At 40.2% G+C, this 60,948-nt stretch overlaps 3 protein-coding genes across 11 annotated transcripts; 1 reads left to right on the top strand and 2 right to left on the bottom strand.

The window, feature by feature from the left end:
* Positions 1-1,437: 1,437 nt before the first annotated feature.
* On the bottom strand, positions 1,438-14,296 carry FAM229B (family with sequence similarity 229 member B). Of its 5 annotated transcripts, none has more exons than XM_060616429.2 (4): positions 14,187-14,274; positions 4,952-5,111; positions 3,139-3,277; positions 1,438-1,663 (listed from the first exon to the last, which is right to left on the bottom strand). In XM_060616429.2, the coding sequence occupies exons 3-4, from the start codon at positions 3,261-3,263 to the stop codon at positions 1,546-1,548; spliced, it is 243 nt and encodes an 80-aa protein (XP_060472412.1). In that variant the 5' UTR covers positions 3,264-3,277; positions 4,952-5,111; positions 14,187-14,274; the 3' UTR covers positions 1,438-1,545. The 5 variants fall into 5 exon arrangements, with proteins under 5 accessions (XP_060472412.1, XP_060472415.1, XP_060472413.1 ...); XM_060616432.2 differs by having other exon boundaries at positions 5,009-5,111; positions 14,187-14,271; XM_060616430.2 differs by having other exon boundaries at positions 4,952-5,108; positions 14,187-14,271.
* A 70-nt stretch (positions 14,297-14,366) lies between these two features.
* TUBE1 (tubulin epsilon 1) lies at positions 14,367-30,062 on the top strand. 3 transcript variants are annotated; one of them, XR_009605194.3, is made up of 12 exons: positions 14,367-14,496; positions 14,598-14,671; positions 15,358-15,410; positions 16,912-16,969; positions 19,482-19,597; positions 21,347-21,468; positions 23,412-23,599; positions 23,818-23,993; positions 24,823-24,963; positions 27,530-27,670; positions 28,525-28,680; positions 29,187-29,284. XR_009605194.3 is itself a non-coding variant. In XM_060616425.3 (12 exons), the coding sequence occupies exons 1-12, from the start codon at positions 14,472-14,474 to the stop codon at positions 29,343-29,345; spliced, it is 1,428 nt and encodes a 475-aa protein (XP_060472408.3). In that variant the 5' UTR covers positions 14,367-14,471; the 3' UTR covers positions 29,346-30,062. The 3 variants fall into 3 exon arrangements, 2 of the variants coding, with proteins under 2 accessions (XP_060472408.3, XP_060472409.3); XM_060616425.3 differs by having other exon boundaries at positions 28,506-28,680; positions 29,187-30,062; XM_060616426.3 differs by lacking the exon at positions 28,525-28,680 and having other exon boundaries at positions 29,187-30,062.
* On the bottom strand, positions 29,689-48,124 carry CCN6 (cellular communication network factor 6). Of its 3 annotated transcripts, none has more exons than XM_060616428.3 (5): positions 47,755-48,124; positions 40,246-40,543; positions 35,919-36,161; positions 32,378-32,571; positions 29,689-31,314 (listed from the first exon to the last, which is right to left on the bottom strand). In XM_060616428.3, the coding sequence occupies exons 1-5, from the start codon at positions 47,800-47,802 to the stop codon at positions 31,033-31,035; spliced, it is 1,065 nt and encodes a 354-aa protein (XP_060472411.3). In that variant the 5' UTR covers positions 47,803-48,124; the 3' UTR covers positions 29,689-31,032. The 3 variants fall into 3 exon arrangements, with proteins under 3 accessions (XP_060472411.3, XP_060472410.3, XP_078303358.2); XM_060616427.3 differs by lacking the exon at positions 47,755-48,124 and adding an exon at positions 41,773-41,911; XM_078447232.2 differs by lacking the exon at positions 47,755-48,124 and adding an exon at positions 41,765-41,854 and having other exon boundaries at positions 40,246-40,622.
* Positions 48,125-60,948: the final 12,824 nt, after the last annotated feature.

The raw sequence follows: 60,948 nt of genomic DNA, 5'->3' as shown, positions 1-60,948 counted from the left end.
TTAAATGTTCCAATGCTCCATGTATTAAAAGATCTTTCCAGTATAATTTAAACACAAATTATTTCCAGCCTTGTATGGACTCTGAGGAAGTCATCACTCCTTTCTCCTTTTCTACTGTTCTTTCCCACCTTGGACAATTTCCTTCCTGGATTTTGTTATTTTATTTTAAGAAGTATTAAATTTTTATTTGTCAGGTAATTAAGTTACTTAAGAATCACTTTGACTCTCTCAAATCTTATTTTTAAGCTTTGTTAAAGGTGGTATGCATTAGCTTTCAATCTAGTGTTAATTTAGACCTCCTACTAAGGTGTGACCTTTCTGGGGTCTCCCTTCAATGCTCCATGTTTAACAAGGTCTTTCCACTCTGTCTGGTTGGAATTCAAACACCTCTGGGCACTGTGTGAATTTTTCCAGTTTATATTATATGCTATGTATTAATATATATTGTTATATATTACATTATAAAACTCAGTATTTTTCCATTTATAAATCCCTGGAAATTTTTCTTTTTCACTTCATGTAGTACACATGTACATATATCCATGTAATTATAAGCTAATACATCTTTCATTTAAAAAGGCCTATATGTATATCTACAGGTGCAGCAAGGGAGACAAGAAACTAAGGGAACTGTACTTGACCCTAGAGTTAGTCTTTTGGAGAAGACAATGTCATAGGATGGATGGTGGATGGTAACCATGAAAAGGAAAATAAAGCAGGATAAGTGTCTTGGGAGTAGTGCAAGGGAAAAAAAAAATAGCAGCTGGCCTAGACCTAGACCTCAAAACTTATTTGTAGGTCTGATCAAACAAAAAGATCTACCTGAGGCTTCTCAATACTAATTGTAAACAATCTCAAGATGACTGGTTGGGACCTAAGGGACAGTGTAATGATGGGACATAATTTTTTCATGGAAAATGGGGGATAGAGACATGGCCCTCACCCTCATTTACAACAAATTTAACCAATAACCTCAGCTCCCATATACAAACAGTTTATATGATTTGCAGATGAACCATGACTAAGAACTTTCTTTGGTCTCGGTATTCTTCCCCAAATGCACAATCTACTGGGCTCCATTTCTTACCCAATATAATTATTCCTAAGCAAAACATTATCAAAAGATATCAAGCCAGGTATTAAGGTATTCAAGTAAAAGGATTCAGGTAAGAAGCAACCCAAATGTAAAACAAAGGAAACCAGCCTAAAACACATTAAGTACTTAGAACAGGCCCTTCATGACTGATAATCAAGGTGAATTAACCTTCATCTTGAAACATTGATATTAATGATCCACTGTGAACAAGATGATCTCTAAAGGACCTTCTAATTGTGAAATATTATTCTGCCTTATCCATCAAACATAACTGATGGCTTAATACTACACATTTTGCAGATGACATTGTCTTTTCTTACTTAAAGGAAATATTTCAACTGTTGTCATCGTCCAAAGGTGCCACTGCTTTTATTTGTTTATCACATCATAAGATGATACTTGTCCATTATCCTTGACCTAGTCAAACCTCTACAAAAGACTTAATGATGCTATTTCGGATGCATTTCCTTGCTGCTTTGTGCAGGTGGCTTTCGCATTGTTGCATAGACAGTGATGGGAACGTCAGTTATTGTCAGGCAATGACTTCCAGGGCACCTTCGGAGTTGCCTGAATGAAAGAGCAAAGCACACGTGGTGAGATACTAAAAAGGAAATTTTTTTAAAGCAGCAAAGTTTGAGTGCATATCAACTGCTTTAAATCATTTTGAAATCTTTGAATGTCACAATATAACACAGTGACATTGATGAGCCAGACATTTTAGACTTATGTTGCAAAGAAATTATGATTATTGCCATACACAAAATTCATAAAGAATCCTCTAAATGACCATCTTGAAAGGTATACAGTGATTGCTAAATGGCAAAAAAAAAAAAAAAAAAAAAAAAAAAAAAGCGCATGGGGAGTGCATAGTTGTAAACATAGTGGTACTACTATGGCAATTTATAAATTTATATATATATATATATATATATATATATATATATATATATATATATATACCTTAAAATCACTTCAATTGAGTGATTTAAAAACTAGAACATGTGGGGGTTGCCTGGGTGACTCAGTCGGTTGGGCGTCCAACTTCGGCTCAGGTCACCATCTCGCAGTTTGTGAGTTCGAGCCCCACGTCAAGCTCTGTGCTGACAGCTCAGAGCCTGGAGCCTGCTTCGGATTCTGTGTCTCCCTCTCTCTCTGCCCCTTTCCCGCTCATACTCTGTCTCTCCCTGTCTCAAAAATAAATAAATGTTAAGAAAAATGTTTAAAAAACTAGAATATGTGGAAAAATATAAAACCAAACATACTATTCCATGTACTATTCAAATGTTGATTGAATCCATAAATGACATCTACTCCAAAATTACATCTAGTACTTGAATTTCTATTCCATCATTCCCACCAGATAATCACCCAACCTCAAACATTTCTAAAGACAAGTGCTTAGTGCTTCCCAAAATAGCCCACTGCATCCTTAAATAACTCTGATTTTTAAAGTACCTACCTTATGAGGCTTAAATCTGTGTTCTAAAAGCTTCCAAGCCATGAGAAATCTAAGAGTGTAGTAATTAATGGTAAACAGCAGAAAAGTGGAACACATCCTATTTATTATAGTTTTCTTCAATTTTGCAAAAAATGATTTTGTTTTATAGAACATTCAGACTCGATATCACTATCTTTCTGCTAAAGGTCAAATCAAAGCCAAAGTGACACTAAATCTGAGATAATAGTCTTCTTCATATTTGCAGCCTTGTGCCTAGCATGTAAAAAGCACTAAAGATTTGCTCATTTAAATGAATGTTATCTTTCTTGTAACTATCAACAACAACAATCTAGCTAAAGATTTACCAGAAAATAATAACAATAAAATAAGAACTAGTCTATCATTGAGACTTACAGAGGCACCAAAAACAAACTGTGCTAAGAAAACCTGGAATCTGCTAATACTAATTTCATAACAGCAAAGTTTGTTAATACTAATTTAATGGTCCCAGGCTTTTTTCTTGCTAATACTGAACATCAACTAAAGCTTATATTGATGATAGCTATTACACATTTCCTCAGCCATCAGGATGAGAAGACCATACCTGGTTGGTGACATCTCTTTCCCATTACAGGCAGCACTGGAGCTCAGCCCAGATTCCAGCCCAACTGAAGAATCTCCTCCTTCTACTGGAAACTTCCTTGGCTGGGTCCCAAACCGAAAAGGCATAATTCACAGAACACCTAGATTAGAAAGTTAAAATAATGGAGTGGGGGTGAATTGTCTTCAAAAAGTTCTTTGGAGTCTTTAGTGTTATTATTTTGTCACAGTTATATAGAAACATGCTGAAAATGACGTTTTAACATATCTTTAAAAGTATATAAATGCCATATTACACAACTCCTCCTTACTATAATTTTAAGTCTAGCAACAAATATAAAAAAGCCATTAGCTGGTAGAAGTGAACTGTGCCCTATGGCTAAATTACAGAAGTCTATTTCTACTGTGTGGAAGGAAAAAAAAAGTTTGCTTGAAATGGCTGTTACAGTCAACAAGGTTGAGTCCCTACCACCACTCTCCACTGCCTCTCTGTCTACCTAAGCCCTTCTCTTCCTTTGAAGTATAGCCAAGCCTCCCATCCTCCATGACACCTTCCATCAACCCTCTTCCTGATGATCGTTCTTTCCCCTGCCTCTCTACATTTATAGCACCTTAGGTGAGAAAGTGCCTTGGAAGAGTTAGACTGACTATGCAACCCTAAGCAAGGGACTTGATCAAGTATGTTTCTCAAGGATAAATTGGGGATAATACTATCTACTTCCAGGGTAATCATGTGAATTAAATAAGGCAAAATGTAATTAAATGTAAAATGTAATTAAATTAGGCAAAATGTAAACCACATGTAAAATACAGTGCCTAACACATAGTCAGTGTTCAATAAATGTTAACTATTATTACCCAGCAGATGCTACTGAGCATTAGTAAATATTGTACACACACACACACACACACACTCAATTTAACATAATGTATATGTGAGATATATGATAAATATGATACACGTACACACAAACACACATATACACACACACTGTTCCCACTCCTTACTTGCTAGGACCAACTCATTCGTTAAGTCTGAATTTGCATTTCACTTTCTCAGGGAAGCCTTCCATAACCACTACATTATATAAGTTTTCACAGCACTCTGTAATTTTGCTTTGTAATAGGTATCACTCTAATTCAGGATGTCTCAACTATGACACTATGGACATTTGAGGCCAGATAGTTTTTTTGTTGGGGAGGGAAGGAGTTGGCCTGTGCTTTGTAGGATATTTTTGCAGCATCCAAGGCCTCCACCCACTACATGCCAACATCACCTTTCCCCAAAAGTTGTGACAATCAAAAATGTCTCCAGACATTACCAAATGTCCCCTGGTGGAGAAGGGGAAGAAGTCACCCCATGCTGAGAACCAATGTCCTAATTTTTTGTCAATGTTTTTGCTTAATCATTGTCCACCGCACCCCCATCCCTATTTCATGTCTGTCTTTGCCACCACTGACTGAATCCTTAATACCTAGAACAGCAGCTTGCACAGTAGTTAGTAACTAACATAAATTTACATATGTTCAACAAAAGACAGGAAAAATGAAATATGTCTTATTATGGTTTCTTATGCCTAGAACAGTATTCTATGCCTAATAAGTATTTGTTATGGTAATAATAAAATTAAAGTTTAATAATCTGAATATTATGTGTAATGGTTTTTATAGACTCTGTGTTTCCTTTATCAAGGAAAAAAGTGGTATGCTCAATGACAAGTTAGTAAAACCACAGTAAAATCTATGGGTTAGCATATCTATCTAACTAACGTAGGTATGAAGCTTTAGCTAACTTGATCAAGAATACATAGACTTACCAAAATAGTCTGAGTCTGATTCCTGCAGAGGTGAATAAATCAAATGCTTCTACTGACCTTCCATAGAAGACTGGAATTGCCAAAGGAATGATGATCAAATGTTCCAGTGACACCCAGAAATTATTACATCAGAAGATTCTTTCACATAGTTTCCTATCTGCTAAAGAATAGAAGGTCACAATTCATTCCTCCAGCAGCAAGCCGAAGCTTAGCTAAAGGTTGTCTCTAAAGTTTGACAGTCTTGTTCTTGTCACTGCCTTATTCTCCAACAATATGAAATATTTTAATCTATGAATGAGTTTATGTATATTCTAAACCTACAGTCTAATCTGTACAAAATCATGAGATTCTTCTCACTTTATATCCCTTTTCCTCATTATCTTTATCTTCCAGTTTTTTCCTTAACTATTAACACAAACTAATCCAACCTATGTCCTCATCCCACACAAGAGGCCTCAAACTGCACCTTTACACATTTCTCTTTGGCTCTTCCTATGTGAGATTCTTTACATCCTCTCTCTCCCTAATGCCTAGACTACCTCTTCTATTTCCTCAAGAGCCTTGAAACTCCCAGATGACAGAAATAATGGCTCAATTTTCTCCCAATTGAGAAAATAAGAATACATCCTGTACTGTCCTGTTTTGTTCTCTGGACACTGAGGCTCCGTCCTCTGTTCATATCATCTTTGCCAAAGAAATGATGATCAAATGTCCCAGTGACACTCAGAAATGACAGAATTTTTTCACGTAGGTTCCTATCTGCTAAAGACTAAAATGTCTCAATTCATAGCCTCAGCAACAAGATGCAACTCATCTTCTGGACTACCCTCCCTCTCCCAATTTCCGTATCAACAGCTTACCTCACTGAATATAATACTCAAGTATAACTCTTAAGCCAGAACATTTCTCTTCAGCTAATCTTTTTTTGTTTTTCAGCATTCATAGTTGATGGCAAACTACTAAATGACATTAAGCATTTAAATTTTCTTTACTACCCACATTTTATACTATTTCCCACTGCTCTGTTTTCATATGATTTGTGTTATAGAAGTTGGCATTTTACATAACTAAGTTGATGTTAGACAAAATCTTACCTCTACTTCTTTTTCTTACCAGGGTGCTATCTGTGAATAGCTGATCACAATTTTCGCTTAGAGAAACCATTCAACTGACTGTGTCTTAGTCAGACAAACTGAAAAATTGCTGGCAATTGTTAGCTAATGTATCATGAGGACCTAAATATTTGATCCTTAGGATGGCAAAATTGTTTAATAGTTTACATTTTCTAGTAGAGGTGGCAGTAGAAAACCGATGGGTTTTGACATGATAATTAGGTTTGTATTTTAATACCATGTTAGCTCTGAGACTGTGAGCAAATCACTAAAAGTTTGCCTTTAAAAAATGGTATTAATTTCTACATCATGGAGTTATTTTGAGGAATAAAAAAAAAAAATCCAACATGTAATAAAGTCGATGTCTGGGATACAAAATTCCATCAGCACATAACCTCTTGGTGCATAATTCTTGAAATCAGAGTGTTGAAACATTGATTTCACATTTCAGTCATTGATATATTTTTAAGCTACAAAGTATCTGCATGTGAAATAATCAAAAATCCTTTAATTTACCACTATTTTTAGCTATTTGGCACAAGTTGTACCAAGTTTCTTTTTTTAGTATGGGTGATACAATGAAACAAACCAAACAGTGGTCTTAATGATGAAACTTTCTAGCACTAGAGTAATATTCATCAGAAGACAAAATGAACTTGACTTTCCAGCAGATCTTCATAGAGAAATGGATGAATATGTGAAGTACTGGGGGTGGGGGTGGTGGGAGATGGTGAAATCTCTACATACTCCTATTCCTCATAAGCCCAAGAGTAATAATAATCTTCCAGTCCTCAGAATATTGATTCAAGAGATGCAGGAAAGGAGTAATGCTTGAACTTAGCATATCCTAAGAAAATAGATCCACTACTAGAAAGAATTCATTCATACAACAAATATTTGCTACGAATCCACCACGAGCCAGGCATGTGCTAAGTGCTGAAGATAAAATATTGAGTCCAACAAACACAGTGCCTATCCTAGTAAAGTTTACAGGTTAGGGTAGTAGAGTTTACAGGTTAGGGTAGGGTATGTCCTAGACGAGGCTATCAAACATAAATCTAAAGGATGAGAAGGCATTAACTAGCTGAAAATACAGTTGGAAATAAAGACATTGAGACAGTTGGGGTGGGGGCAAACAGGAAATAGCATGTACAAAAGTCATGGGCCAGTCGAGCGGACATCTGAAAATACGAAAGGCCAGCATAACCACAGCAGAGAAAATAAAAAAGAAATCATGTCAGAGAAATACGTAGAGGCTAAACCAACCAAGAACATGAACCCGCTTAAAGATTTTAGACTTTAACTTATGAGCAAGGGAGCTCACAAAAGAATTTTAATCTCTCGGGAAACATACTAGGTTTCACTTATTTTTCTGTTTATTTTCTGGTTTCTATTTATCTGATTTCTTCTACAATCTATAGCATTTCCTTTTTTCTGTTTACTTTGGGCTTAATTTGGTTTTCTTTTGCTAGTTTCTTAAGATGGAAGCTCGGGCCATTGATTTGAGACCTACCTTCTCAATATAAGCATTTAACTCTATAAATTTCCATCAAAGCACTACTTTGGATTCTTTCCAAAATTTTGAAATTTAGTATTTTCATTACCTTCTGTTAAAATGTGTCCTTTTGCTTTTTTCTTTGATCTGTAGGTTATTTAGAACTGTATTATTTGTTTTCAAATATTTGGAAATATTCTAGCTAGTTTTCTCTGATTTCTTACATTCCATTGTTGGCAGAGCACATTCTTCATATAACTGTAATTCTTTTAAATTTATAGAGACTTGATTATGCTCAGAATTTGTACTATCATGGTAAATGTTCCAGCAGAATATGTTGTCATTGGGTGAGGTGTTCTATCCATGTAATTAGTTGGCTGACAGAGTTATTCAAGCCTTCTGTATTCTTACTGATTTTCTGTATTCTTCATCAATTAATGAAATAGGATGTTGAAATCTCCAACTATAATTATGAATGTATCTGTTTCTCTTTTCTATTCTTCCAGTTTTTGCATCATATATTTTGAAGCTCTGATATTAGTTGCATAAATATTTAGTAGTGTTATGTCCTCCTGATAAACAGACAACTTTACTATTAAAAACTATCCTTCTTTATTTCTAGTAATAGTCTATGCTCTGAAATCCACTGTCTGAAATTTATATAGCTACTTTATATTCCTTAGTGTTAGTATAATTTATCTCTTCCTGTCTTTTTACTTTTAACCTATCTGGTCTTCTTTATAGTCAAAGTGGCTTTCTTATAAACAGTATACAGTTGAGTCTTGCTTTTTCTTATCTAGTCTAATGATCTCTGACTTTTATTTAAGGCGTTTCAATTATTGACATTTAGTGTGATAGATATCATTGAATTTTCTTGCCCTCTTGCTATTTGTGTTTTCATGCTGTTCTTTGTTCCTTTTCTCTTAGTCTGTTCTTTTGAAATAACTTAGTATATTTTGTGTATCTATTCTATCTCCATTATTGGCTTATTGCTTTACAACCCTTGGCTTTGATTTTGGTTACTTTAGAGTTCATAGTATACATTTTTAACTTTTAAGTTTGCCTTAAATAACATTATACCACTTCACATACACTAAAAGAAACTTACACTAAAAGAAACTCACACTGGGATGCCTGGATGCCTCAGCCGGTTAAGTGTTTGACTTTGGCTCAGGTCATTATCTCACACTTCATGAGTTCAAGCCCCACATTGGGCTCTCTGCTGAGCCTGCTTCAGATCCTCTGTCCCCTTCTCTCTCTGTCCCTCCCCTGCTCTCTCTCTCAAAATAAAATAAACTTTAAAAATTCTTTTTAAAAACAAACTCACATTGAAAGAATCATTTCCCCTTTCCTACCCTGTATTATTGTCATACATTCTACTTGTATATTCTATATTATATATTATAAACCCTATAACACATATATTTATAAGTTTCTCTTTAAGCAACTATTTTTAAAGAAATTTTTAAAAACAAGAGAAGTCTTTTATACGCACCCACATTTTCAGTGTTTTTATTCCCTTGAGTAGGTCCGGATTTCCATCCAACATGATTACCCTTTTATCTGAATGAATGTTTTCATTTAACAGTTCTAGTCTACTAGTGACCAATTCATTCCATTTTTGTATGTTTTTACTGCATCTCCATTTTTTTTAAGTTTATTTATTTTGGGAGAGAGAGAGAGAGAGAGAGAGAGAATGAGCAAATGGGGAAGGGTCAGAGAGAGAGGGAGAGAGAGAAATCCCAAGGAGGCTCCACACAGTCTGAGCAAAGCCCAACACAGGGCTCGAACTCATAAACTGTGAGATCATGACCTGAGCCAAAGTCAGATACTTAACTGACTAAGCCACACAGGCACCCCAATTCATCTCCATTTTTAAAAAAATTTTTTTAACATTTATTTATTATTGAAAGACAGAGAGAGACAGAACATGAGCATAGGAGGGGCAGAGAGAGAGGGAGACACAGAATCTGAAGCAGGCTCCAGGCTCCAGCCACCAGCACAGAGCCTGACGTGGGGTTCAAACCTGCAAACCGCGAGATCATGACCTGAGTGGAAGTCAGACGCTTAACGGACTGAGCCACCCAGGTGCCCCTCATCTCCATTTTTGAACAGCATTTCATTCTCCATTTTGAACAGCTGAGTATAAAATCCTAAGTCAACAGTTTTGTTTTGTGACGCTTTTTATTTTTTTAAGTAGCTAAAGATTTTTGCTCAAGTTTTCTGACTTGCATTGTTTCCAAGAGTCTGCTTTTATTCTTAACTTTGTTCCTCTTTATGTAGTGTGTCTTTTTTCCTCTGAGTGCTTTTAATATTTTTCTTAGCCACTGATATTAATTTGATTATAATGTGCTTGGTGTGGCTTTATTCCTGTATCTAAAGTTTCATTGAGCTTCTTGGGTTTGTGGGTGCATAATTTTTATCACATGTGAAACTTTTCAGACATTATCTCTTCAAGTATGTTTTTGTTTCCTCCTTCTGGAACTCCAGTTACACAGCTTATATAAAGCTGTTTGAAATTGTCCCACAGTTCACCGATCCTTTTTTATTATCTTTTGATTCTGTTTCATTTTGGATAGTTTCTACTGTTAAATCTTTAAGTTCACTTAAATCTTTAAGTTCACTACTCTTTGCATTTGCAATGTCTAATCTGCTCTTAATTCCATCCAGTATATTTTTTCATTTTAGACACTGCATTTTTTAACTCTAGAAGTCTGACTTGGGTCTTTTATATTTGTGCCTTCTTAATCTTTTCATGCTTCCTCTGCCTTTTTGAACATATGGAGTACATTTATGTTATTTTAAAGTCCTTGTCTACTAATTCCTTCATTTGTGCCATTTCTTGGTTTGTTTTTACTGATTCTTTTACATCATCTGGAGTGTGGTTTTCTACATCTTCGCAGATCTTGCAATTTTTCATTTGATGCAGACATTGTGAATTTTATGTTGTTGGATGCTGGATTTTATTTTTAGTCTTCTAAGCACTTTCAGGTTTTGATCTGGGACAATTATTTGGAAATAGCTTGGTCCTTTGAAGGCTTGATTTTGTGTTTTCCTAGGCTAAATCAGGACAGCCTTTCATCTATGGCTAATTTGTCTCTACTGCTGAGGCAGTTCCTTTACTGTACTCAACTCAATACCGCCAGATATTACAGGGTTCTTCCACTCAAGATGTTGGGAATGTAAACTAGTTCCACCCTTGTGTGTACTCCCAAAAATGTTCTGCCTGCTTCTTCCAGTGGTTCATTCCTCAGTATGGGTAGTTTCCCCACATGCACATACTGATCAGCACTCAGTTTAAGGCTCAGAGAAATTCCCTGAAGGTCTCCAGAGCTTTCTCTATACTCTCACTGCTCTCTTGCACTTTGCTCTGAAAATTCTAGCTGCCTTTGTCCCCCAGAATTTTCAATTCTGTCTCCCCAACTCAGGATGGCTGCTGGGCTGTGTGTGGGTTCTATTCATTAGAAAGAAGTCACTAGGTCCAGTCCAGACTCAAGCAGAGGGGATTACACAAAAACAGAGGGCAGAGATCATTAGGCACCATCTTAGAGGTCGCCTACCACAGAAGCTGTATTCTGTCATGTCTGAGAATGCTTGTAATGTACTTATGAATGTTGTTTATCAAATATTTCTAGCTTTCTATCTTCTGGAAATTGCAATTCCTGGCCCCCTCATGATTGCTCAGAGCCCACGTGACTAGTTTTGGTGGGTTAACAACAGCCATCAACTGCAGTGTAAGATACTCTCTCTCTGCCACTAAAGCCAAGAATGTACGAATTCGTGGTAGCTCAGCAACCTGGGTGCCAGCGCGAGGAAAACGTAAAGCATAGTCACAGATACCTCCCAAAAGACATGGATCATGTGCCAAAAAAATAAACCTTTATTGTTTTACACGGCTGAGATTTAGGGATTAGTTGTTACCATAACTTAGCAAAATGTATCATGACTTCTACAGACTTAGGTCCACACTTAAGAACTGCCATAACAAAAATCTAAAATATGTCAGTAGGATAGTGGTCTGGCAGCAGGTGACAAGGAAACTGTTACTGGAAGCTGAAAGGACAGTTATTTATGTTATTGGTGACAAATGTATTGGGGAAAAAAAAATCTTTGCAAAATTCCTGTGATAACCTAGAAGACAGATGAATTTGAATTCTAGGGGAAGAGGTGAGAACACAATATTGGTAACACGTTGGTTGCTATGCTTATGCTTGACAAGTTATATGAAAGAGAGATGGGCTCAGAAATGCAGTGTGCCAACAGGACTAAAAATGAACAGAGCCTCACAAATTCTAACTTTATTTAAGTCGCAACTGGGAAAATTAAGAGTCTAATTTTCTTGGAACACGTTGTATGCCCCCTCAGAACTCTGTAATAGATGTTCGAAGTCGTCCAGTACTAAATGTACTCTACAGCAATCCAACAAATCCTGTTTTTTCTCCACCACTACCTACTTCTTTCTCTTGACTGGGTACCCAAAGAATTCTTTCATCCGGAAAACTGAGTGGCTTAACTAGGCTCTATCCTCGTGTTGACTGTCCGAGAGAAATTTTTCCATGGATCGTGCTATATCCTCTTTTTACCGAAGTATAATTAACATATCCTATTATATTGGTTTTAGATATTTCTATACATTACTCAGTATTCATCATTATCAGTGTACTCTATTTTTCTTATAATCCTTAATCTTGGTTTCTTTTAATCTACAGATTTTCTTTCCTTTATTATGTTTTATATCAGTAAGGACATTTCTTCTTCCAGTTGCTGTGTTCTCTATTCAGGGGCACTTACTAATTTTATGTTGAGCTATCTTTGTCTCTTTCATAGATATTACCTTCTAAGAGCTCTAATACCTCCGTCCTTGCCTCAGCATTCTCGTGATTCTCTCAAACTTCTCATCTACATCATTAATTTGATTTTCAGCTCTCTAGTCTGCTCCCTCGTGCTTCTAATTCTTCTTTTCTAAAACTAGTTTTTCCACTTACAGCTAGAATTTGAAAGGTAACTCATATTTTTTTTTCCACTGTGTTTGTATCAGAGGAGGTATACTAGAACTCCGCTAGAGCTGTGTACAGCTCTCTACATCCAACCCCCAGGATGGCCTGGGTTCTGCTTGCAATATCTATTGAGCTTGCTGAATAGCTTAAATGAGGTCTCAATCCAACTAATTAGGAATGCATTCAACTCCAGGATATGCTCAAATATATGACTTCTGTGTGGACTCCTGGAAACTATAAATCCTAGAAAGTTCTTCTGCTTATACATATGGTTGGTATATAAGGTTCTACCTTGATTCTTAAGCAGAATCGCCTGTTAGTCAGATGCTTTCCAGACTGAAGTTATAAATGAGACTTATTCGGACTGTTGTTGCTGTTGTTGTTGTTGTTAGGATTTTCTTAATTTAACTTGTTCCCATGTATGACCTCTGGGGAATAATGACTTAGACCTAACCACGGTATGAGAGAGAGGGCTCTGAGAGGCCAGAATACCAGATGAGCTGGCACCATAACTCACTGGCATAGACCTACTTCCATCACTGCCAACAAACTGGACCAAACTTTGCAAATTCTGAAAGCCCCAGACTTTGGGAATTCAGCACCAAGACGTGAAGTGACGTATTGGATGTTCTAGACTACACCTCCACCGCTGACTCCATGCTCACCAATAAGCAGTTAAGAGTAAAATTCAGCAATTGCAAAACATTCTTGATTAAAGCATTTGTAGACAATATGAATTTCAGTAAAGAAGTGCTGGGGTTCTTCATTGAAATCTGGTCTAAATTGATCAATCAGAGTTCAGAGTATTGTTCAGTGTTTGACAATTTTCAGTACTTGGTAATTTTCAGGAATGCCTGATTTTTTTTAGTCTTCTTCCATCTAGTTTACATAAATCAAATGCCTAGTTTTAACTTCATCTCTTCCACCAGACTTCTATTGACTGATCTACATCCTCATTCACTGAATCCTTACAGTCAGCAACACACAGTATTTTTTTGTTAGTATTTCACGTGTGTCTTAAGATTATACGCTTCTTGGAGCTGGATCTATGCCTTGATTTCTTCTGAATATCCTAGAGGGGCTAGAAGTTAATGTTGGGGGGGGGCGCCTGGGTGGCTCAGTCGGTTAAGCGTCCAACTTCGGCTCAGGTCATGATCTCGCCGTCCGTGAGTCGGACCCCGCGTCGGGCTCTGTGCTGACAGCTCAGAGCCTGGAGCCTGTTTCAGATTCTGTGTCTCCCTCTCTCCCTGACCTTCCCGCATTCATGCTCTGTCTCTCTCTGTCTCAAAAAAAATGAATAAACGTTAATTAAAAAAAAAAAATTTTTTTTTAAATAGAAGTTAATGCTGGAAGCACACAGCTTCAACGAACAGTGACTGGATCTCTGAAGCGTTTTGTCAAAGTGTATAAACAGCCTAGTTTCGGGTGTACCCTGACACGCCTATTTGGGGTTTCTTTGTGCTCATCTACACCGTTTTCTGTTGGAACAAAGAGCTTGTTGGCTAGACGCATTAAAGCAGAGTCCCAGGGTGTTGAGACTGAACAAAAACTAGACCTCTGATAAGCCATAAACAGTTTTAAAGACATACATTTTTAAATCCCACTCCAAAGCCTAGTTACCCGCCAGTTACCCGGCCTCTGGAGCTGCCGAAGCTCAAAGATGTTGGCAAGCAGTTAGGATCTACGGTCCGGAGGCCCAGTCGCTATGGTAACGGTGGGACGCAAGTGCACTTGCAAGACCTTCTGACGGAAAAACTTAGCTTGAACCTAGAGAAGAGCGTAGCGACAGCAGCGACTTGCGGCAGCAGCTTGACTTACGGCTGCCCGGGCCCTCAGGGAGCTCAGCTCGGGAGCCGGGCGGGGAGTACGAACGCGGCCGCTGGCTCCCGGGTGCTCTAGTCCGGACGCGCAGCAGCATGACCCAGTCGGTGGTCGTACAGGGTAAGCTGCGCGGGAGGGTGGGCACCTTGTCGCCGCGCAGCCAACCGGCCTTGTTTTTCCTCCTAATGGCTACTCTCTTTCCCTCCTTTCGCTGATCGCAGTCGGCCAGTGCGGAAACCAGATCGGCTGCTGCTTTTGGGATCTGGCGCTAAGGGAGCACGCCGCGGTCAACCAGGTACCGACCCACCCTCCCGGAGACCACCCGCCTGTTACCGATGCTCGCGCAACAAACAAGCAAGAATAAGCAACAGATAAGCAAATAAGCAAGAATCAGTCCATTTGACCTTTTATCTTACTGATAGATACTGATAGAGGTTGTATAGGGTCTTCTCAGGAAAACACGAACTGGTTTTTAAGCGTTTGGTGGCGTTAGACCCAGAACAAACGCTAGCCAAATACCTTAAGTCTTAAGTCTCCCTCCCTGAATCTTAGGGTCTCATTTTTATCGGGATTCTTTTGAAGAGCAATGCGATAGTATTTGGGGAAGTACTTTGTAAAATAGGTAACGTGTGTGGTATTATATTCCTGAATTTAGTCAACTTTAAAATGATCACCAGGAATCCAGAGAAAGCTCTCTTTTGATGCACCTGTTCTGCAGTCCTATGGGGCTCCTTTCTTTAGCGCCCTCAGCTAAACTTTATCCATAGATCCTACGGCATTTACCTTTTAGGGAGGAAGAAGTCTGAGCATTTTTTGATAACTTGCATTTTTGTTGTTGTTATCATAGCCAAATACCAGCCATTACAGTATTGTGAGAATATTAAATCGAAAGGATTTCATTTGGGAAAGAAGCAAAACTTAATCAAATATATATATTTAATCAAATAACTTAATCAAATAAATATATTTTTTTCTTTTTAGAAAGGAATTTATGACGAGGCAATAAGCAGCTTCTTTAGAAATGTGGATACCAGGTAAGATGGGATTAAAGCCTGTCACATAGGATAATGATTCTTTTCATGTCATCAGATTGGGAGAGAATTCTTCAAAGGATAATAAAATAGTTGATAACTATAAAGAAGTTGTCTGGGTTGTTTGTTTGTTAGTTTGTTTTTCTCAGTATTGAAAGCATTTTTTCCCATTATTATTCCCATATCATTAATATTTCTCATACTATTCTGCAGAGCAAGACAGCAGGTTTCCTTTTAAGACCATGTTAAGGAACAAAAGAACCTTTAGTGTGCCTTCTTTTAACATGACCTTGAAATAAAGTTTTACTGAAGGACTGCTGAAAATTTCCCTCAGTGTATCTTGTTAATGCATTCAGGAATGGCCAACTTTTGAAAGAAAAATGTATTTTTTTTTTTTTTTTTTACATTTCTGTGATATTTGTAGTCATTTGCTCTATAAGTAGAATGTGCTAAAAAGAAGGAAAGCAACTGTCAAATTACTTTTGTTTATTTTAATAAAGTATCTATATAACTATCTTTTATCTGAGAGAGTAATTTTGACATTCAAGGTGTGTCCGTAATGTTTAACGTTTAATCATTAAGTGTGTGTGTTTTACTTAAACTGTGGTGGACTTGAACTGAAAAGTCTATAGTGAATATCCATCTTTATCGTAATTCAATAAAAATTCTAGTTCTAGTTTGAATTAGTTTGCTGGGTATTTGAGGTAGTTATCTCCTAGAGAAAGCTAATGAATCCCCACTTCCCTGGTGAATTCCAGAGTCTGACCCTCAGGCTTGTAAACTTAGAAAACTTGTTGACATCTTGAGAATAAGTCCATTGCTCTCCAGCACAGGTCGGTAAACCAAACTCAAAGAGAACGGGAGATTAAAAAGCAGAAAGTCAATGTAGTAATTGACAGTAGGGACGGTAACTCCAGGGCACTAGATTTTCCTTTACTTTCAAAAGTGCATTCTCTTCTGTAGGAAATCTACCTGAAAAGCTAAATAGTAGAAAGTTGCTTGGTGACCATGGAATCAGGCCAAGGGAAGTTAGGTGTAGTACCTTAATGGCTGGTGTCATTTATTTTTATTATGTGGAAATATCTGCCATCTAGATTCCCCGGAACCTAGGAAACAAAGAGTAGGACACTATAGGACACAGATATATATATATCTATATTCACTCCATGCATCTATATTCATGTTTATATGCCAAGCACCAACAGCATCTGGTCCTCTTTATCAGAAACACTTCCCAGCATACCTGCTTTTTATCTCAGAACTGGATTACACGGCCGGCCCTAACTACAAAGAAAGCCAGGGAAAAAAGTACCTCACTTTTTCAGCCTAATAGGAGGGTAGGGAAGGGAGAGGGAGAGGAATGGCATCTTCGCTGTTGCCTTTTGTGCCTGCCCCTCTAGGCCTATAAGTAGCTTTATTATATAAGTGGGAGTTAACTTTATTATCTAATAGCACTATTAGCCTTGGAAGATCTTATGACCTTTTCTCATTTTTTATCTTTCAGAGTGGTTGGTGATGGTGGCAATATTTCCAAGGGGAAAATTTGTTCTTTGAAAGCACGAGTAAGATCATATATATGCTTAGATTCTTTTATCACGTGTGTTTTTGAAAAAACTATACTTTGGTAACTATCATGAGAATAAAATTTTAATTTGACTTCTCAAATTAAGAAAAGTTTTTACTGGAGTGCCTAGGTGGCTCACTCAGTTGAGCAACTGACCTCAGCTCAGGTCATAATCTTGTTGTGGTCTGTGAGTTTGAGCCCCGCATGTGTTGGGCTCTGTGCCGACAGCTTGGAGCCTGGAGCCTTCTTTGGATCCTGTGTGTCCCTCTCTGTCTGCCCCTCCCCTGCTCGCACTCCGTCTCTCTCTCTCAAAAATGAAGAAACATGAAAAAAAAAAATTTTAAAGTACTAAGTCACATTTTAATATAAATAAGCAGACATTTATGTCTACCTTAAACGTTAGGGGAAAAGTTTTGTGCTTTAAATAAAAACACTGAATATTTAGCATTTTTTGTGTGTGAATGTTTCAGGGAAGAGCTACGTCTAGATAGATGATAACAAAAGGAATTTCCTTAACTCTAAGCCTGAAACATATATTAATGCAGGTTAATTTTTCATTTGAAGATAGTGGAAGATTTCTTTGCATCAGAATTACTATTCCCAATACAAAGCATGGATCCAGCCACGTTATAGTGAATACCACAACCATGTAAGACCTCTTGAACAAAAATGCTTCGAGTCAGTAGCCCATATTTAGTGTTAAACTCATTCCAGCAACACTTCTCTTCCGTGATTGTCTACAACAAACTGCTTTTTCCAGTTGGTGATAAGTTATTTTTATAACAAGAAAGGCAGTTTAGATGCTATGGGAGGAATTGTGACGCTTCTATCAAAACTGACTTCCAGAGGTGCTTGAATGTCACTTTGTATTTTGCATGTTGCTTTAAGGTAGTTTAGGTAATCTCCCACAAATTATCTTAAGTCTGTTTTGGAACACTGCCATTATAAGCTAATTTTTTTCTCTTTGTAATCTTACACAACTTGTAGTACACTACAGTTTGCCCAGACAGTGAAGTGTCTCTTATGTGGTGGATTAGATGTTAAAGTCAACATTTAAGGTAAAAATTGCATATCATCGTAAAATATCCTAGAAAACCCCTAAATTACCAGTAAATAGCCCTATATAGTCCAGTATACATAAAGTGTATGCATATTGCTTGCTATATACAAAAGATTGCATTTGCAGTACATAATTATTGTGTAGTCTTTCTGATATACTACTGTGATATACTATTAAACAATTAGAAATATAATATTTCTGATATACTGTGTAAGATAATTTTTTAAATTGCTTGCTTATAGTAGCATCGTTAATTACACAGTTTAATTCACAGAATTTAAATGGGCATAAATTACAACTTCACAACAGTTAGTATTCCATAAATACTGAACTTGACTGGCTCCTCTCAATGAGATAGTAGAGCATAGAGTTTGGTGGTTAAGAGTGAAGATTCTGCAGGTTTGAATCTTAGCTCTGTCACTTACTAGCTGGGCTAAAGTTATTTAACTTTCCTAGGCCTCAGTTTTTTTCATGTGTTAAGTGAGGGTAACTATAGTACCTATGCATAAGGTGAGGATCAAATGCAGAGCACTTAGAACAGTGCCATGTCATAAGCGCTTAACATTACGGGGTCACAAGCACTGAAGAAGCCCATAAACCAAGCCCTTTCTCTGTGACACTGAATCAAAGCTAATAGCTTTATAGTGTGCCCTAAGGTCATTTCATGTTTTTTTTTAGCTTTTTAATTTATTTATTTCCCTTTTCACTCATCTTCCTCAGCGTAGAAGATGTGGGAAGTACAAATATAATTCTACTGCCGTCCCTGCTTACGTTTTGCTGTATTTTCCTCCAGTCTTTTCTATTTTTCTTTCCATAGTTAATTTTATATTTTATATTTTCATTTTCCTCTGAGGAATAGAGGTTATCTCCCATGTCAGTAATGTTTGTGGTAATGAATTAGGTTTTCTTGGGCGTAGGGGCCCTATTGTCATCTTTAACATTGATCCATTGCCTTCGTTCGCACATAATAATAAGTTTACTGATTTGAATTGGACAGTTTGGGGCTGTGATTCATGAAGAGCAGCATGGTTGCTCTAGTGAGCAAATATGCATTAATGTACCCTACATTTATTGAGAATTTTTTTCTAGTTAGGCACCTTTTAAATTTCTGAGACCTTGTTCTCAAAACATTTACAGTCACGTAGGCACATGAATAAAAGAATTGTTAGAAAATCAGTTGAGGGGATTATTCAGTTCCTTTTTTTCCCCCACATGGTATTTTGGAGTAGGATAAGAGTTTAGAATCCATCTTTTAATTGTATTCCACCTCCTGAGGAGAGTGAAATTACTTTTTCATTCTTGTAACAGATTCTACATAAAGATTCAAATAAAGATTTGATTAAGCTTAAACTGTAAAAAGAACAATGCAACTTTTAGTTCATAAATTAATTTACAGAATAACTAGCTCTAAAGAAAAATATGCTAATTAAATTTTATTTCTCTTTCTCAGGCTGTCTTGATTGACATGGAGGAAGGGGTAGTAAATGAAATTCTGCAGGGACCGTTGAGAGATGTGTTTGATAGCAAGCAGCTCATCACTGATATTTCTGGCTCAGGGAATAATTGGTGAGAATGTGCTGTATGTAAAAATTGAATGTCCTCTGGAAAACAAAAGGAACAATCTTTCCTTCATTCTAATAGGTCCTAACATGAAAGCAAGATCTAACCTGCTATACCTACCTCTAGGCTTTTCAGCCCATCATCTTTTCCTTGATAAATGATGGTGTTTCTCAGTGCTGAAAAGCCACTTGTATCATAGTTCTTTCTCATTTTTTTTTTTTTAAGAAAAAAATCATGAAAAATTGATTTACCAAAGTCCTTGTTGTAAATTGATTCTTAAATAATACTAGGGGCGCCTGGGTGGCTCAGTTGTTTAAGCATCCGACTTTGGCCTAGGTCATGATCTCGCGGTTTGTGAGTTCGAGCCCCACATCAGGCTCTGTGCTGACAGCTCAGAGCCTGGAGCCTATTTCAGATTCTGTGTCTCCCTTTCTCTCTCCGCCCCTCACCTACTCATGCTTGCTCTTTCTCTCTCTCTCTCTCTCTCTCTCTCTCTCTCTCTCAAAAATAAATAAACTCTAAAAAAAAAAAAAATACTAGTAACAAAAGTTTAAGTATTTTTATAAACTCTTCTCTTACCTGTGTTATTTGACTCTATCAAGTTCTCAGTTGGTCAGATTTAATAGAATTGATAAGAGGTGCAAGCCAGAACCAGTGTCCCAGCATTTAGGCTCAGCCCAAAGCTGTTTAGCTCTTAAATATATAATGGTCTGATCTCCTTAATGGGGTAAAAAGCTTCAACAATGATCATTTAATAGTTTCCATTGAAACTGTTTTTGCTGTTTTTTAAAAATTAAGTAGCTCCTTATTATTTGCAAACCTAGTATTTGTTATTTTATCTATTTACAGGCAATCCCTCAAGATCCTAATGTGTAGTGATGTGTAATTACAGGGCATCTGGCTGGCTCTTTCAGAAGAGTGTGCAATTCTTGATCGATGGGTCCTAAGGTTGAGCCCCATGTTGGGTGTAGAGATTACTTAAATAAATAAAAATTTAAAGCACGAATTTACATTTTGCGTTGTTAGAGTCTCATCTGGGGAGAACCAGTCACTAAATGAATCCATATGCCTACTTAACAGGCTTTCCACTAATTACTGTGTAATCTTTCTGTAATTTTGAGTTATACAACCTGACTATATGTTGTGGGAAAATCATTCATTCATTTTTTTAATCATTTAATCATTTTTAATGCATCAAAGTGCTACTTACAAATCTGATTAACCAAAAAAGCTTGCAGAGTCTTATAAGTATCAGTGTTCTTTTGTGTGCCAGTTTATCTAATAACACAACATGACTTATGTTTTCTCATATATTAAACCAATATGTTCAAAAGTCTTTATTTTTATTGTCATTCTAGTTGACTGTGTTCTGCTTTTTAATATGTAAAATTTACTGCAATCAGAATTTATTTTAAATGGAGATGAGAAACAGCTATGTAAATAAATTCTTATAATTATGCCTAAAGAAAAAAAAGAGAAGATAAATTTAGAAAACCATAGTTTAATAGCCATTGATAATGCTCTATTTTGTCATGATATTTGAGGATTATAGATATATATGTTTGTTACATTTTCTACCTAGTGTCTTTGAAATATCATCATATAATTTATTGATACGAAACCAGAAGAATGTACTTAATACAGTAAAAATACTTTTTCAAGTTTTTCTATAATCTTTTCATTTGGATCAGAAATAATAAAATCTTGAAATAATAAATGCCAGGGTGATTTTGTGATTTATATCTTTTTTTTCAGGGCTGTGGGTCACAAAGTTTTTGGCAGGCTTTATCAAGAACAGATTTTAGAGAAACTCAGAAAGTCGGCAGAGCACTGTGATTGTTTACAGTGTTTTTTTATAATACATTCCATGGGAGGAGGTAAAGTTATTCACTCATTTCCCTATAATAATGTGAAAGTGTAAATTGGAACTCATTTTGCAAACTGAAGGATGTTTTCAGACCTATGCTTAATAAAGGTAGAACTTTTAACACTCTGTGTTTATGAGTATGTACATAACTGCTTTTTATTTTAGATTTTTGTCAGATTTTGTTCCTATTATCATTTTTTTTAATTTAAGCCCTTTTAAGAGATAGTAGAACTGAATCTGAATTTTTTTTCTTCTACCTTTAGTTTCTTTTATAAAATTTCTGACTATATTTCAGTATATATGAGCTTTCTGGGAATGCTGACTTTCTCCTAAGGGTTTGTTTTTGCAATCTCATATCCTAACTAGAGCTAAGCATTTCTGGCTTAAAAATGTCCGTATTCTTCAACTACCTTCAGACCTTTCTTGTGTCCAATAAGAGACATAAATAAAAGAAATCCTTTTAGTCAGCTCCTTTAAATCTTTCCTTACATGGTAATTACCTTGACCTATAATAAATGATCTGCATTGCTTTCTTTTCCCTGGAAAGCCTGTTCCTTGCAAATGAAGTACTTTGCTCCTCTGTTCTATGAACTAGAAACATATTGTATTTTGCTAATTTCAAATAGGATTAGCGAGTTTTAAAAGAAAAATTTGCCATGCTATTTTTCTTCAAGCTGATATTAAGATTTTATATTCAACAGGTTATGTAAATTGATTTTTTCTACATATCTATTATGCAGTGTGATAGCATTTTAAAATTAAAGTTATAATTGCTATGTAAACCATGCCTTTAGAGGACCATTGTAATCACTGAATTAAGAAACAAATTTCTCTTCGTACTAGTATAATTAACCAAGTTTGGATCCGTTTTAAAAAAAAGAAACAATTTGATTTATATTTCATTATGGTGCCTTTTTAAATCCATCTTTTCAAAATCTCAGATTATACTTTATTCATAATTTACTGGCAAAAGTAAATAATAGTGAAGGTTAAAAATGGTCTCCTCTCTCACATCTAATTTCTAGTCTCTCTCCTCACAGGTAATTGAGTTTGCCAATGTCTGTCCTTCCAGATATTTTCTATGCCTGTTACGTATGTGTGTATATTTTTACATAAACAAGATCATGAGATGCTTATTACTCTGTAATTTTTTCCCTTTGTCTTTCCCGAATGTCTTTTAATATCATCTCTGTCTCATAGAATTCAATTGTGTTAATATAATAATTTTTAAAGTCTGTTTCTCATTAGTAGATGTTAAGTTTATGGTGTTCAGTTATTAAACACAGTCCTCAGTTGAATATCTGATACGTACATTTCTGCTCATTTGTGCCTCTATAGCTGTAGGTAATATTCCCAAAAGGAAAGTGGGACCAAAGAATATGTAAATTTTAAATTTTGATGCATGTTAATAAATACCTTGCCACATTATTTCACCGAACAATTTATACAAGTTTATTTCCCCACACTGTCACCAACACTGAGTATTAGAAGACCTGAATCTAACATATTCAAAATTGGATTGTTTTAATTTGGATGGCTTTGATTAGAAGAAAGGTTAAGCACGTTCATATCTATTCACCAATTGATTTATTATGAAGTACATGTTTACATACTTTCCCCATTTTTCTATTATTCATGGTTTTTTGGTTATTGATTTGTGAGACCTCTTTATGAAAGAAATTTAGTCCTTCATATGCATTGGAGATTTTTTTCTTAGTTTGCCTTTTTTATTTTGTTTATGGGTTCTATATGTATATGTTTATATGGCTTTTAAAATATTTTAATGGAATTAAAACTGTCTTCTCTATAATGGCTCTGGTTTTTAACGTATGTTTCTACAAAAAAAAAAAAAAAAAAAAAAAAAACAACCATAAAATTCCAGGTTCCTCACAATTTTATTCTAAATCATTTGTGCTGAGTTTTGTTTTCTTTCTTTGCAATTTTAATCCTCAGGAACAGGATCTGGACTTGGCACGTTTCTCTTAAAGGTGCTTGAGGACGAATTCCCAGAAGTATACAGATTTGTGACTTCAGTTTATCCTTCTGGTGAGGATGATGTCATAACCTCACCTTATAATAGCATCTTGGCAATGAAGGAACTTAATGAGCATGCAGACTGTGTGTTGCCCATTGACAACCAAGTAAGAAATGACATTGTAACTTATGGATATATCATGTATACATTCAGTCCTATGTTATGCATGTGTGTGCATATGAAACATTGTCTTCACCTTTCAGCTTTCCCACCTAAGAGGAAAAATAAGTTTAAATTGTTTTTCTTTCTCTTCCTTTTTTCCTGGTAGAATGTCATCTGTGTCCGCTCTTAATAGCTTGTCTCCCAATATTTTTCCTTTAAAAGTCTTTATTTGACATCATTAGCAAAATTGACCTCATGGTGAATTCTGGAAAGTTGGGTACAACTATAAAGCCAAAGAGTCTGGTTACTTCAAGTGCTGGGGCTTTGAAAAAGCAGCACCAGAAGCCCTTTGATGCGATGAACAACATTGTGGCAAATTTGCTGCTGAACCTAACCAGGTAATCGTATTGATGGTATACCTAAGGACAGTTTACAGACTTCACTTTGCTTCTGATGATGCTTGCAGTAGCATTTTTGTAGTAGAACTTTTTAGTTGTTCTAGGTCATAAGAGCTTCTCTTTATTTTATTTTATCTAGTATTTTGAGATCTTGGAGTGACAGACCAGAATTGTAATTTCTACGTGTCCAAAGCAACATTTCCTCAGATACATTCTATAGAATATTAATGGGTATCAAATGAAAAAAATTGTCACAGAGACAGTTGAGAACTTGGTTAGATAAAAGTAAGCATGGTTGGTTTGTTTGTTTGGCTGTAGAATGTCTTCCATCTTTTAAACCAGCTAATGTTTACCTCTTCATTCATTAGCTGTCCAAAATTTCTCCTTGACTTCGATCTAGAAGATTGCTTTGCGCTTATTATATTCCAAATTATAGAGCACACTAAGCAGACTCTTAACGAATTTAGTAAAATTTATAGGATAATTAAATAATTATTGCCCTGTATGTGTTTAACTCCACCTAAAGTCCATTTTAAGTAAGATATTTTTGTGTATGTAACATGCAGCATAACAGTGTGTTGGTTACACATCATATAATCCACAAATAAGAATTGCTATAGATGTTGTATGTTATATTTTAATTATCTTTATACATGATGTTCATGATACTAAATTTCACTAATACAGAAAAAAAAGAGCATATATTTCCTAACTGAAGAACAATGTACAAAAGGATTTAAAAGTGCCTGCTGAATCAATCAAGCTACATTCAAAGTATAAAATTTTTAAGTTAATTTTTTTTTCTCTTGCTTTAATGTTAATTTTTTAGCTCTGCAAGGTTTGAAGGGTCCCTTAATATGGATCTTAATGAAATCAGCATGAATTTAGTTCCTTTTCCTCAACTGCATTATCTTGTGTCAAGCCTAACACCTCTGTATACACTGGCAGATGTTAATATTCCTACCCGAAGGTAAAGTGTAGCAATTTTATTCCAGTTACTTGATAATTTGAATTACTTTTTAAAAAAAAAATTGTTTTTCAGTTTGTAATAACTCTGGGTATTTCTTTATATCATTTATAATTGATGACAACCATTTTTTCATGATTTGAATTCTTTATTTACAGGTCATTGTTTAAAAAGTCAATATTAAGGGGCACCCGGGTGGTTCAGTTGGTTATGCCTTGGGCTCTTGACTTCAGCTCAGGTTACAGTTCGTGGGTTTGAGCCCCATATCTAGCTCTGTGCTGACAATGCAGATCCTGCTTGGGATTCTCTCTCCCTCTCTGCCCCTCCCCACTCATGTTCTCTGTCTCTCTGTCTCTCTGTCTCTCTCTCTCAAGATAAACTTTAAAAAGTCAATATTAAGCTATTTGGAATTAAATCTAAATTTTTAAGCTAACTAAATGAAGATACAGTTTTTATTGAAAAGGATTTAAGGGCTTTGAAGTCTGACATAGTAAGTCTAAATGCTAATTATGTCACTAGCTACAGGACCTTGGGCATGTGACAAACTTCCTTTCCATTTTTCTCATCTGTAAGTACGAGAATCAATGCACCTATCTCTTTTCCTTGTTGGCTATATTAAATAAGAGTATCTTTTAAAGCTATCACGGTCTAGCACCATAGAACTAGGCTTTCCAATATTATTGTTTATGGTAGCTGTTACCTATCATTTCCAGAACACCTTGTTTTGTAAGTGTGTGTCATTTATAAGCATAAAACTTAAGAGGCAACAAAAAAAATTAGTTGAAAAAAACTGTTAGCATATATGGTGATAATGAGCTTGAAAAGGTCCAACTGGCATCCACAGTTGAGAGTAAAGGTCCTGTCACACTCTGTAAGAGGATAGTATGTAAATTATAAAGTAAAAACTGGATTAAAGTTTTTATAGTTTTAAGTTTTGGCAAAATAACAATTCTACACTGTGGGAATGTCACAGTGATATTGATTAACTTTTATTTAAGCTGGTAACAAATAACCGGTTGTGCCAACTAATAGATAGGACTCTTTCTGCATAGGATACTGATGACCTTAAGTTAAGCAGCTTGCATAGTGTATAGAACATGGTGATCATTCATTAAATATTCACTGTTTTTATCAGCCCAATGTATTAAAAATTAATGTATTTAAATAAAATGTGCATCATTAATGTGGACACAATGTAAATTCATACTAAACTATTTATTATACATTAGTGATAATCCAGACATTTTTTACATTTAATTAAGTACAGCTATAAAGGAGAAAATGTTTGACTTGGTCCTTCAACCTGAATGTTTCAAAGCCAATTAAATTTCTTTTTAATCCTGCTGTTTGGCATATTTTGATAAAAATAACACTACTTCAACAGTTTTTATTCATATAATCATAATTTGTTACAAAGGATTATTTTTAATTAAAATGTGTTTGTGAAAATGTATAAGGGACTTTAAAGATTTTAGACTCTTAAAGAGCTTGTCACATGTTCTTTCTATCTCTGTGTTCTTTTTTTCTGCTGTACTGTATATATAGGCTGCCATATCAGCATATGAACACATTTATCCTTGAGTAAAGTAATAAAATGTTTTAAAATTGTACTATTAAAAGTCATAGTTTTAAAATTCTTTAATTTCTTATTAATAGTTTCTAAACAAATGAGAATGGTTTTTGTTGTACCTTTTATTAATAAATGTCATTTCTGTACCTAGTCCCATTTTTATCACATGAAAATAATGAGCACATCTGAGAAGTATGTGCGTGTTTCTTGAAATCCCGTATTTCTAATGTAAATAAAGATAAGTGTCCCAAACTTACAAAAAGCTCCTTACTAGTTCTTATATTTTGTGTCAGAAAATAAATCACGAGTAAGTGTGCTCGTTTTCTGTATGGTGGTTCTTAACCTTTTCTGGGTTTCCTTAACTCCATAAAAATGCCCAGAAGTACATAACACACCAAAATTTTGAACACAGTAGCAAAAGATTTATGAATCCCCCGTAGCACTCACCATTCCTTAAAGGAGTCTTCTGTTCTTGCTGTCACATAACCAAGACAGAATGTAAGCTCTATTAGAGTAGGAAGTTTTTGTTGTTCACTGCTGGGTCTCTTGCATGTTAAATAGTGCCTGGCACATAATAAGCATTTGGTAAATAACTGCTGAATGAGTAGGTAGCACAGTGCGATTTTTGCAGCACCCCCCAGACATTCTGCAGTTTCCGCATACAGAATCTTGGCTAGAGTTATCTAAGGAACCTAATCATATTTGTATTGAGGCAAGTGGGATTTGAGAACGAGACTGGGGGTATATTAAGGAAGGGCCTAGGATGCTGTGAATTGTTAGGTATAAACTTGTTAGCACCTTTTTCTTCCTCTCTTTAAATGAAGGATAAAAGATGCCCTCTTTTTTCGTATTTTTCATCAAGATTGCTTTGAGAAAATGACAGCTGAAATTTAGACGTATTTGTGTATGTATTTACCTGTAGATGATGATCCCTGCATTTTGTATGTATAAACATAGAAGTAATATTTAGTATAAACAGTGATTCTTTCATTGTTCTAGGTTGGATCAGATGTTTTCAGATGCCTTTAGTAAAGATCACCAGCTAATTCGGGCTGACCCCAAACATAGCCTCTACCTCGCCTGTGCCCTTATGGTTAGAGGAAATGTACAGGTTTCAGATCTTCGCAGAAATATTGAAAGGTTTGATTTTATATTTTCCTGATAATTTATGTGTACCACTTGTGACAATGTAGCATGGTAGTTCAGATGACCTGTCTTCCAATTCTAGCATTTGCCACTTAACTAAAGCGTGACCTCGAGCAAACTACTTAGCCCGTCTTGGCCTTACTTTTTTCAAATGTAAAACAAGAATAATAGTACAAAATTGTTATTTGTAAATAGTGAATGATACAGGAGATGTTTTATTTTCTTTTTTTATTTTCAATTTTTTTGAATGTTTATTTATTTTTGAGAGAGCGCGCGCGCACACGCAAGCAGGGGAGGGGCAGAGAGAGGGCTAGACACAGAATGCGAAGTAGGCTCCAGGCTCTGAGCTGTCAGCAGAGCCCAATGCGGGGCTCCAACTCACAAATTGCGAGATCATGACCTCAGCCAAAGTTGGACGCTTAACTGACTGAGCCACCCAGGTGCTCTAAGATGTCTTATTTTCTGAAAATGTTCAGAAAATTTAACTATTGTTGTTTTATTACCACCACCACCACTTCGCTGCTTCTAAGTTTATGTTTTACCATTTTTTGACCGTCTGTTTTTTAGGAAAACTACTCGATTGAATTACAAAGTAAAGAAAATTACAATATTTTCATTTCTTTTCTTCCCCAGATTTTATGTCCTCCTAACTAAATGTCCCTTAGTTCACTGTCAGACTGTACCATGATACTGTTAATAGTAAAAAGTAGATAACTTTACCTTATATATTAAGCAATTAGAATGGTAATTACCATTAGTAATGTCCATTGCCATATATGGCAGATGTTTTCATTACCTTCATTCTCACCTTTGAGTTTTTGTATCTCAGATTAAAACCTTCTCTACAGTTTATCTCCTGGAATCAAGAAGGCTGGAAAACCAGCCTGTGTTCAGTACCTCCCGTGGGGCATTCCCATTCATTATTAGCTCTAGCAAATAACACATGCGTGAAGCCTACCTTCATGGAACTCAGAGAGCGATTCATGAGGCTCTATAAGAAAAAGGTAATTATCAGTACACTTTTGTAACTATGTGTTTTTATTTGGGCTATTTAAGATGTATTCTTGTGAGTTATACTGTTACAAATCAGGGGCACTCCTGACTACTGTATTCGTTGTACTCAGACTACCTAAATGAGAAATCTCCTGAGTTTATAAGATTTGAGTTCTCATTTCTCTCGTAAAATTGAGTGAACTGTTATTTTAATAAAGTATATCTGTGTTTCGGGGCACCTGGGTGGCCCAGTCAGTTAAGTGTCCGACTTTGGCTCAGGTCATGATCTCACAGTTCATGGGTTTGAGCCCCACATTGGGCTCAGTGCTGACAGCTCAGAGCCTGGAGCCTGCTTTGGATTCTGTGTCTCCCTCTCTCTCTGCCCCTCCCTGCTCATGCTCTCTCTCTCTCTCTCTCTCTCTCAAAAATAAACATAAATAAAAAAAGAATATGTCTTAGGATAGTTACATTTGTATCAAGTTTCCTGAAAATGGTCAACATTATCCTTTGTTTGTAGGCTCATCTTCATCACTATCTACAAATTGAAGGGATGGAGGAAAGCTGTTTCATGGAAGCCGTGTCATCTTTATCCGTGCTCATAGAGGAATATAACCAACTGGACGCCACACGAAGCATGCCTGTGGAAGATTTACCTAGACTAAGCGTAGCTGTGTAAAACAGAACCCCAAAAGTACTTTTACTATTCTGAATTTCACATTTTTTGGTCACTTTATCTGTTTTCAGAACTTTTGTGATTCAGAAAGTCTAGTTTGCACTTTTCATATTAGAAAGCATTTTTGCCTTAAAAAAAAGAGTGGTTTTCCTTTCATCACAATTCGTGGGCGATACCAGTGTGTGACATTACTGAAAGTCCTAGTACCTTTGACCTCAAACATTTATCTTCAGAAAGTTCCCCTTTTCTGAAATTGAGAAAACAGAGTTCAACATTTTACTTTATTTAGAGTTTCATATTCAGGCATTCATACAATGGTAATCATGTCTTCAATAAAAATCTTACACAGATTTTCATATATTTATTTATAATTTATTTTTTCAGCCCTGGAATTTGCCCTGGAATTGTTTGGTATAACTAGAGCTGTTAAATAAATTTATAATTTATTTGGTTGAATTCTCCTGATTCTTTAAAAGTGAGTACGAGGAGTAATAGAAGAACACAATATAAATATTTCTGTGTAATACCCACTAACTTTTCAGGGATAGGTGTTATTACAGCTATTAGGGAGGTTTTGTTTCTTGTTTGGGTAACCACTTGTTTGCACTGAAAAGAATTTTTACGTTTATTTTAACATGTATTTGTATTATCTTTAAATATAATGCTTTTTATTAAACCAGTTGATTTTATAATAATAAATGTCCATATTTTTAAACAGTATTATTATTGGTTTTGCTTGTCACCATTTATATAAGCAAACAGAATGTTACTTAGCCTGATACCTTCTTCCAAACTTTGCAGAAATGGTTGTAATAGTCTAGTGAAAGTGTTCTCGTTACTATAATCTCCAGCTCTAGGTTTTAACATTAATTTATCTTTAAATAAAATAACTTATATTTTAAGTCCATACATAGATTTGTCATTTAAGGAAGTAATTTTTAGGGACAATTTATTTTCAAGCCAGAATAATCCATTGTGTGCTTTTCTTTAGTGTTACATTCTTAAGTTTCTTTCCTTTTCAAAGTAAGGATACTGCTTTTTATCTTTATCTTGGAAATTTAATTTTTTACATTATTTGGTATATAAACTTTTAGATTACAGTTGTCAACAATGGCCAACAAAGTTCTACTTTCTCCTTCCAAAAGAAACCTTAATAAACTCATATTCAGGATAGGGCAATGGAAGCTATAAATATATTTACAGTTTAATCTTATTCCTTTTTAAGAATCAACCTAGAATCTTGCTCACCATGTAATGATTATCATCTGATGGGATCCTAGGCTACATTGTCAAAGTACACAAAGTTTTAAAAGCTAGTTTTAAGAGTTTTAAACTTTTTACACATCTTCAACAAAGTATTCCAGATTAATTTATAGAATGAAATGTTTTCTTGTAAATTGTATAATTTTCCATTATGTATGGAATATGTAGATGGAACCAAGTATCTGTGTATTTCATAATTATACATTTTAAAGAGTTCACTTTTAAGGTTTTTAAGTTTTACATAAATTTTTTTAACAAGCCTTTTTAAAAGCTTCTATTGCCTTAAATACAGTCATTTGAGAATAAGTAGGCATTCTTACTGTTTTAAATCAATAAGGTAGATTTGCCACCCTTTAAAACCATTCTAGTTTTATGATGGTAACCTACATGATTACCTAAACTTAACTTTTCCCATATAAAGTTGGTTTTATAGGATCTTGAGCTCAGAAAATACATCTCCTGGATCTCTGCAGTTTCTTTGACATACACAAGATGTAATCCACAGCATCTTCCATTTAAATGACCCTTCATTTGGGCAATCAAATTGAATGGTAATCATTTTAGACTTGTTAGGGACACAGCATCTCTTATCCAAGCATACTCCACAGAAAGTGGGTTTGTAACTCTGGGTGCTTGAGCATCCAGAAAAGATGAATTTTTCAGCTTTGAGAAGTTGGAAAGTGGGTTGGCACGTTTTTCCTTTAGGGATCTGAAAAGGTACATAACATTAAGAAGTCATTAGAAAAGTGATACTATATACAGAACATTTTTATAGCACAAACACAGGTATAATTATTTCCAGGGCATTAATATTTCTTAGTGAATCAGCACTCTCTTTTCTACCTTTGAATTCCACCCCCAACCCCCCCACCCAGAGGTCTGTCCTCCCTGTTCTTGCTCCATCATAGGACCCACTCCCTGTTTTTGTTGCTCTCCACCCTTCATTTCCACAATTTCCACAATGAAAATTTGTCTTATTTAATATCAAGGGCCACGTCTTATTAGATGTTTATTTACCTCAGGCTTAGCAAATTCCCTAACAAAACTCAGTTTTGAGTGGATGAATAAATACCTTAATCCCTTTAAAACTGAGTTGTCAACTTCTTAATATGGTAGGGAATAACTTGGGGATGAGAAAGATTTTGTAGCATTTCCAAAACTTACTCTTGAGACCGTCATCTTGCCTTGTTCTAGAAGTAGGACCAGCTCTAGTTATACCAAACAATTCCGGGGTAAATATTTTATCATAGTCCTTTGGCAAGTTTACTATCTAATAAGCACAGAGCATTTTGGAAATGGTGGTTTCTCCCTCCAAGTTGGTGATCTATAACCAAGATCAGAACTCTGATGTTCATAATGTCAGTTCTTATAATTATGATACAGCAACCAAAATCTTTTACCCACTGCTTTGATTCCGCTACATAAAATTAACATATTTTTTAAAAGTTAGACTCTGAAAAGGATTTGCTTTTTAAAAGCATGCATAGTGGGGGTACCACAACAAATCAGGCTGATCAAGACCCACACTGTTAAGCTACTAGAGTACCTAGAATCAGCAGGCTAACACTACCTCCCTGCTTGGTAAGATTTCCCCCCATGAAATGCAATTAGATTAATACTTCCTTTCCTCCCAAATAGTTTGACTTTAAGAGTTACAATGAGGTGATTTTCTTTTTACAAGAATCGCATACTGTCTATCCCTCTATAAAACGTACTTTTCAGGAGTCTCTTAATATTGAATTACAATGAAACTAAATCTGATTAAATTTTACCTTTATTCTCTTCGATATGTTACTGTCACAGGGTTGAATATAACACAGTCTTTTCTCTTTTCTCATTTCACAGTTGCTATTTTCATTGGTCACCCTATCAGATATTCCCATGCCACAGGTTCTGGAGCAAGGGGTCCACTTTGTTGCTTGCACAAGACATTTTCTTTTCCAAATAAGTGGGAGATTCCTATAAGCTAAAATAAAGGGGGGAAAGTACATGTGTATACATAATTATGTACTCACACAGATAGACAACTTTTAATAATTATTTTTAAGCTAATAGTAAATAGATCAGAACTTTTCCTTTTATGCAGTGTAACTCAGAATAAAATAAACTTGCAGTCTAATTCATCATGCTCTCTCTCTCCTACTTTCAAATTACCTTTTTTTTTTTTTTTTTTTTAATGTTTATTTATTTTCGATAGAGAAAGAGAATGTGAGCTGGGAGGGTCAGAGAGAGAGGGAGATACAGAATCCGAAGCAGGCTCCAGGTTCTGAGCTGTTAGCACAGAGCCCGATGCGGGGCTTGAACTCACAAACTGTGAGATCATGACCTGAGCTGAAGTTGGACGCCCAACCAACTGAGCCACCCAGGTGTCCCCAAATTACCTTTTAGCCAAATGAAGAATAAAGATAATTTATCTTTGAAAATCTGAGTAAATGTATCCATTTGCTTCTGCTTACTAGCTCATTCTCTTAGTACTAAACTACTTGCCTCTTGCTAGATATTATTTTCAAAAATGAAATAGACATTAGTAGGATTAAGAAATTCAAGGTATTAGTCAGAATGATGTCTTAATGTTAACTTTCATGGCATGCTAAAATCTAAAATACAAAAGTTATGTTTGAGAATAAACTATTAAGGCCAGTTATTTTTCCTCTACTTGTTTTAATCTGGTCTTTTAGAAAATTCTCTACATTACATTGAACTAATCAAAATAACCATATACTAAGTCATAGTGAGTGTGTAATCTATTCTGTTCATTCAGCTTAATTGCTACATTCCCTGTGGTATCAGGCCCATGGTATTCTTTCCATTGGCCAGCCATTTCAAATCACTTATAGAAAGAAATGGCAAAGGAAAAGATAGATCTATGGGTGGGTGGGTGATTTGCTGGACAGATGGAGCCCCTCCACTGATTGATGCTTAGCAGAAGGGAGGGGAAGGGGGGCTGAATAATGAGAATATAATGAGTGCATAATAATTCCTCCATCTTATAAATCCACTGGGAGCTTCTTGTTCTGCTCATGAATGAGTCAGGCCATTGGTTCATTTTAAACACTACATTTTAGTTGTCTCAAAGCATTTCCTTAAGGTTAATATGCATCCTAAAACGGATACTTGGAATAAGGTTGTGATTTGAGTCTGCAGTTGAATATAGCAAAATTCTGGCTATGTTACTTCAAAATGGAAATTTAAAACTCTGAAAAGATGCCCCCCCTCCCCGCAACTACCTTCTTGATAGGAAATATCAGTCACTTTGAAGTGTGTGCCGTCTTCGAATAAATGATACTTTACTGCTTTCAGTGTTATTAACGGTAGGATGTTGCAATTGCACAAGGAACTGAGGGAGAGGAAGCAGAAACATGAAGATACCTGGAAGGTAGACAACAGTTTAGAGACCTCAATGCAGGAAGCAGATTAAAAGCCTGGCACGCATCTGCAATAAATAAAGGTAGGTTAGATTATCACATTACCAATAACCCCCCTTAAAAAGTTAAGCCAAGAGCTGCAGTTCAGGAAGTTAACATTAAGAAGCAAGAAGACTAGAAGAGCTTTTAAAGTAAGAGTTTAGTATTTGGTGAGCAGTGAGAAAAGCATGGGGGCATTATGTCACTGCATATGCTTCATCGTGAGCGAGCAAAAGCTAGAATCCAACCGTAGGCCATCTGGAGTAAAGTATGCCCAAATACACCTTAACGTGTATATTGGTCACTGTTTGCTTTTAAAACCCAAACTTCTCTTTGGGCCCCTAACCACAGTTTCACAGGTAAGCAGAGGAGAGACGTTAGACTGAACATACACTAACATATCTAGACCTGTGGTCTCAATTACCAGAGAGCACAGTGGCAGAATTTCTCACTTTTTGTAGCAAAGCACGAGCCACTGAGACTGACCATGTAAGACCCCCTCCAGCCAGGTTCCAATGATCCTCTGCAACTACTCTCCTTCCGCAAATGAGACCGACTGAACTTGATCCAAAAGGATGCTCTAGTGGAAACTTGCTGCCCTAGGGCATTTTCTCACCGGCGAGGTTCATGCATGAGGCCCAAGAACTTAGACGGAGCCCCTCAGATCCAGTTCAGAAAATCAGCTGTTCCCGGACATTTTGCAAAAAAGAACAGCTTGGCTTATAATTTTAGAGGTTTTAGAGCATTAGTGGCGTCGTGCCATTAGCTAAATAACCAAGTATGGCAAATGCAAATTCACTACAACCTGTTCAATTATTTTCAAATTAATTGGCATGATGGAAGTCTCTGAGAATGTTCCTTTCATAGAGTTAGTTTTTTAAATATCTAAAATTCATTGCTTGATTATAGTTGCTTTTGTTAAATATCCACATAATGTAACTGAATTTAGAAGTTTTTAGCATATATAAATATTCCTCCTGTATTTCCATGGCACCTTTCATTTACTAAGCTCCAGATTTCAATAAAAAGGCATTCTTGATTTCTGGGTAAAAACACAGAGCTGTGAATAATAACCAGGCATGAATACTGACCCTTTTGAGTCCTTCCTCATCTGTGCTTCATTTGTGGGTGTTTTTGAAACTCCTGTCCCCAAAATGCCCTAGCATTTAAACAAGATGTTAACTTAAAGCAGACCCGTATACAGTATTTATGAATATACGGACACTAACTGTAAATGGCCAAGTGCTCACGATGAGTGAGAAAAAGTCTCATTACGGGTTTCTGACTACATACATAGCTGGGGACCCTACTTTAAAATACCTGTATGTGTGTTTATTTAGAGAGAGGTTGGTAACTGTAAAGCTGCATTTTCAGACCGAATGAAAGAATAATCGTATGTCAGCAGTTTCCTATGTTTAGAAACAATATTTATAAATTCAAAACATATTCTCAAATGTTTTTAATAAGCAGGCTTCCATTTCTGCTTTTGTCATACACAGGAGTTGCCTTTGAAAATTTTTGGAACTGGATGGGTCATACGTCTTGCCCATAATATAACAATACAAGTAAAAGTTTCTCTCAGGGTGCATGTGAACAATATTTAGTCAGTTTTCCTTAGAAGAGGTTGAGTAGAATGAGCCAGAGGCATAGAAGAGTTTTTCTGACCCGAGCAGAGCTTTTAAAAACTGGAATCTTTTACTGGAAAAATCTAAAACATTATAAAGTTTCCTTTAGGGATACTTAGAAACTACCTATCTGAGGCAGAGACTGAGTAAGATAGCACACCCAACCTAACTCTCAGACTGACCACTAAGCCATAAGTACTTACTGAGTACCTGTGGTACATAAAAGAAACAGGAAAGAAGATCACAGGAAGCCATACATGAGAACTAAATATGCCTTTAAGCACCTGGCATTGTTTTGTAGCTTGTTGAAAGCTGTTGTTGGAACGGTCCCAGGCCACAGTTTGATTGATCAGACTTCTTTCTACCTTTAGCCCCAGAGCAGTGACCGTCAGCCGGCTTTGGTATGAACAGAGGCGTGCATCCAATGGCCCCACTCACACAGAGACAGCTGAACAGGGGATTGGGTTGAAAGACTTGGCCGTTATGATAATGTACCCTGTTGAACTCACATCCCACAGCTATAAGATCTGAAAAGAGAGAAGAGCAGAATCACCAAAGAAGCCATAACTGATAATCCAGACCTCCCATTATGAATCACAGGGGTAATAGCTATCTCCTTTATGAAGTAGTGTTCTCAGCTTCTTAGGCCCCATCTGGGACTTTCTCAGAACATGTGTAAAAGGTGGAAATGAGACATTTTCATTATATGGTAGGAGATCTGCTCCAGTCAGTCACTTTTAGAATCAAGACCAAGTACAGGCCCTATCCAGGATCAGTAGGAGCATCGCACTGAGACACTGATTGTAACTCTGACAGATGGATTGGTGGCTGGGAAGACTGAGGTTTCCCAGATGTCCAACAATAGGCAAGGATGTGTTTGTAGGAAATGAGGATACATGAATGGCTGAAGAAATCATAATTTGTTTAACTACAGTACTGCACAGTAACTAATTTTGTTGTTAAGAGAATTGGAGGAAACTTTCACTCCTCTGAGAGGTATTCTTGACCTGGATCAACGGTTCTCAAAAGTGTGACCCCGGGGCGCCTGGGTGGCGCAGTCGGTTAAGCGTCCGACTTCAGCCAGGTCACGATCTCGCGGTCCGTGAGTTCGAGCCCCGCGTCAGGCTCTGGGCTGATGGCTCGGAGCCTGGAGCCTGTTTCCGATTCTGTGTCTCCCTCTCTCTCTCTGCCCCTCCCCCGTTCATGCTCTGTTTCTCTCTGTCCCAAAAATAAATAAAAAACGTTGAAAAAAAAATTAAAAAAAAAAAAAAAAAAGTGTGACCCCTCGCGCCTCTTGGCGGTACCTGAGGCCCTTTCAGAGAATCCGCAAGGTCAAAACTCTTTCAGAACACTGAGATGTGCCTGAATTTTTTCACCGTGTTGGTATTTGCACTGAGGGTGTAAGAGCAATGGTGGCTGAAACTGCTGCTGGAGCCTTAGCGTGAATCAAACCGTACGGGCTAGTACTATGTTTTTCCCTGCCAATGCGCTTGTACATAAATGTGCTTTCGAAAAAAAAAGAATCTAGTTTTACTCAATAATGTCCTAATAGCAGTAGAAATTACCAATTTTACTAAATCTTAATCACCAAATATATTTCATTTTAATATCCTGTGTGACAAAGTAGGAAGTGTTAGAGCATTTCTGTAGATATTGTATCGTCTTGAGAAGCACCTACTCTATTGTTTGAGTTTGGGGCTGAACGAAACCATTTTTTTAGTGAGGATTTCACCTAAAGAGATGACTGACAGATAAACCATGATTACTCGGGTATTTGGCAGACATTTTCTTGAAAATCAACGGTGAGCGTGTCACTTCAAGGAAAACACTTTTCTGGCCAATGACAGAATTCAGGCTTTCAAGCAAAAATTAGAAGTTTGGAAAATCTATATCCACCACCAAGATCTCTATAGCTACCCAATATGCAGACTTTTATGATTAGATTGGTATTGGTTAATGTGATTTTTTTTAAATCTTGTATAAAGTGTATCAATATTTGGAACATCTACATCACCTTTTCCCAAACTAGTATTTTCCAAATAACCAATGCCTGGTATTACAAAACTATACGCGAGTAAAAGACCCATTCCAACTAGGTCTTGGATAGACTAATGCATTTTGATGTCACAGACTCTGCCAAGTTCATTGATAGGGTTTCAGATTCCATGATACAGCTAATTTTCAAAAAAGTACCACTTCTAGGGGCGCCTGGGCGGCTCAGTCAGTTGAGCAACCGACTTCGGTTCAGGTCATGGTCTCACGGTTTGTGAGTTCGAGCCCCACGTCGGGCTCTGTGCTGACAGCTCAGAGCCTGGAGCCTGCTTCGGATTCTGTGTCTCCCTCTCTCTCTCTCTCTCTCTGCCCCTCCCCTGCTCATGCTCTGTCTCTCTCTGTCTCAGAAATAAACATTAAAAAAAAAAATTTTTTTAATAAAAAAAAAAGTACCACTTCTCAAGTTTTAATATCAAAAAGAATATTCACAATTATCTGAAAATCCTGTTAAAGTATTCCTGTCTTTTCCAATGACCTACCTATGTAAGACTGGATTTCCTTCATATATTTCAACAAAAGTAACATACAGCAATAGATTGAAAACAGAAGCAGATGGGGAAATCTAGCTATCTTCTGTTCAGCTGGACATTAGAGAGGTACACAAATGTAAAACAGCTCCATTCTTCTAATTTTTTCTTTGTTTTAGAAAATATTTTCATAAATATATTATTCCTATCAAGTTGCAATGGGGTTTCTATTTTTAAATGGATCAGTAATATTTTTAAGTTTCTAATCCATCTAAATACCAATAGAGATAACTCACATAAACGAAAGCTCTTTGGATGTTCATTCATTTCTGAGACTAAAGGGGTCCTCAGAGCAAAGTTTAAAAATCATTGTTCTGTATCATGGATCGGCAAATGTCCTGTAAATATCTTAGCATTTATAGACCATTGGTTTTTGTCACAACTACTGGGCTCTGCTATCAGAAAGCAGCCACAGACTATGGAACTGAATAGTGTGGCTGTGTTCCAATAAAATGTTACTTACAAAAACAGGCTCTGGGCCAGATTTGGCCCCTGGGCCATAGTTTGTGATCCATTTGAGGTCATCTCCACCCCCACCCTCATGGCTATGCTCTGTGAAAATACTCATCACATTCTATGTGAAATCACTTGTGGAAAGCTCTGTCTGACACAGTAAGGTTTGACTCTGTGAGGGCAGGGCCTCTATCTTTTCTTGTTTTCTTTGGGCACCGTGCCTGGCTCATTAGTGGCGGTTCGCTAAGTGCTTTTTAAGGTAATGAAATAATTTGCCCAGCACCATTTGGGAGAAAGGAGGATCCTGATGCCAGAGTCTGATAGGTCTGTTGACCTGTCGAATTTCCACAAATAATAGCTAACATGTCTAAGAGTCTACTGCCTGCCAGATATTCTGCTAGGTGCTTTGGGTTTTGTGTCATTATTTCATGTGTTCCTCCTAGCACTTCTGTAGGAGGAAGTATATATGACGTAACTGAGGCACAGAGAGGTTAAGCAGCGTGACCTCAAGGTCGCTCAGCATATAAAGTCCAGAATTTGAACCCAGTGCCTGTATTCTTAACCAATATAGTTTAGTGCTGACAGGGGCATCAGGCCATCAAACTTGAATGGCTCTACACACTCAGTCATACTCCAAAGATGTGCTCTTATTCCAGGCTTGCAACAAAACCCGATAGTAATTTGCCTGCCCACACAGTCTTTTCTGTAGACTGACTAAAATGTGAAGCTAACATGGGTATCTCTCTTCCCTTAGAAATCTTAGTTTGTTTTTTTTTTTAATTTTTTAATGCTTATTCATTTTCGAGAGACAGAGCATGAGTGGGAGAAGGGCAGAGAGAAAGAGAAACACAGAATCCAAAGCAGGCTCCATGTTCTGAGCTGTCAGCACAGAGACTGATGTGGGACTCGAACCCACGGACCATGAGATCATGACCTGAGCTGAAGTCAGATGCTTAACCAACTGAGCCCCCCAGGTGCCCTAGAAATCTTAGTTTTTAATCCTAGCTAAATCAGGATCCTGAGTTATTGTCAAGGTGTAGGTTTAGATGGTCTCCATCAGTCTCCAGAGTTAAAATCCATAAATCTGAGGGTCAGGTTGTGATTTGGGGTCCCCCTACCTTCCTTTTTACAAATCTGCTCCCATTTAAAAGTACAGTAACTTGATGATCATTTGGAAAGGCTAAGATTAAAGCAGGATATACATCCTTACATTTTAAGCAAGATTATTTTTAAGTTGCGGAAAAGGGTGAATTCAGACTGAGCTTTTGACCACAGTGACAAAAGCTGTCATTTCGTGGCACTTTAAGAAGTCAGGCTCTATTTACCTAATTTCTCCTAGTTTTATCACTAAAGGCAATTACCTGAGAATCACTACATGATCACGTCAGTGCAATTAACAAGAACAGGTTTCTGAACACATGGTGTCCAATATGACAAAGCCAGTCCCACCGGTGTGTGAAAACCAAACCCACCTCAAACTTAGCCAAACTAAGCTGATTATTCCAATCAACAATTACAGGGAGGGGGGAATGCTGTCTGGGCTCAACCTCTTCCAGCAGGTCCCGAAGAAGACACTTACACGCACACACTCCGGTCTCGTACCTAGGCCCGTCTGCCGAGTAGTCACAGTACAGCCCTTTGTGCGGGTCGCAGAGGTCGGCCTCGTTGCACGTGTCCCCTGCTTGTCTGGCACAGACTTTACAGCATCCGCAGCCGTCCCTCAGCAGGCTCACTCCAGGAGGGCAGCTGGGCTTCTGGTGAGGGCATTGACAGGGCCAGTGACAGAACTGTTTACGCTGGTGCACCTCCGACGCTTCTCCAGGCCTCCCTTCAGGCGGCGTGTCTGACGGCCGGCCGCCCTGCTCCCCGCAGCAGAACTTCATTGGATGACACAGGTGCCGTTAGAAAGCATGCCTCAAACTCATTTCAGAGATTTCTAGAAACCGAAGACTTCCCCTGAATTGGGAGATTACAGCGGGGAGCGTCGCAATATCCATCGGGAACTGTCACCATCCCTCTTTCCGTAAACCTTTCTTCACTCGGCTACCCACACATCACTCGTTCTTCTTCCTCCTCCCTCCTCGCTGCTCCTTCTCACTCTCGAAGTCTCTAATTGGAGCCCCCTGCGGTGAACACCTCTGAAGGCTCCTCCCTCTATCGCCTGTCTCCCACCAGCCCTGTCTTCGGAACTCAGATGCGAACTGCCGGGTCTCCACTTGGATATCTGACAGGCACAGCGAGCTCAGTGTGACCAGAACAAACTCCCAATTTCCCTTCCAAGATACCCTTCCGTGCACATCCCTGCTGAACACAGGCCAATTTCGCTTTTCCAGAATACCTTGGGGTCGGGTCATTCTTGACTCTTCTCTCCCATTTTCTATCCAATCCTACCAGTAAATCCTGTTGGTTATGCCTTTAAAATGTACCCAACTCTAATCAGAAATGATTAGATAGCACCCCCCCATCACCAAGCTACCATTATTTCTCACTTTAGATGATTGTAATGGTCTCCTAAAGGATCTCCTTGCTTCCCCCTTCGGCTTCTAGATTCTTCACTCAGCACAATGGTTAAAATGAAATAAGCTACAGTGCCTATAGCTAACAGTTACCGCATTATACATATACTTAAAATTTGCTAAGAGAGTAGATCCTATGTTAAATGTTCTTACCGCACACACACACAAACAATAATAGAAGGGGCAGGAGAAATCTCTGGGAGGTGATGGATATGTTTAGGGCTTGGGTAGTGGTTTTGGTTTAATGAGTATATACTTATCCTGGAGCTCATCAAATGGTATACATTAAATATGTGTATCTTTTTACAATCATACTTTAATTCATGTCACTCCTTGCTCATAAGAGGTGGCTTCCTCACGGCTTCACATTTCAGTGTAAAAGCCAAATGACCCTCGAAGGCCCTGCAACATCATGTCCACCTGGCCTCCCCATTCTTTGAATACTCCACGCATGTTCCTCCCACAGGTATCTTCGTGGCTCACTCCTTCAGTTGCTTAGGTCCATGCTCAAATTTATCAGTGAGGCCCTTCTTGTCCACCCTTTGTAAAACAGACCCTGCCCCAGCCTTTTAGCCCACAGACCTTCTTACCACCTGTCTTATTCCTGTATATTCTACTCGTTTATCTTCTGAGTCACGCATCAAGAATGTGAGCTTCTTGAAAGGGCAAGCTTTTTTGCAGTCTTATTCCCTGTAATAAAGTGTAGGGAATGAAAGAACATGGTACCTCCTCTGTGCCAAGCGCCTTACCTAATATCATTTAGCCTTCATTAGAAGAGTATGGAGCAGTTGTTAGCCACATGTGGTAGGCATAATAAGTGTTCCTTCAAAGATGCCTGTGTTCTAATCCCCAGAACCTGTTAATATACTACCTTACACAGCAAAGGGGATTTTGCAGATGCAGGTAAAGGTTTTGAGATGAGAGTATCCTGGATTAACCAGGTGGGCCCAGTGTAACCACAAGTATCCTTCAATGGGAAAGAGGCAGGAATGTCAGAGAAGATGGGATGGAAGCAGAGGCAGGCGTGATGTCACAGCTGAAAGGCGGTCATGAGCCATGAGTGCAGGAGCCTTTAAAAGCTGCAGAAAGCGGGGACGCCCGGGTGGCTCAGTTGGTGGAGCATCCGACATTCAGCTCAGGTCATGATCTCACGGCTCGTGAGCTCAAGCCTTTGCGACGGGCTCTGTGCTGACAGCTCAGAGCCTGGAGCTTGCTTCAGACCTTCTGTCTTCCTCTTTCTGCCCCTCTCCCGCCCGTTTGCTCTTTCTCTCTCTCTCTCTCAAAAATAAATAAAAACATTAAAAAGGAAAAAAGCTGCAGAAAGCAGGGGCACCTGGGTGGCTCAGTTGGTTAAGTGTCTGACTTCAGCTCAGGTCATGACCTCAAAAGCTCGTGGATTTGAGCCCTGTAAGGGACTCTGTACTGATGGCTCTGGGCCTGCTTGGGATTCTGTCTCTGTCTCCTGCCCTCTCTCCCTTTCTCTCTCTCAAAATAAGTAATTATTTTTTAAAAAGTAATTATTTAAAAAGTAATTTATTTAAATTATTTACTTAAATTATTTAAAAAGTAGTAAGTAAACTTTTTTAAAAAGCTGCCAAAGGCAAAGAACAAACTCTCTCCTAGACCCTCCAGAAGGAAGAGCCCTGCCGACACTTGATTTTAGCCCTCTAAATACCCATTTTCACACTACAGATGTCCAGAAGTGTAAAATAATAAATTTGTGTTGTTTTAAGCCGCTAAATCGGTGGTTAACGGGTTACAGGAGCAGGAGGAAACCATACACCCCATTTTATAAATGAGGCCACTGAAGCTCAGATTGTTTAACCTGTCCTAAGTCCTACATCAAGCAGTAGAAGAGGGATTTAAGCTAGACAGGCAGATTTCAGAGCCCGAGCTCTCAACCCTTACCTTCGCTCCTTCCCTCATCCGGGTCCCGCCACAAGCCAGCTTTGATACTAAACAAACCCCCTAATCTTCATCTGTCTCTCCTCTCCAGCCAAGGCCTCTCCCCCTAAGCTTACAGCTCATTAATTTCCCCTGGGTATATCCACTTTGATGTCCCACGAGGATCTCCCTTTCTCCTTCCCCACAACAGACTGCTCCTCACCCAGTAGTTCCCTTTTTAGTGAATGGTGGGGGCAACCACTGAGCTCCCCAAGCCACGAAGCTGAAAATGGACCTCACCTGCTCCTCTCCTTCATCCCTCACACCCGAAAGTGACTGACTTGGGAAAGTCCAAGCTCCTAAGCACAGCATTCAGGGCCCTCCTCAATCTCCCGCATTCCTAGCATCCATTAGGTTCTGGCAAGTTCAAGTGTTGGCCGTTCCCTGAATAGCTGATGCTGTTCCATCCGGCTCTAACCTTCTTCACTGGCCCTCCCTCTTCATCCAGCTCTGTTTAGCTATGGCCTTTTCCAGAAAACTTCTTACGATCTCTCCCCACCCCCCACCCCCCTCTTTTACATGCCCTTGTATTGAAACCATTTGTGTAAGTGCCTGTCTTTTCCACACGCTTAAAGCTACCCATCCTCAGGGACTTGTGGTTCATTTGTGGTATAATTAATACTGGAACCTAGCACAGTGCCTGGCAAGTAATTTCTATAATTAACCCTCAATTTATTTGATAGCCTGAAGGCACTTGCACTGATCCAGAAATCTAAACCTCTTTCCAAGCCAAAACATCCTACATTTAAGAGTATGAGTTTGGGGCGCCTGGGTGGCTTGGTCGGTTAAGCGTCCGACTTCGGCTCAGGTCATGATCTCACGGTCCGTGAGTTCGAGCCCCGCGTCGGGCTCTGTGCTGACTGCTCAGAGCCTGGAGCCTGTTTCAGATTCTGTGTCTCCCTCTCTCTCTGCCCCTCCCCTGTTCACGCTCTCTCTCTGTCTCAAAAGTAAAAACGTTAAAAAAAAAATTAAAAAAAAAAGAGTATGAGTTTGAAATTCCACCCTTACAACCTCAGCCCTTTTGCTTATCACTGGTAACACGAATTCCCCAGAGCAACCCTCTCAGCTACAATTCAAGCTGAAGAGACCACGTGAGGATAGATTTTGAGGATAAGCTGTGCTGGGATTCTGGAGGAGGTGGTGGTGGGGACTGGAAATACAAAAGTGGAGAAGGGAGTAGAAACAGTGTCTTCTTCTCAATTTTGCCTTGGTTCAGCCATGGTTGCCGGGACCTTCCTGCCAGATTCACTGGCCTCCCAGCTGGGCTCATGTTCATGGAATCTCTGTTTTCCTCTTGCCCCCTCTCTAAGGTGTTTGACTTTTTTTTTTCTTTATGCTTAATTTATTTTGGAGAGAGAGAGCATGAGGGCAGTCAGTGTAGAGCCAGATGTGGAGCTCGATCCCACGAACTGGGAGATCGAGCCGAAATCGAGCTGGGAGATCCCACGAACTGGGAGATCGAGCCGAAATCGAAAGTTGGAAGGATGCTTAACCAACTGAACCATCCAGGTGCCCCCTGTTTGACTCTTAATCCTCTCCTCTCCTCTGGCTTTCATGACGCCAGACCCTCCCAGGTCTACCCCTACCTCTCAATATACTTTCTCACTCTCCTCTGCAGACTCCTATTACCCCAAATCTGACTTACACTTAGACTAATTGGTGTTCTGTGACCTTACTGTCTTTTCTCACTCTACACAGTCTCTTGGCAATCTCCTCTACCCCCTTGTCTTCTATTTCCACCCTGTGCAAGCTTCGAAACTAAATTTCCATCCAGGAGTTCTCCACCAAGCTCTACAGCCATACAGCTGACTACCTACGAGACAGTGCCACTAGAATGTCCCATGGGAAAAATTCATTCCCCAAACTCATCGTCCCTGCCCTCCCCCCTCCCCCTTCTGGATAGCTTCTCCAACGTTTGGAGTCAGGATGCAGGGAATCCTCCTGGTCGTCGTCTCCCACACTTCCCATAGCCGTTCAGTGCCTAATGCGAATTGTCCTCCTATTCCTACAAGTACCCCCTTGGCTACTGAGTACTATTGCAATAACTTCCTAACTGGTCTTCCTCCCTCAATAATGACTCCTCAAATGAATCTGTCATATTTCTGCTGGAGGGATCTGTTTAGAAAACCTGTCTGATTCTACTACCCCTCCTTGTACAGGGCACCAGTGGTTCCCTACTGCTACAGCATAGAGTGCAAAATTCTGAGCATGCTATCTGAAGCCTGTGCGGGGTTCATGCCTTCCTCTCCAGCCTTCGCTTTCAATGCACTCTCCTCCTCCACCTTACTGCTTACGAGCCTCACCAGGTCCCTTTCCTCCTCCATGCTTTTCCTCATGTTGCTTCCTTTCAAGGAAATGCCTACTCTCCACACTGCCCACCTGGGGACACCTGTTTCTCTTTCCCGTCTTGAAGCATTTCTATACAATCTCTGAGGCCACAAGGTAACTGTTGAAAACCAAGGATAAAGAGAAAATCTTGAAAGTGTACCCGGAAAAGAGAAGCATTACATTACATACAAGAGAATAACAACAAGAGAGAGATCTGACTTCCCATCAAAAGGAGACCAAGATACTCTTCAGTAGGTGCCTTGGATAAACTGTGATCCAGACAATGGATTATTCAGTACTAAAAAGAAATGAGCTATCAACCCATGAAAAGACACCCATATTATTAAGTGAAAGAAGCCAATCTGAAAAGTCTACTTACTGTATGATTCCAACTATAGGATATTCTGGAAAAGGGCAAAACTACGGAGACCCTAAAAAGATCACTAGCTGCCAGGGATTGGGGGACGGGGTGGAGCACAGGATTTTTAAGGCAGCAAAAATATTCCATGATCCTGTGATGCCGGATACATGTCATCGTACATTTGTCCAAACTCCTGGGATGGGCACTACCAAACGTGAACCCCAAGGTAAACTATGGGCTTTAGGTAATACTGATCTATCAATGTAGGTTCATCAGTTGTAACAAAGGTACCATTCTAGTGGAGGATGTTAATAAGCAGGGAGGCCATGCAAGTGGTAGACAGGAAATCTCTTTACCTTCCTTTCAAATTTGCTGTGACCTTAAAGCTTCTCTGGGGGAAAAAAAAAAAAAAAAAAAAAAAAAAAAGGAAGGTGGGGGGAGGTGGAGAATAAGACCCAATGATGAAAGGAAAAACAAAAAGAAACAACTGTCCACCTGGTATTCTATCTTCAGTGAAACCATCTTTCAAGACTCGGTGCGACAGACAAGAAATGGAACAGAACTCTTTTGGGACACCAAAATAGGCTCTTCTGTTGCACCAGAAACAAAGGGTTTTTACACCAGCGCTGAGATTTGGTACAGCTCTGCGATCTCAGGTGACTATCATTTACTTGATCTTTAAGCCTCAATCCTCCTCTGTAAAATGGGATTAATAATAATAATAATCCACGTCGTAAGGTTATTTTGAGGATTAAGATAATGACTAGAGTACCTAGCACGGTGCTCAGCACGTAGCAGACATTCAACAAGGAGTAGGTATTATTCCTCAAAAGTTCATAATGACAAAATTAAGCAAAATAATACTTTGTTGCCGTGTCTTAACCTCTTTGTGTTTGTTTTTGTTTTTTATCTTGGACACCTCTCTATCGGAATATGTGCTATTCAATCCACAACAACAACAATGGGCCCTTTCTCAAGAAGGGTGGAGCGGGAGACAGCTCCGTCTCCCCTCCCCTGGAGAAATGTGCCCCTCCATATAGCAGTGGAGACAAACCACACCAGTGGCATTCTTGTTAGGATTCTTCTAGTCTGAAATCTCTCCACATCCTATATAACAAATTTCAATCTCCTGCTTCCTAAAACACAATTGAGCGCCCTACTCGGCTACTAACTCCCAGACACATCCATGTTTCCCCAACCACTGGAAGGTTTCGAAAGCTCTGTCCTCTGGGCAAGCAGTAACCTCCTCCATGTAAATAAATCCACATACACAAGTCACCCTGTTTTCATCTTCTTATTAAAAAATCCCAAGGCAACGACTTGCTCCTCTCAAATTAAATTTCCCTTTGGTCTGTTGCTTGAAACTATTCCCAAGTCTTCACGGACCGCTTCCTTTTCACGAAAAGGGAGAAACGCATGAGTTGAGAAGAGACAAAGTAACAGAACGTTTTAAAAATATAAATGCTTAGCCCAAGTGCTCCTTTCAAACAAGGACAGGCTTGGCTGAAGGAAGTCGTCAGAATCATTTTTTCCAGTGGCTCTCTGCACCTTTCGCACACAGCCACGGAAAGTTGAGCCCCAGCCTGGAGCCCAGATGAAGGGGCTCCTTCACCCCGGCAGCCGCCTCCGGACCATGCGGTGTGTGTCGTACCCCCGCCCCTAAAAAATATACACTATTCAAGTCTGGGAGCTGTTCAAACCTATCGAAAGTGGATTCGGTGCCATTACCTGAAAGGAAGAAATGTTTTCCACTTCTTTCCCGAAGCTTCTAAACTAAACACAACTTTTATTTGGAGAGGAAAATGGCTCCCCGTTTGGCATGAAGTATTCCCACAAGGTATTTACCACCCCCCCCCGCCCCCATCTTCTTCCTTTTTAATTTCTGACCTGGAGAAATCTGAAACTCCTGAGGGGAAGCGGTGAGGAGGGGGGAGCTTACCTGTGCCAGAGCAGCGCCCAGGAGTGTGGTAAGCAGGAGCCCCCGCATGTTCCCCAGGAACCAGCAGCAGGGAGATAGGAGGCGGCTGGGGCCCCACACAAAGCTGCCCTCTGTCTCCTCAGCGGGACACCGACCTCGTGCTCACACTCTCAGCTGGGCTTTAGCTCTCACGGAGCTGCTTTAATACCCTGTTTTCTTTCGCAGACTCTCCTCCTATTTACCTTCTCGAGGGAGGGTGGGCGTGGAGTGTCAGGAGGGTGTGAGCGCTCTCCTCCGGGACTAAGAAGGGTAGGTCAGGTGGTAACTTTTCTTTGAGTAGCTGTTCCACCAGTTCCCAGAGATCAGAGTCTCCCCTTGGGCTAAATGGTACAGCTGGACACATTCACCTTCGTCACCCTCAGCCTCTCCATCCTAGGCTTGCCCTGCCCCAGGCCCTTTCTCTCCCAGGCCCTGGAGCACAGAGCGCTGGCCTGGTCTCTGCTCCCCCAGCCCCAACCACAGCCTGTTCTGGAGTTCTCCCTTCACAACGAAAACGGGGTGCCAAAGGCCTTCCCTGAAACCCCCCACCCCCAACGGCTCCTGATTTTTCCTTCAGACGCCCCCACGGTGCCCTACACTTCATCCCGGCGCGTTCCTCACACCAGTTGGCTCAGGACTGGAAAAACTGGAGATGGAACATGGGGGGGCACCTAGAGTATCCGGCCTGAGAGAAGGCCCTCTCTGGGGCCATGGCCCCATGACAGATGAAGTTAACCCCAATCTTTTTGGGCTAAGATAAAACAATTACGCTGCTAGCAATCACTGAACAAATTAAGATTGAAGAAAAAAAATTTATGACAGGTCTGTGCCCCTCCTCCTCCTAAATCTCACCTCTGTGGTGTGTGCGGCCACCAGCCCATCTCCTCCTGTGTTCAGTTGTGTGTGACCTTTGTTCATCCCACCTTCTCAGCCTTGGTCTTGGCTTATGCATCTTGATGTGCCTCTGCATTGGGGCTTTGTCCTCTCGTGGACCCCATGTCTGGCCCACCATCCTGCCCCCATCCCAAGGCCTATCTCTGTTCTCTTTGACCCTTTACACATCCTATCTTTTCTGTTACCTGACCTCTGCTAGGTGTTCTGCTCACCTTTGTTTCGTTCAAGCAGTCACAGCTATACAAAGACTGTTGGGGTGGCTGAGTGGCTCAGTTGGTTGAACATCAGACTTCAGCTCAGGTCGCGATCTCATGGTTCGTGGGTTTGAGCCCCTTGTCAGGCTCTGTGCTGACAGCTCAGAACATGGAGCCCACTTCAGATTCTGTGTCTCCCTCTCTTTCTACTCCTCCCCCTCTCCCCCTCTCCCCCTCTCCCCCTCTCCCCCTCTCCCCCTCTCCCCCTCTCCCCCTCTCCCCCTCTCCCCCTCTCCCCCCTCCCCCTCTCCAAAATCAAAAACATTAAGAAAAACAAAGACACAGTAAGTAAAGCCTAGTGCCAAGGAGCTGGGTAAAATCTGGGCCCTCTGCCAACAACAGGGAATCTGGGGGCTTCAGAGAGCCAGGAACTCCATAAGGTGCAAACAAACTCCACACAGATTACTAAGTAGTCAATTAAACCATAATTACAATCGCACCAAACAGCAAGGAATACCCAGTGTGGTTGTGATGTCAATTCCTTAGCTTTCCTCCCTAAGAAACAGGATTAAACCTGAGAAAGACCTAGTGAAGGAAAATGTGTCTGTTTTGGTCCAATCCAATCTATTTCTTCTATCTTTCTGGCTTAAGACTGTTTGATCTTTGAGTTCCCAGCCTCAGTGATTCATGTCCCACACTGGCCATCGGAATGGATTTTTTTCTCATCTCCTAGCTGGTCCATCCAAAGCAAAGGAGCCCCGGCTGAGGACCAGCGTAGTGGTCAACTCCATCCCTCCTGCCCCAGCACCCACGGTTCCGAATGTGACACTGCCCCTATCTGTGCATGCTCCTCCCATTCGCTCTCTGTGAAATTCTGAAAGCAGCTGCCATCTTTCTGGAAATGTCATCCCTCCCTCTGTAATCTCTGCACAGGGCGGGGGAAGGCATCCTACTCGCTATCCTTGTGTCTTGGGAGGAAAGGAACATCTTGGCTGATAACTTTGAGCCCCCTCCCCCACTGAAGTGTACAGAATTGATTGGTTTGGGGTTACTCACTGTCACACGTTTACATGTCCCCAACCGTGGGCATGCATCTAGTTAACTATTTCAAGCCTACTACAGGTGGACTAAGGGAATATGACGTTTTTAGAGGTTGGGGCTGTCCTCTTCGACTTCCGACAATAAGAGCTACCGTGAGGTGCATCCTGTACTGAGCACTTTCCTTTATTATCTCATCTAACAAAATGCTCAATCTGTCCAGGAGCCCGATGCACAAGCTTGGGATGTGCATTCAAACAGACATGGCGCTGAGCAGAGCTAATATTTGCATCATGTTTTATGATTTACAAGGAAGTTTCACATTATTATCTTTATTAATTTCACAGCTCAGTGAGGTAGGCAAAAGCAGTATTAACCTTCCTCATTTGACATAGTAAAAACTTGAAGTTAAGTGATTGTACTTGGTCAATAAAACACACTTAATCCCTGCCCTCTAGAGCTATATATAATCTACTGGGAGAGAAGTCGCCAAACACACACACAAAATATCCATAACTAAAAACTGAGTAAAGGCTAATAACAAAGAACAAGAGAGTCCAAGAAAGAATGACAGGGAGGAGCTAATTGAGACCCGGGAGCAGAGAGGACATCTCTGAGGAAATGGCACTTAGAGAGTTGAGAGCTGAAGCCGGCTGGAGAGCTGGGGAAGACTCCGGCTCCAGTGCTCTTTCCACCGGCAAAATGTTCATCTCTGATGGTGACGACCTGCATCTGCTAAGAGCACAGCCCACTTACCCTTCCCACCAGATTCCCCAAATCCTGCTATCAGGAGCATCATCACAGCTAGAACATTCCCTTCCCCTGGGACGATCAGCCGCCCAGACAGGCAAAGGTCCAAACCCACACCTTCTTCCTTTCTCCCCTCTCGTGGCAGTTGTGGGAGGGAGACCCTGTTGGTTACAGGAACACGCTGAAAGTGCGCTGCGAGGGAGGGTCCGCGTTCGCATGGGTGAAACGAGATGGAATGTAACCGCTAACAGTGAGGGCTCAGGGGTCCCTTCATTGTGCTGGGGGCTGTGTACGCACTGACTCGCCTGATGCTCAAGGCAACACCGCAGGATGGGTACATCTTTTGTTTGGCTTATGAGGAGGCCACGAGCAAGGCCACACGGCCGCTCAGGCCATAGCAGTGACAGCCTCAAAGCCCAGAGGGACTCGGTGTTCAACGGTGCTTTCTGGAAGCAGACCCAGGGCTGGGGCTCTGCAATCAGCCAGCGTCTTGCAGACATCTGTGCGCCTGCAAAGCCTCCAGTGCCCGCGCAGACCCGGAGCATCGGGGTGTGTGGGCGGGGAGCTCGGAAAGCCAAGACCAGGGGCCTGGCCTCTTTCCTGGGCACCAGAGAGGCCTCCTGGCTTGTTTCTCAGCCTCTGATGGTGTCTGCGCTGGTATTGGAGGCCTCAAAGAACGCACCAATGATAGCTCGGAATAAATTTCTTTCCAGATGGCGAGGAGACGGGGCGGGGGCGGGGGCGGGGGGTGGTTCAGAGCCTGCTTTAATTTTAATTCTAATTTTAATTAAAGTTTAATCAATTAATTTAATTTAATAAGTGTTTAATTTTAATTTGAAGAAAATGAAGAAAATGGACGTTTCCTACACTCTGCTACATGACTTGTAGAGTCCATCATGCTTGCTACAAACCCTCTAAGTCTCACAAGATTGCTATGCTCCCTGACTGGGTTCTCTTCCCTGAAAATTCACAGGCCTCAGAACCAAAATGGAAGCTGGGGACCTCTGCACCACCGCCTCTGCTTCACCGCCCTCTCCCAGCAGGGCCTGCAACCCGATCGCTAATAATTCAGTAATTTTTCCAGCCAGATTGCTACTGCAGGCATAACAGTGCAGAAGGACATGCACATGGCAGGTGTTCAATGAACATTTGTTGGTCATTTAAAAGGACTCCTTTTAAGGGGCGCCTGGGTGGCTCAGTAGGTGGAGTGTCCGACTTCAGCTCAGGTCATGATCTCCAGGTCTGTGAGTTCGAGCCCCGTGTTGGGCTCTGTGCTGACAGCTCAGAGCCTGGAGCCTGCTTTGGATTCTGTGTCTCCCTCTCTCCCTGCCCCTCCCCCGTTCATGCTCTGTCTCTGTGTCAAAAACAAACATTAAAAGGACTCCTTTTAAAATCACACTCTTACTACCATAGCGAAGCACGACTATCATTTTGTATACATGTAGTCACTGCATCTTTTTATGCTCATTTTCTATTACTAATTATTGCACTTATCTTTTTCCTACATGTCTTCATCTTTTTTTTTTTAATGCTCACTAGTTTTTGAGAGGGCACAAGTTGGGGAGGGGCAGAGAGAGAGGGAGACAGAGGATCCGAAGCAGGCTCTGTGCTGACAGCAGCCAGCCCGACATGGGGCTTGAACTCACAAACCGCAAGATCTTGCCCTGAGCTGAAACCAAGAGTCAAATGCTTAACCGACTGAGCCACCCAGGTGCCCCTCTCCTTTTTCTTTTCTTTTTTTTTTTTAAGTTTGTTCCTTTGTTTTGAAAGAGAAAGCAAAAGTGAGGCAGGGGCAGGGAGAGAAGGTGAAAAAGAATCCCAAGCAGTCTGAGCTGACAGCACAGAGCCCAATGTGGGGCTCGAACCCGCAAACCGTGACATCATGACCTGAGCCCAACTCGGAGGCTTAACTGAGACACCCATGCGCCCCCTTTTATGTCTTCATCTTAAAAGTATCCCAATCTTTTTACAAAGCTCCAGCCTCAAGATTGAGCCGTGATTTTTGTGGCACAGCCTGAGAGAGCAGGTGTATTTTCACTGCTTCCTCCACTAACCTGCATGAGCCTGGTCTACCAACACCTGTGCATTCTGTTCTCTGAGTGGCTGCCCTATGCTAAGGCACTGTCAGCGGCCCCCTCCCGTCCAGCTTTTAGCGAACCATATCCAACAACAAGCAGCCCCTAGCAACCACAAAACACCTGGCCCTGCCATCTGCGTGGGGGCTCGCAGCAGCATCTTTAGAAAAGAAGCAGGTGCCCTCGCCTCGTTCCCAGGGCATCAAAAAGTGACGCTGTGGCCTAAGGAAAACAAGACCAAATACCTCAGAGGGATCTAATTCTCTTTGTCACTTGGCCGTGCTAGTCCGGTTTGCGTGGGAAAGAGGGTTGAGTTAATTGGAGGCAGGCACCAAGGATGCCACATGAGAAGCAGGAGAGGAGAGAAGGCGAGGATGGGGTTCTTTCCCCTATTTCCAAATGTGGGTGGAGCTCATCTTTCAGAGAAGAGCAGCATGCACAACGTGGTATGGCATTCCTGATCTTAAAAATGATTGCAGGTGGGAATCCTAATCCAGTGAAAGGGCAGGCCCCTTGGCCAGGTTGGACTTAGAGCCAGAAGACCCCAGTTCACATCCAAGTTCTACTACTTATTAGCTCTCACTGACCTTAGACAGCCTTCCCCCAACCCCTCTTCTGGGCTTCTTAACCCCTCTGTTTCATCCTCAATACTGTGCCAGATTTACCTCCTTAAAAACAAATTTGACCATGTGACTCTCCTACTCAAAACCTTTCTTTCAGGGCGCCTGGCTGGCTCAGTGGGTGGAGCATGGGACTCGATCTTGCAGTTGTGGGTTTGGGCCTCATGCTGGGTGTAGAGACTACTTAAAAAGAAAATCGGAAAGGAAGGGAAGAAAGGGAGGAAGAAGAGAAACCTTTCTTTCACTCCCCCTTGCATACAGGAGGAAATCCAGCTCCTGGGTAACACGGTAGAGGCCCTCTGTGTTGCAGCAGGCTCCCGTTGGGCCTGTCCCCTCCTCGCCCCTGTGCTCTAGGGGCACAAAACTGCTGTGCTGTGAGCTTTCCCCTCCACACCCCCAGCCTCTTGCCTTTTCTTATGCTGCCCTACCGGGAGAACTTGCCTACCGTCTGCTGGTCTGGCGAACCATTTGCATAAGTGACTTTCCCCTGAGAAGCCATCCCAATCAGCACCCCAAAGTTCCTCAAACCTTTTGTGCACCACCCCTGGGCCTGTACTGCAATCATCTGTTTCCCTATAGGGATGTCAGATTTAGCTAATAAAAATGATAATAGGATGCCCGCTTAAAAATTTCAACTATATATGGGACATACTTACACAAAAAATGTTGTTCGTGGTTGACCAGAAGTTCAAATTTAACTGGGTGTATGCTTACACGGATTTTTCCCTACGAGGCTGTGTCACGTGAAAGTGAAGACTGATGAGACTCCTCGGCATAGGCCTGGTACCCCCAAAATGACTGGCAGATGCTTGCTAGCCATTATTCAAGTTTACACGATTGGCACTTGGAATTTCTAGCCTTAAAATTATTCACCTTGCAGGCAAACTAATAAGCCGCACGCTCGATTTTTCTTTGCGTTTTTAAATTCGATCCCCTCTTGAAGGCTACGCGTTGCCCCACGCACCACCTAGATGGCAGTGTCTGACCTTCCAGGGCCAACCTGCAATGAGCACGGACGGACTCTAGATGGCGCAGTGGGCTAACGCAGCAGCCTCCCCGCGCGCTGCGGGCGCGGTGGAGGAAGAAGGCGCGGCTGTGCCGCAGAGCCCTGCATTATTGATTGTGACGCTGCCGCAGAGGTGGGAGGAGCCCGCCGCCATCTCGCCAAGGCTGCCGCATCGCCTACGTCCCTTCAAGAACGCTCTTCCCTCCCTGCAAAAAGTCCTGTGATGTGCGAGGAGCGAGCTCTCGATAGCACGCACGTTATTGTTCCCATTCATTGCAAGATGGACCCTTTCGTTAGTCAGAACCATTTTGATTTCGCATTGTCACTGTGAATGGCGGCACCAAAGAATAGAAGCTGTACTTTGGGAAAGCCACTGCCTCTGAAATCAACATCTATTTTAAAATGTTACCGAGTGTAATTAAAAGGCAATAAAATCGTGTGTGGGGGGGGTGTGGAGTGAGGGTGTTCATCACCCAATTATAAAACGTTCTTCTATAAATACATGAAAATACTTTCGATGTAAAACAATGCCATTATATTGACGGAACCACGGCTACATTTTCAGCCAGCATTTTAACCGGAAATCTGAACATTCTAAGTGAAAATAGATGCTCCGAAACTAAACAGTGGGTGGGGCTTCCACGGGATCCATGGGTGGCATCCCTTCCTCCTGACCAGTAGAGGGCGGTAATGCATTCGGACAAAAAGGGGGATCACACACCCAAATAGTACATATATACAGCAAACATTGTGTTCTAACAGGAATCTTTAAAATGTGCTTTCGCTCACCAGTCCTTTTGTTTGGCCAGTGCCTGCATGGTCTTTGAATATGGATTTGCCGGTTAGAATGCTGTCTTGTCCCCTTGCTTGGCGAACCGCTCACATAATATATCCTCTATGTTGTAGCATTTGGGTTACCTTAGCAAAATGAGACTTTAAAGACCGTCCATAGCATCTTGATTCAAGAATCCTTCTAGATTCTTGAGAACTGTCAAATATAATTTAGCAACGCTTTTTAAAACACCTTTCCTTCATTGAGTTTTTCCAGAGAAGTGAGATTTTCATTGGTAACACATTCCACTTTCTTGGGTATTCTTGCATTGCTGGCTTTAATAATAGGCAGTCAAAATGTATAACTGTTGGAATACAATCAAATGGAACGGACAGGTTAGGAGAGACACAAACACACACGGTGGACTAACAAACAGCCCTCTCCTGCCACAGTAGGCAACTAGCCTCCGTGGACTATGGGCATTAGCATCTTAGCTCAGGCTGCTATAACAGAATACCAAGGCTGGGTGGCTAATAAGCAACAGAAATTTATTTCTCACAGTTGTGGAGGCTGGGAGCCCCCGGATCAGCATGGTAGCATGGTTGTGTTTCGGTGAGGACACCTTCCTGGTTCATAGAGTATAGCCTTCTCACTGAGCACCCCTATGGTGAGGGGAGAGCTCTCTGGGGTCTCTTGTATAAAGGAAGCAATCCTATTCATGAATAGGACCTAAATACTTCCCAAAGACCCACCTTCTATACCTCACATTGGGGGTTAGGATTTCAACATATGCATTTTGAGGGGGATGTAAATATTGGTTCCATTACAGTCGGTTTCTTGCACAAAGGAAATGGAGAGTTAGTTCCTCTCGCCAATCCGTTCCGTGGAGGTCAGTGATGAGAGCTTCCACTTGAACTCAGAAAAACCATAATCACTTTTCAAGAGACCGATAAAAAAATATACACTCACCTATCACTTAGCCAAATCCACATGTAATGTAATTGAACCCATGGCCAAATCACACGAGATCTGTCCTAAGACCTGGCAGAACAAAGCCGAGCTCACTCTTAGCCCCAGCAAGGGTTGTCAGCTGATGAGGCTCCCCACAAAACACTTCCAAGTGTGAGTCGCATGTCAGCATTTCAGACTGTGGGAAGCAACTCTTCAGTTCTGGCCACTGGCTGCTAGAACACAATCCATGTCCTGTGCCAGCCACACAGACGCTGCCCTTCCTGGCCTCAGAAACTATGTCCAAACTCAGCCAGTACATTTCACCGCAGCAAGCAAGAATTTTGGTTCTGCAATGCAGATGTACAATAAATAGCATATATTTTTAGCATCCTTTAAATCAGGTTGAATGTGGCTCCACGTCCCCCTTCCGTAGAGATGATGGGCAGCTGAATCATAATCATTATCCGGCACCTGCTCCATCCTGATCCTGTCCTGCAACACACAGGCCACATTGTTCCAGCCCCCGTGTTCCCAGATCTGCTATTTCTGCCGCACTCTCAGGGTCTGAGAATCATCGGCGACCTGGAAGGTCCTGCATCTGGGGTCCACTCTCTCTGGCTTGGGTCACCCCTAGGGATGTCCTGCCATCTCCACAGCACACAGCCAAGGACTAGAGAGCAGCCCCCACTCTCGCAAGACCTCTGACTAGTCTTGGAGGAGAATCTCTCCCTCACCGTCCAGTTGCCGCCAAAGACAGGCCCCTTCCCCCTCCCACCCTGGGGTAGAATTTACTGTAAACAGTGACAGCTGTAAGCCCTTTCAGATGGGCTCCTCGTGACCTTCCTCAGAACCAAGGGGGTAGTAGAAACAAGAGTTCGTGGATTGGCACAGCATTGAAATAAGTTCTGTTCTAATAGGGACAAAGTCACGTTAAAGATTCAGAGCAGTCTCAAGCACGAATATTTTGGGTTTTTTCTGGTCAGTTGTAAAAAAGAGGGGGATGGAAACTTGCCCATCATGCACAACATGCGGGCTCTGTTTATTTGGGCTCTTGAAGCATTTCCACATCCAAACATGTCAGGTGTTAACCAGTGTCTGTTAGAAAGGCTCACACCTTCCTTCGGTCCCAGCTACAATTAAGCAAGTGCATTAAATTTTCAGTATCAGTTAACGATGTCCCTCCAGCCCAAAAGCTTTCTGTCACAGGCGTACATCTTTTCCACTATGGAAAAGAAAGAACGCAAGCGTGTGTGGTGTAAATGCTGGCTTTGAGAAAATATGGACGTAAATCAGAACTGGATCAACAGGAAGCACAGCAGCGAGAAAGAGAACGGGAACTCACAGCTCCTGGGAGCTGCTGGGTCACGCCAGGTCAGCAAGCCACTTTCATTAGGGAGCCTGTTGTTTCAAGACCGTCCGTGCTGTTGTTGGAACCCTCTGCAGCAACACTGTCCAGTAGAACGTTCTGCGGTGATGGAAATATTCTAGAATATGGAGCTATATTGTGCTTGCTATTAGGCATTTAAAATGAGGCTAGTGCAACTGGGAAACGGAATTTAATATTTCAATTAGTTTAACTCAAATTTAAATAGTCCGATGTGGCTAGGGGCTACCATGTTGGACAGCTCAACTGGGTAGTCGTCTTCTCTTTTAACATATGATTCATCCCTCACCCACTTCCATAAAGGTTCTAAGGTCACTTATCCAAGAAATCAAGTGCAGCGTGAAGGAAGAAAATGGAGATTTTCTAATGAAAATAAAAGAAGAAAACAGCTCTGTAAAAGAGTAAAGAAATAGATGTTTCCAGACACATGGAATGAGTTAGCCGTTGCCTTTGAAAATGTAATTTATTTCTAAATTGCTAGAGACTAAGGCAAAATGAAAAGTCACGCAAAAGGCAACGTTGAAATTTGCCGTTGACCATTGTGTAGCTGCCAGCAACCCTTATTTTCTGGAAGCGGTCGTCTTACCCCTGAAGCCTCGCACCCTCACCCATTCCATCTACTTGGTTGTAGCAAAGCCACTCAGGGTGACGCTACCGCTGACAGCTAAGCCAAGCTGGCCAATCACAGTTGCTTTCCTGAGAGGCTGGACATGGGACATAGGAAGGTGTGATCTCTCCCTGGGTTGATGGATACACAGCAGGTGTGAAACGCGGGGTCTGCAGAACCGAGGATCGGCACCAAGGCGGGAGCATGCAGTGTGGTGACGGTGGCAGACACAGATTCTGGGTCCACACCTGTTCTCTTACTTACAACTATGTGACATTGGTCACAGGCCCTAACTTCTCTAGGCTTCCTTCTCTGTAAAATGGGAGTGATTTTCATTCACATTTCATAGAGTAGTTATTAAAAATAACTTCAAGCCCATAATAAGTGCTTCATAAATATTACTATTAATTATAATAATAGGGCAGAATCCCGACAGCATTCGAGTTGCTATCATTTGCCAAAATCTTAGCAATTATCAGCTCTCGGGCTCCATGAGACACATTCCTCCCGCATAGTCTTAAAAATAGTGTTTTTGTTTGGCTGAAGCTAATTTGGGTTGGGCTTCTGGTAACTGTAGCCAGCAGAGCTATAACTTGTCTGCCATTTATTTGGAATTTCAACTTGTTTTCTTCCCTAAGCAGAAAGCCAGGGGCACCTGACCATCCACGGACTCTGACCACAGGTGAAGGGCATGGAATAGGAGAACTCAGACGAACACAACCTTAAATTTACTATCTTCAGTGGACATTTCCTATATTTTTGGTTGCCCAGCCATACCCTCTTCGTATTTGGGAATGAACCTTCCAGAATATGCATTTGGTGGGAGACAGGGCCCCACCTCTTACTATAGGAACCAGAAGTTGCCAAACAATACTTTTCTTCACCCACTGGCCGCTACCATGTGGATATGTGACCTGGGCTGGAGTAATTGAACGCTCCCGATGGGGACTTTGGAAAGAACAAAATAGACATGACTTGTGGTTGTCATGGTGACGGTGGTATTGCCGTCTAGAGCCTGGCTGTGGAGGGGGCAGCACCAATGGCAGTGTGCTTACCAGATTGCACCTGCAATATGACCCTCACAGGCTCCCCCTGCCCAGCCTCCCATTTTTTGTGCCTAGTTCTATAGGCTTCCTGTGGATTCTGTGAGCTGCCTAAAATGTTGCCAGTGGATTCCTTCTCTGCATAAATTAGCCAGGCAGTGGTCTTTGATCTGTAACCAAGAACCTTGCCTTTCCCTTTCACGCTCTTAAGGAATTAAGTGACCAAAAATGCACACAGCTTGCCCCTCGGTCCCTCATTGCATCACCAGTAACTAACATCACTATTTCAGTTCCCAAGGTGGGTACATTTCTATTGATTCCTGAACAATCCTGTGGTGCTTGGACTTCCACTTGGCCACATTTGGCCTGATTATTATACCACAGCACAGACTGTGATGGAAGAGGTCAGAAGGACCGTGCAGGTACCAGACATCCCACGCTGCTTTCAAAGTTACAGTAGCAGATTAGGGGCTCGTGGTTTTCTTCTGGAGAGAAGAAAATAAGTTGTTTTCCGCATGACTGAATTTATACAAATATCAACATCTCATCTTCTGTTTAAAATGGATGTGCTGGGGGCGCCTGGGTAGCTCAGTGGGCTAAGCATCTGACTTTGGCTCAGGTCGTGATCTCACAGTTTGTGGGTTTGAGCCCCGCGTCAGGCTCTGTGCCAACAGCTCAGAGCCTGGAGCCTGCTTTGGATTCTGTCTCTCTGTCTCTCTCAAAGATAAACAAACATTAAAAAGTTAAAAATAAAATAAAATAAAAAAAAAATAAAAAAATAAAATAAAATAAAATAGATGTGCCGGAACATCTCTAACAGCAATCTTACCGTTTACATTAATAAATTAGTATTCTCTATTGATGAAGTAATATATTATAGCTTCACCTTCTCATATAACCTTCTTCTTGAAAAACAAAAATTTAAGTTTGACAGTTTATCCACAATGTGTTCTTCTCTGACCTTTTACGTACACAAGAGCGTGCATCCCCAGCACCTGGCACTATTCCTAGAGAAAAGTAGATAATAAATGTTTGCTGAAGAAATGAATAAGGGAGCTAATGAGTTCATGCCCAAGCACTATACCAGAATAGAATGAGGAGTCAGCTCTTCGGGCTCGCTCTGTAATGACAGACCTTCCATGAGCTTGGTAACGGAGGAAGAAAGAACAGGGCTGATGATCCAGAACATCTACTCATTGCAAAAATATGAAGCTGTTTTGGTCTGTTTGTTTTCCATTGTGAGGAAAATTTACAATTAAGTCCTTCTGTTAAGGTTACAAGCACACCCAGCGGGAGACTTAGACTCAAGCCATAAGGCACACAGTGATGGGTCAGGTTGTGATCATGTGTGACAGCAGTTAGATATGCTAACACAACCCTCCGCCATTAAGAGTTCGTCTCTGGCACTGAAGGTTCTGTTTAACTCCTCTCTCTTCATTCATCCAGCTCAGCTCTCCAGGAACACCTGGAATAACAGACTGTTCTATAGCTGACTCACAACCATTTGGATGATTTGGCTAATCTCTTGAGGACTACATTTCTGATTTTGCCCCATTCTTTAATGCAAAACGAAGGATGAAAAGAACCATTTCTGACAACATTTGCTATCTATATGAATAAAATTACATTTCTGTTTTCTTCCGCTTTGACCACATCAGGGAAACGCAGCTAGACAGATTTCCTAACTTAAAATATTGACCAACTGGGGCACCTGGGTAGCTCAGTCGGTTAAGCGTCTGACTTCGGCCTAGGTCATGATCCCGCATTTCGTGGGTTTGAGCCCCGCGTCAGGCTCTGTGCTGACAGTTCGGAGCCTGGAGCCTGCTTCAGATTCTGTGTGTG

Source organism: Panthera onca, chromosome B2, assembly GCF_046562875.1.
Source record: "Panthera onca isolate mPanOnc1 chromosome B2, mPanOnc1 haplotype 2, whole genome shotgun sequence".
Taxonomy (NCBI): Eukaryota; Metazoa; Chordata; class Mammalia; order Carnivora; family Felidae; genus Panthera; species Panthera onca.
The sequence above is the reverse complement of the archived record's forward strand: the minus strand, read 5'-3'. Positions and strand labels throughout refer to the sequence as shown.

Bases quoted from the DNA above. Each gene is read 5' to 3' on its own strand.
- FAM229B (XM_060616433.2), bottom strand. From the start codon at position 3,263: ATGCCTTTTCGGTTTGGGACCCAGCCAAGGAAGTTTCCAGTAGAAGGA. The intron at 1,664-3,138 runs GTATGGTCTTCT...TCTTTCATTCAG, and splicing joins AAAGAGATGTCACCAACCAG to GCAACTCCGAAGGTGCCCTG.
- TUBE1 (XM_060616425.3), top strand. From the start codon at position 14,472: ATGACCCAGTCGGTGGTCGTACAGG. The intron at 14,497-14,597 runs GTAAGCTGCGCG...CGCTGATCGCAG, and splicing joins CCAGTCGGTGGTCGTACAGG to TCGGCCAGTGCGGAAACCAG. The intron at 23,994-24,822 runs GTAATCGTATTG...TTAATTTTTTAG, and splicing joins TTGCTGCTGAACCTAACCAG to CTCTGCAAGGTTTGAAGGGT.
- CCN6 (XM_060616427.3), bottom strand. From the start codon at position 41,823: ATGCGTGACTCAGAAGATAAACGAGTAGAATATACAGGAATAAGACAG. The intron at 40,544-41,772 runs GTAAGAAGGTCT...CATCCAATGAAG, and splicing joins ATACAGGAATAAGACAGGTG to TTCTGCTGCGGGGAGCAGGG. The intron at 36,162-40,245 runs GTAAGTGTCTTC...CTCTCTTTTCAG, and splicing joins CGAGACCGGAGTGTGTGCGT to ATCTTATAGCTGTGGGATGT.